General features: G+C 46.2%; 4 protein-coding genes, 1 long non-coding RNA gene and 1 pseudogene across 7 annotated transcripts in view; 1 reads left to right on the top strand and 5 right to left on the bottom strand.

The window, feature by feature from the left end:
- LOC115053498 (vacuolar protein sorting-associated protein 54) overlaps positions 1 to 1,882 on the bottom strand; it is an 11,127-nt gene extending 9,245 nt beyond the window's left edge. The window contains exon 1 of one of the 2 annotated variants that reach the window (XM_029518296.1): positions 1,731 to 1,882. The gene's annotated coding sequence lies outside the window, so the exon portion shown is untranslated. The remainder of the gene's footprint in view (positions 1 to 1,730) is intronic. The other variant, XM_029518381.1, reaches the window with a different exon arrangement.
- A 9,554-nt stretch (positions 1,883 to 11,436) lies between these two features.
- Positions 11,437 to 21,027, bottom strand: LOC115035155 (E3 ubiquitin-protein ligase pellino homolog 1-like). Of its 2 annotated transcripts, XM_029492905.1 has the most exons (8): positions 20,963 to 21,022; positions 20,583 to 20,632; positions 16,020 to 16,176; positions 14,622 to 14,751; positions 14,430 to 14,531; positions 13,791 to 13,988; positions 13,520 to 13,708; positions 11,437 to 12,997 (listed from the first exon to the last, which is right to left on the bottom strand). In XM_029492905.1, the coding sequence occupies exons 3-8, from the start codon at positions 16,103 to 16,105 to the stop codon at positions 12,419 to 12,421; spliced, it is 1,284 nt and encodes a 427-aa protein (XP_029348765.1). In that variant the 5' UTR covers positions 16,106 to 16,176; positions 20,583 to 20,632; positions 20,963 to 21,022; the 3' UTR covers positions 11,437 to 12,418. The 2 variants fall into 2 exon arrangements, with proteins under 2 accessions (XP_029348765.1, XP_029348835.1); XM_029492975.1 differs by lacking the exon at positions 20,583 to 20,632 and having other exon boundaries at positions 20,963 to 21,027.
- A 949-nt stretch (positions 21,028 to 21,976) lies between these two features.
- On the bottom strand, positions 21,977 to 27,311 carry LOC115041700 (uncharacterized). Its single transcript, XM_029499424.1, has 7 exons — positions 27,261 to 27,311; positions 26,896 to 26,924; positions 25,744 to 25,856; positions 24,770 to 24,808; positions 23,810 to 24,617; positions 23,299 to 23,757; positions 21,977 to 22,003 (listed from the first exon to the last, which is right to left on the bottom strand). The coding sequence occupies exons 3-7, from the start codon at positions 25,854 to 25,856 to the stop codon at positions 21,977 to 21,979; spliced, it is 1,446 nt and encodes a 481-aa protein (XP_029355284.1). The 5' UTR covers positions 26,896 to 26,924; positions 27,261 to 27,311.
- Positions 27,312 to 40,996: 13,685 nt separating this feature from the next.
- Positions 40,997 to 49,662, top strand: LOC115041770 (uncharacterized; annotated as a pseudogene).
- A 15-nt stretch (positions 49,663 to 49,677) lies between these two features.
- LOC115039153 (uncharacterized) lies at positions 49,678 to 50,742 on the bottom strand. Its single transcript, XR_003840566.1, has 3 exons — positions 50,668 to 50,742; positions 50,545 to 50,583; positions 49,678 to 50,384 (listed from the first exon to the last, which is right to left on the bottom strand). It is a non-coding gene; the product is annotated as an uncharacterized LOC115039153 (long non-coding RNA).
- Positions 50,743 to 70,130: 19,388 nt separating this feature from the next.
- The window catches only part of usp34 (ubiquitin specific peptidase 34), a 40,928-nt gene continuing 40,006 nt past the window's right edge, over positions 70,131 to 71,052 (bottom strand). Inside the window, exon 77 of the mRNA XM_029514185.1 lies at positions 70,131 to 71,052. This exon is cut by the window's right edge and continues 731 nt beyond it. Within this exon, the coding sequence (XP_029370045.1) occupies positions 71,044 to 71,052 (9 nt within the window). The 3' untranslated portion in view covers positions 70,131 to 71,043.

Below are 71,052 nucleotides of genomic sequence, written 5' to 3' on the forward strand. Positions count from 1 at the left end.
CCACAGCTTACAATTTTCAGATTTTCTCCGACACTGAGAGAGACAGAAAAGCCATGGAAAAAGAAATGACCATCAGGAGGCGATTCCACTGGTTTATAAAAAAAAAAATCTGATTATATAGAAGTCTATGGGAAAACTGCCCTACAGCTCAGTGGATTTATTAGCTTAGTTAACATTTGGTTAAGAAAAATCTCTCAGGGTTCACATTCTCCAAAAATAAAAATTAAAAAATAGAGAGGCTCATACGGCTGTCTGCTACTATTCCACTTTGTTTAACAGAGAACCCATCAGCTCACAGAGAGAAAAATAACTACAAAGGTTATCAGGCAAATATTTCATACTTGGGTTCAGACCGCAGGAAATTGGGACCAGGACTTTTAGAGAAAATACTCAAACTAATAGATGTGGCCGCAGCTCGAAGCAGGGATATGTTACTCAATCTGACTGCTCAGACTGTGGAGGTGTAAGACCCCCTGCTGTTAATCCCATCACAGAGATGAGAGGATTAAAGTGAATGTCTGCAGCCTCACTGTCACCACCAACGTTTTCATTGAGCTAAAAAAGAAACATCATTTCTATGGAAAGTACAAAAGTTCACATCCAGCCTTGCTGCCTTTTCTACTCCGTCTCCTGTGAGTGAAGTAAAAATAGAAAATAATTGGCCCAATTATATTTTTGGGAAGACGTGCTGCTGTGCAGACTTATTCCCGCACATTTTCACAAATGAATTCTGAAAACCTTCTCAGAATATTTGAACTCCATTCAGATAGGCATGTGTTTTCCTGTTTCGCTCAACACACCCTCAGATAAATTATGTGTCACTCAATACAAACGTCTGTTGACTTCACCTGACTCACCTGACCTGACCCAGGAACAGCTCTCCATGAAAGAAATGTGTCCAGAGTGTGATGTTTTTGTGTTGTTCAGCTTGTGCTGAGGTTAATAACATGACAGAAAGAGACTCACAACAAATACCTTTAGCTAATACAGCATTAATAACGTTGTCTACAGAAGGAAACTGACAATAAGGACTTTTTGGACCGTCTTTTTTCTGAATCCAGCAGAGTCCCAGTCTGTTTCCACAGACTGAACTCCAGTTTCATCTTTAAACTAACTACAGTCTCCTTTTTTCTGTCAGGTGGAATCAAATCCTGAGCTTCGGTCCTGACTCAGTTCTGCTGAGATCACAAACTTCCGAGGAGCCAAAAAGTTGCTCTAACCCACAAATCTGACATGTAATTTTCCAAAGCAGCTGTCTCAGTAGATTAACATCAGACTATCGGGGTTTTAACATTTCTTTCAGGCTTATTTTTGCAGGATTTTACCTGAAATGTCCGATCACTGCTGCTGCTCCATCGACAGGCAGCTGTGACAGCGGCTACCCCGCTAGCGTTAGCCTTAGCTTTAGCTTTAGCTTTAGCTCCGGTGCATTCGTTAGCTGTAGTTGTTTATCACAAATCCACAGAGCTGACAACAAGCACACTACCGGGCAGCTACACAACACACACAGAGACATGTTCGGTTCCGGTAACCGGACGGCCGGAGTGTGAAATAACGGCGGCCTGAGCGGGAAGGCTAATGCTAAAGCTAACGTCGCCCAGCCGGGTTACACGTAGACATGCTAATGTTAGCAGGTTAGCCGCACAGCTAGCTGACAGGGAGGAGGGAGGGAGGAAAGGGGAGGTGAGGGGTGGGCCGGTGACCGTGTCCCGGTCGGTCCCGGTCCGTACCTGTCGTGTGAAACGCTGCAGCCGGTGGTTCTGGTCTTCACCATCACAGACGGACCGGAGGAGCCGGCGGAGCAGCAGCAGCGGCGGCAGACACCACCGGCGGACCGGCCATCATTCACTCCGGGGGGGAGGTGGGGAGGAGCCGGGTTGTCTGCCCGGTACCGAGCTCCCTGCTGCCCCCTGCTGCCCAGACCGGTCAGCGTTACCCCCGGTCCACCTGTGTGATGACATCCGGTCCAGAACCTGCAAGTCCACTTCCGGACTCTGAGTAGATTTAAACACACTTCCGGCCGCAACGGCGTTTTTATCAAACGGTCAGACTACGGTGTCATTTTTTATTTGTTCATTTAATATAAATAAAAAAAAAATAAAAACAACGGTTGCTATGCGACAGACAAACAAACTGCACATCATCACTTTTGTTGTTGTTTCCTTTTTTAGTTATTTTGTTTTTTAATGTTGTTCACTGACGACATTCACAACAAGTTTGTTTTTATTTTTTCTCACTTGTCAGTTTACCCCCGTTTACCTGTTTACCTGTCTACACCTGTAAACACCTGCTGGCCAATCAGATCACTGCCTGTTTTTAGAAATGAGACTAAAGCACCTGAAGTTCTGAGTCATCTCCAAACCGCGGCGCTGTGTTCTGGACTTTGGTGTAATCCTGATCCAACACATGTGGTGTCTGGATCTGGACTCACCCCACAGATGACTAGATTCAGAACCGAGTCCACACCTTCATCTGGTTTTTGTTCCTCAGACCTGGACTTGGTCTGCACCAGCTTTAGGTCAAAGTTGCATCCACATGCAGGCCCAGATTAGCTCATCTCTCATCTGGAACATGAAAACATTCTGTGAAATTGTGTCTCAACACACCAGTGTGGAAACAACAAACAACAAACCTGCATGACTGGACAAACAGACGTCAACACAACTAACAACTAAAAACACGGTGTTGTTTTGTTGTGGCAGAGAGAGGTGGACCAAAAGAGGAATCTAATCAAATCAAATCAAATCAGATTTATTTGTATATCGCCAAATCATAACACAGTTACATCAAGGCACTTTACATACAGAGCAGGTCCAGACCAAACTCTTTATAAATTTATTTAAAGAGACCCAACAGATCCCCGATGAGCAGGAAAAACTTCCTTTAAGAGGCAGAAACCTCGAGCAGAACCAGGCTGAGGGGGGGGGGCGGCCATCTGAGATGGGGACCGGAGACTTCAGATGGGGAAGTCTCTGTGACAAAATCCCACATTACGCAACAGTCTCAAATCTTATGAATTTATTTTTCTTCTTTATTTTTCCAAGTTATGAACTTCTTAAAATACTTCATGAATTAATACATTGGATTGTACAAGCCAATAAATATTTAAAATGAGGTTAATCATAAATTAATGGTCAAACGTCTCAAAGCAGAAGCTTGAGGTTATAATTGAGGACATTCATGTAAGAAAAAAAATAACTGCGTGGGAAACTAGACAATATGTGAATAACAGCTGAAAATAAGTCTGAGTGTGGCCAAAGTGGCCGAGGTTGTCTCAGCTCAGAGACGATTTCAAGTCAGAGGTGAAACAGAAGGGAGCTGAGAGGAAACTACTGATGAAGAAGACCGGCGGAGCTGAAAGTGTAACTAGGTGGATGAGGAAGGGCGAGGAGGAGGTGCAGATTTCTAACCTAACCCGAGGTTGAGGTGCCAACCTGGAAAACAACGAACAGGGTCTCTAACTTTTTCAACTGTGGTGAAAAACGTACCCACAACATCCCCCACCCTCCCAGAACAGCCCCCGGTGGACACATCATCCTCCATCAGTCCTCATCCCCAGCTGGATGAGATTACTTACATTAGAGGTTTAGCTCCTCACCGTAGGTCTTACAGTTCAGAGAAAGATCAAGAACAAAATGTAAAACTTTGTTTTCAAGAATACCATTTCGCCTTCATTTTTTTCTGAAGAAAGATTTGTGAATCCGGCCCCTGCTGTTCGCACTAGTATGGGTCATGGTGACCTGGTGACCTCACGGTGACAGCACCCCTGGGCCCTGTCACTGCCCTACAGTTTCCAAAGAGGCAGACACACACCTTTAAACGTCCAGCTTATTCAGACTGCTGAAAACTACGAACTTTCCCAACTGCAGACCAGCTGAAGAGCTCCGAACTCTGAGTCTGGACCAACATGGAGGATGACGGAGGTTTCACCATCGGCGGTCTCTTCACGTTGTATTTACACAAAGTCAGCTGTTTGTTTCACTGTCCAGGTTGATGATGCAGAGTGAGGAGCAGACGGAGATTCTCACCTTTTTCAGACCTTCTCATGTCAGTTTGGGGGCTCAGACTTTGTTTTGGGGAATGCACAGAGACAGAAGCACAGGGAGGTGAGTGTGACTGCTCATTCTCAGTCCGTAAAAACAGGAAGATTTGCTGTTTGTGGAGGATCAGCCAGTCACTCACCAAACGGAAGTCTTCGTCTTATCTTCAGACTCAGAGGCCTGCAGGTCCAACACCACAGAAAGTAATGATGCAACACTTTTTTTTATTATAATAGAGTCTAAACGTTTTAGCTGCCTCTTTTTCGACAGATGCATTAAAGTTTTTGTTGAATTAAAAAATCTACAGATTTCTGAATAGAATTCAGGTAACTTGAGGTTTCGTGACATCAGGATGCCTTCTTCCTCATTATTTCTTTGGTGTTTGGCCAAATCAGGTGTCGGAGCGTTTGGCCAAAGTTCCAGTCTTCTCTATAAAAACATCACTCCCTTCTGACTGCAACAAGAGCAGATCCAAGTCAGCAGCATCTGAAAGACGACTTTCTCCAACAAAGCAGGTAAAAGATTTTCACCTGGCTGATTTACAATAAATCACAACTTTAATATAACATGAATTTCACACAACATAGCTGTTGTAATAACTGGTTGTAATTTCAACTGATTCATATTTCAATTCAGAGGTACATTCATTCATAATTCTTTTAAATGATGTCGATGTGGTTTCAGTTGAACTTAAACTCAGGTTTGAGTTAAAGACAGCAGGAGAAGCCAACACTGTTTTACTCCATACATCAGATTTACTCTCTGGATTTACACAAATGTGTTTTTTCCTGTTTAGATCCCAGATTCTGCTGCCAGCAGCAGAGAAGGTGAGCTTTGACAACTTTGCTCACTTTTTGTTTGCCTTTTTTAGATGCTGCCCAATTTGAACAAAATCAGTAAAGGACTTGACTGATTTCTTCCACATTTACTGTCAGTAGCCACAAAAGTAAAGTAAAGTAGAGACAAAGGACAACATCTACTGAAAGCAAAGGGATCAGGTAGAGAGGTGAGCTGAAGGATGTCAGGGTGTTAGAGGAGCTTCTCTCAGAAGATCAGTGGTGGAGTAACAGACTCTTTCCACGATGAAGAACCGAGGACTGACCTTCAGTTGGACCTGTCCTCAGAACTTCTGTCACAGATAACAGAGCTGTTTCAGGGACGGCTCCTTTAGGCTCCAACATGTTGGACATTATTTCCATTTGACCTTTTTCTGATCCTCCTGCTGTGAACTCTCAGATGGCTGCTCTCTCCTGGATGGTGGTGTCACTGGCTGTGTTCCTGTCCACCGGGAAGACTTCAGCTGTGGACCAGAATCAACTTGCACCAATAATACAACAACTCATAAACAGGTGAGTTAATTTAATGATCAAAGATAAAAATCTGTCCATCAGTCATATGAGCCAACATCCTGAAGTCTCTGTTTCCTTTGGCAGATACAAACCGAGCTACATTGACCAAGAAACTAGAGAAACGTAAGTCAGTAAAGAATTATTTTCTACATGGTTATATTCTGTTTATTTCACCCTCTACTGGACCGGAGTAACCGATTTTGTTCCTTAAGAAGCACATACTTGTTGTGAATGACGATGAATTTCCTTAAACCTTAAATTATGTAAACTTACAAAATAAAAGTTCCAGAAAAGAGAACAGAGCAAAAGGGAACACAGAACTGATAAGACTATTGTTAAAACCCACAAAAGCTCCAGAGACCAGCAGAATATTTTACCACATATGCACTTAAGAATTTTTGGCGTTCTGCTTCTTAATTCACAACATTGAGGCGAAATCACAGCTCATGTTACAGTTCTTCCATTTGATTCCCAAAAACACACAAAGTGCCTGATGTCCATTTTAGCTCATCACTGACTGTTCACATTTCTACATCACATTCACACACAGTTTCAAATGTCACGTTTGACATTCTGCGCTTGCTTCCTTTAACAGGGTATCTCCCATGTACTGTATGGCTGTAAGCATCCCACTCAATCCTGCCACTGGATCATATGATTTGAATTTAGTCCCGGACACTGGTGATGCAGTGAAGACCACGATCCAGAATTGTGGAGTGTACAGTAGCAGAAACGTGGTGGCAGCCACAGTGCTGCATTGGCCAAATGTTGTGAGTCAGTGTCCCAATCAAGTTGTACCAACAACATGGAGCCGTCGTCTCAGAGGTTGCCCTCGGGGTGTTAGAACATGGGCTGATGTTTCTACTCAATGTCCTGATGCCATCAATCACGGTAAAGCTGAGCATGCAGAGTATCGAGTTCTTCAGGGGTTCAACACTTTAGTTACCAATCGGAGAAATAATGATTTACTGCTTTTCTATGTTCTTTCCTCTCCGTGTTCCCAAACCTGCACAAATCTAGAGAGTCAGTGGAGCATTCTTAGCAGCATACAGCAGATTAATCAGTGGGACAATCGTGCTCTAGTGTTTACTAACGTATTTAAACCTCGTGGTGATGAGGAGGCATCTGAGAATGAAAGACGTGCAGCCCTGGAGCAGCTTGGAGGCAGAGTCGGTTTAGGGAACATTTACAGATGCTGGGGGTTTAATGGGATACGGTGTACAAGTTGTTCTACAGACAATCAAGTTACAAATGACTGTTATAAAGACAACCAGAGAGGGGGTGGAGCTCAGATAGGGGGTGGAGCTCAGATAGGGGGTGGGGCTCAGGTAGGGGTTGGAGCACAGAGGGGGGGTGGAGCTCAGATAGGGGGTGGAGCACAGAGAGGGGGTGGGGCTCAGAGAGAGGGAGGAACTCAGATATGGGGTGGAGCTCAGAGAGGGGGTAGAGGTCAGAGGGGGGGTAGAGGTCAGAGGGGGGGTTGGGGCTCAGATATGGGGTGGAGCTCAGAGAGGGGGTGGAACTCAGAGAGAGGGTAGAGGTCAGAGGGGGGTTGGAGCTCAGAGGGGGGGTAGAGGTCAGAGGGGGGGTAGAGGTCAGAGGCAGGGTAGAGGTCAGAGAGGGGGTACAGGTAAGAGGGGGGGTAGAGGTAAGAGGCGGGGGTAGAGGTCAGAGGGGGGGGTAGAGGTCAGAGGGGGGGTAGAGGTCAGAGGGGGGGTGGAGGTCAGAGGCAGGGTAGAGGTCAGAGGGGGGGTACAGGTAAGAGGGGGGGTACAGGTAAGAGGGGGGGTAGAGGTAAGAGAGGGGGTACAGGTAAGAGGGGGGGTAGAGGTAAGAGGCGGGGTAGAGGTAAGAGGCGGGGGTAGAGGTCAGAGGGGGGGTAGAGGTAAGAGGCGGGGGTAGAGGTCAGAGGGGGGGTGGAGGTCAGAGGGGGGGTAGAGGTCAGAGGGGGGGTAGATGGGGCAGGTGGGGGTTCTGTAGGATGGTTTTCAAACTCTTTCAGCTTCTTTGATATTTCACTGAAACAAACAGATTGTATGTAAATGAACACGAGTGTTCACAGATTCAGTATCTACTGTAAAGTTTAACAAAGTCTGCTCTTTCAAAATAAAGCTCAGCTCAGCATCCACTCTCAGGTGTCTTTGTGTTTCCTCCCTGTTGGAGCCATGATAACAAACACGTCACAGGTTTGATCCGAGTCTTTTAGTTTCCACTCAGACAGCTAAATGTGAGGCACCTCCTTCCTAATCTGTGATGGCTTTAATGGATACTGTCGATAAAGATCCAGGTCCTGCTGAGGAGTCCTCTGGTTTGACAGGCTTCAGTGCAGTAGGAGGCCTCCGTGTCTGAAAGCAGAGGGATCAGGTGGAGGTGAGCTGAAGGTCACAGTCTTTCTGAGAGAAACGCTGCTCCAGTACATTTGTTCAGTCTGTGATTTGCATGAAAACTAATGTTTTTTTAATTCCAGGAACATCCAGGAACCAAAAGGACTTCCCTTGGAGGTGATTCTTGTGGGTCAGTGTCTGTCTGCAGTTCTGCAGATGATTCATAAAGATCAACAAAAATTCGTTAGAATAAAACAAAGGCCACATCACAGAAATTTATATCTTCTTCTGAATCTGTTTGACTAAATTTAAGACTCCACTTCTTTGTAAAATCAGCTCAGAGGAGATCTTTGTTAAACTTGACTTCAGCCTAGGTTTATCTAAACGGGAAATACATTTAATTTAACTGCTCTTGCTCCATTTTGGAGGGTTTAGTCTCTCAGGTGTGTCCATGATTCTGTCCTCCATAAGAAATGAAGTCACTTCTTCCTGACTGTGTTCTCTGCAGCATCATCAAACTCTGAGGAAGAACTGACTGAATCGTTTCTTCTTGTGTTCAGCTCATCCAGACAGAAAAGATGAAGGTGAGTTATTTATTCATATTCAGTCTCCCTCAGTGGACTGAGGACAGTTGGTCCTGACAGGGAGCCCGTCATCTTTATTTCCTGTCAGTGGTTTGTTTTTTTTTTTTTGACATAAAAACATTTCTGTGAAATTGTGTTTCAACACACTGACACACAAGTGTGAAACAGCTTCAGACCTGCTCAGTCACCATGACTGGACAAACATTCGACAACACAACTAACAACAGTGTTGTTTCCAAAGAGGCAGACACACACCTTTAAACGTCCAGTTTATTCAGACTGCTGAAAACTACGAACTTTCCCAACTGCAGACCAGCTGAAGAGCTCCGAACTCTGAGTCTGGACCAACATGGAGGATGACGGAGGTTTCACCATCGGCGGTCTCTTCACGTTGTATTTACACAAAGTCAGCTGTTTGTTTCACTGTCCAGGTTGATGATGCAGAGTGAGGAGCAGACGGAGATTCTCACCTTTTTCAGACCTTCTCATGTCAGTTTGGGGGCTCAGACTTTGTTTTGGGGAATGCACAGAGACAGAAGCACAGGGAGGTGAGTGTGACTGCTCATTCTCAGTCCGTAAAAACAGGAAGATTTGCTGTCTGTGGAGGATCAGCCAGTCACTCACCAAACGGAAGTCTTCGTCTTATCTTCAGACTCAGAGGCCTGCAGGTCCAACACCACAGAAAGTAATGATGCAACACTTTTTTTTATTATAATAGAGTCTAAACGTTTTAGCTGCCTCTTTTTCGACAGATGCATTAAAGTTTTTGTTGAATTAAAAAATCTACAGATTTCTGAATAGAATTAAGGTAACTTGAGGTTTCGTGACATCAGCAGGCTGCAGTCTGTTTTAGATCTGACTGTAAAATCAGCAGGATGTCTGCTCCACATTCTTCCTCATTATTTCTTTGGTGTTTGGCCAAATCAGGTGTCGGAGGGTTTGGCCAAAGTTCCAGTCTTCTCTATAAAAACATCACTCCCTTCTGACTGCAACAAGAGCAGATCCAAGTCAGCAGCATCTGAAAGACGACTTTCTCCAACAAAGCAGGTAAAAGATTTTCACCTGGCTGATTTACAATAAATGTCCATGATTCTGTCCTCTATAAGAAATGAAGTCACTTCTTCCTGACTGTGTTCTCTGCAGCATCATCAAACTCTGAGGAAGAACTGACTGAATCGTTTCTTCTTGTGTTCAGCTCATCCAGACAGAAAAGATGAAGGTGAGTTATTTATTCACTGGCCTTCTTGAAACCTTCATGTGATGGAGTTCAGTGGACGTCTGCAGCAGACTCACCAACTCCAGGCTTTTATTCTGAAGGGTTGGGATCCATTAGAGACATATTTGTGGTTTAAAGAACTAAAAACCATCTCAGTGTAGTTTTAAATTTCAGATTTCTGTTTGGAGGTCCAGGAACAACAGCCCAGTTAGCCAATTAGAAAAGAGCATCAGATCCTTTCTTCTGATTGGCTGAGTGTTTTCTGAGTGATCCAATAAAAATATAATAAATGTAGGGGGTGGATTAAAAACACTGCTTCATTGTGACATCACAAAGTCCCAGAAGTCCTGACGGCTGTTTTCAGGTTCAGACTGTGACTGTGAGACTTTGACTCTAAATCCGGCCTGGTTTCGTTTGGACTTTTACGTTCGCATCTTTGTGTTGGAACCTGAACTGTCTGCAGGTTTTCGCTCTGTGCTGGATGACGGTGGTGCTGACCTCCATCCTGTCTCCTGAAGTCACGGCTGTGAATAAGAAAGAACAGGCTGAGATTAGGAGAAAGAAGATTGGGAATGAAAACAAGCTGGCAGAAATTGTCCAGTTCATGATGAACAGGTAAATAACTCAGTTTGGTAACCAAACAAAAAGAAAACACACTTCTTATTGATAGTTGATTATCGGCTGCAGTGATGAACCTCGTGGTTGGTTCTGAACGTCTGGTTATCTTTTTACAACACTGAAGGCATTTTCATTCATTCATCTGTTTCCTTTGGCAGGTACCACATTACGAAGCAGGTCAGCTTGGCTGTAAACATCCTAGACTTGGAAAAATTTGAGGGTGTGTTTGCAAAAGAAAGGAAGGTCAACAATGCACTCACTCAGAATTTAGTGTATAGTGATGATAACATGGTTGTTGCCAGGCCTGACTTTAAGATAAAGGATCAGAAGAACAAAAAGGACACTGCTCATGCTGAGCGACGGGTTTTGCAGAACATGCAAAGCTTAACAAACAATGCTAAAAACCATTTTCTGCTCTTCTACTCTTTCTATTCCCCGTGTGCTGCAAGATGCATGAGTGTGGATCATTATGCCCGCATTGTACCATTAATTGAGCACTACTTCCCCAAGTGGAAGCACTTTGCTTTTGTGTTTTCCCAACCGTACGACAAGGACGGCAACGGCACACCCATTGAACACCCCAAGGTAAAAGAAGCCATTGAAGCGGTGAACAAAGCAGCTGATCATAATAGTGGTTCCAAAGTTTTCCGTTGTTATAAACCCAAAAATGGCAAATTTAAATGCATCAAATGCGTCAAAAACTACAGCTGGTTTGATGAGTGTCTCCATAGCAACAACTAAAGGTCATCACTGAATCTGCGCTTTCTGTCCTTTCACTGGATGGTTGTCATCGTCCTGTCTTTTCTCTGGAGCTTCACTTGGTCCTGTTTCAGAGCAGCCACTTCAGCGTCAGGAGTTCAGTTGGAGTTTGTTGTTCTCTGTGTGTGTAAATGTTCCTGAAGCTGACGGCCTGTTCAGCCTAATTAAAGCTTGATTCATCATCTGGTCTGTTGTGGTGATTTTCAGTGTTCAACTGCTGCCTGTTTTAAGCTTTTTTCTTTTCTAGTTAGGGTTAAATTTGACCTTTCACCTCAGCTGTTTTGGACTGAAGGGTGTAGTTCAGGGACCACCTGCCCACGTTGTCCTCAGAGGGCCAGTAGTAATTATAAGACTGTACAAATGTAACTGCTCATTCACATATTGTTGAATAACTAATAACTAATAATTTGTGTACTGTACATGTTTTTTAAATATAAAAAGGTGCAGCCTATAAGACGACGAGTATGATGTAACAGGCTGTGCACACTGAGAATAATAACTATTTGAAAAGCTAAAACTATAAAGATAATGAAGCAAGCATTCACAATATGAACTTTAATCGCAGTGTCAGTCACATGAGCGCACTTCAGTGGTGTCAGCAAGTTATTACAGCTATTTACACACCAAACTGACAGCAGCTACCAGCTACTACATGGCAGTGACACACACATCTGAATGACAGAGTTTAAGTACAGCGACAACTCAGACGAAGAGTATACACACACACACACACACACACACACACACACACATACATGATATATGCAGAGGTTCAATTGGGCCGGGGCTGTCTGGAATTAGCCTTGGAAACAAATTTAATGATCCAAACCTGAAGAGAAGCAGGCAGTCCAATCTTCAGAGGTCAAAGGTCATTTAGTATTTAAATCTGGATTTTAATCTCAAACACAATGAATTAATGAATGAGTTAAAAAATAGAAACATTTATGTTAAACCTTCAGATAAAATGATTATTTGGTCATTAATGTCATTTACCTGCATGGTATCAGCTGTCATTGTGCCCCCTGCTGGTCACAGAACAGAACAACCACACAAACTAACTTTCTGAGAGCAGCTGAGTTTTACTGTTTTCACTCAGAAAATCTTCTGCTCAGAAGTGGATGCTGGTTCTGGCCAGCAGAGGATCATTTTGGCCTCACGGTGGCGCTCCAGGATGGTAATCTGGTCTATGGACACGAAATGGTGCCTATTTTAGTGTTAAACAGTCCCAACAGGTAATTTTCATTCTGTGGTGGAATATTCCTTTAAGACCACTTTGGAGTTAATCTCTTTTCACACAGCGTTTATTTCACATGAGTAAAAGCTGAGTGGACACAAAAGGACGCAACTCAAGAGGAAAAAGAATAAATAAGAAGTCTGAGGCAAGTTGATGTGTAGCTGTGAGGAGACGGCAGCCAACAAAAGCAACAAGAAACAGCAGAATCACCCCAAAAAATTAAGTTAAATTCATTTCATTACAAAAATCTAAAAGTAGAAAGACGTTTTGTTGGTTCAGGCCTGAGAGAGGAAGTTAGTCCAGCGGGCTCTGGAAGATGAGTCTGATGCAGCCGGCGTCTGCGCTCAGCGGCTGGATGCAGAACGGGCAGGCGGCGTGGAAGGCGTGGGTGCCGTGCGGCAGCAGGATCTGACCCCAGTAGGCCGTCGTCTTCTCTGAGCAGACGTGACCGCAGGGCGCGAAGGCGTGGGTGGGCGGCTCTGCGTCCACGTAGAAGGCCGCCTCGCAGCCCAGCCACAGCGGCACGTAGGGGCCCCGCGTCCGGCACATGGGGCACTCCCTCTCCGGACACTCCATCTCCACCTCGGGGTCGCGGCGCCCGCCCCAGCTGTGGTAGCCGTGCACGTGGCCGCAGCGCAGGTAGGCCCAGGGCTGCTTCTCGTCCAGGACGTCTTTGCGACGCAGGCTGGGGAAGGCCAGCGTGTTGAAGCCGACGGGGCACTGCGGCCGCCCGGCGTTCAGCTCCTGACGCAGCACCTCCAGGTGTTTGACGGTGGGGGTGTGAGCCAAGCCCTCGGCTGTCCGCCACAGCAGGGTGGCGCCACACAGGTCGATGAGCGAGCCGTCCACCAGCTCGTTAGACTCCGGCGCCACCTGAGGAAGAGAACAATGGCGGATCACAGGGGCCACACGGCTAATCATCGGACTCTCTGCTGGTGTTTCTGCCTGCCATCTTATTTTGGGGCCCTGGGATTGGCCCCGTGGCTCCTGGTTCCAAAGGGAAGGAAACCGAGCTGGTATTCCTGCCGGGGATCACGATGACGATGGAGATTTGCTGTGTTTGTATTTGTCAGGTCAGTTTGTCCGGCTGCTCACATTCAACTGTTGATTCACAAATTTCTTAATGTCGAAGGGATTTTTTCAGACTTTTTCTACCAACACCTAAACAGTCGTGAGTGATTTAAAAAATGTAATTTAAACTTCAAGAATAAATGTAATAAATGAAAGAATCGGCTCACACTGAATTTCTGAAAGTCACACACTGAAAGTCAGACCTGCTCTGTCTGAAACTCATTTCTGAGTAATATTTGGTGCACAGTCGGGCCCCTGAATGCATCACACACCATCAGCAGGCTGTCAGATCTGAGCTAACTGCTAAGCTCTGGAGTCACCCACCATCTTGCCTCTCTGCTGAGCTGATCTGGTTTCTCGTAGCGTGAAGACGTTGCCACACACTGAGATTTCCCTCCACAGGCCCGGTTTGGAGTCCTGGCTGAACCCCTGGCGTGGATGCATCACCAGGACGCCGTTGGTGGTCAGCCCGTCCATCTGACCGTCCTGCATCCTCCACTTGGCGGCCTTCTCCTATGAAGATGTGAAAGAGTCCACGTTAGCCTGAGGTGAAGAGCGGCATCTGGGAACGGGAGCGGCAGGCAGGCGGTCTTACCCCGAGGAAGATGTTCTTGGAGGAGTCAAAGCCCGCCGCGTAGATCCGGACAGAGTAAGGCGGGTCTCTTTGGCAGATGATGCGGCAGGCGAAGCGTGAAATTGTGCTCTGAACAGTCTGACTGTCGGCAGGACCCTGACCACCAGGAACCATGTCAGTCACCACCAAGTCGATGGGAGTCTCTGTGGAGCGACCGATCTGGACACACACACGTTTAAAATGAAATCCTGGAGATGAAACAGGAAACTGCAAACTTTTTCCTTCTTTAAACTCTTGTGTTTATTTGTCTGCAGTTTCAACATGATCATTTTTTAAATGACTGCTGCTGCATTTAGAGGAAAACAGAAAGCAGGGGATGGTTTGGTGACAGTCTGTATCACCCAATCAGGACAGAGAACAGAGCAGAAGCTCCACCTTCTCATTTAAATATGCTTTCAACTGGTTTGACAGAAACCAAGATGGCTGACAGCAGGCTGACATGACCTGATGAGATAATGAAGCTATATTTAGACTGAATGTGTGTCGGTTTCTTATCGGTTTCCTGACTCAAACCGAACCGTGCTTAAAGCTTGACTGTTGGCGTCAAAGTCGAAGGGAACGTTTCCTCATGTTCTTCTTTAATAATCAGAGGAGGCGGACCTGGAACATGTCGGTGCTGCCGTCGTAGGTGTACTCCACCACCACCGTGTGCGCCCTGGACAGAGTGTACGATATGCTGTGCTGCTCCTTGTTGCTGATGGCCTGTGGACAGGAACACATCATTCAGTCACATACACATCTCCAAAGTCTATCTGATCAGTCCCAGATGATGTCACGGCACATGAATCTCACCTTGGCGGCCTGAGGAGTGCAGGACGTGTGCACAGTGCTGGGTTTCACTCCGTTGGCTTTGTTTCTGCGACACAGAGCGAAGCGGCTCTTCCTCCTCCCCTTGTCTCCGCTGGGCAGCGAGCCGTTACACCTGAACACAAAAGTCAAACTCCATGTTTGTGTGCTGTCATGCTTCATGTGACATTTCAAAGCTCGTCCTGGATCGCAGCAGCTACTGTTTCCCTGTGGCCTCCGTCAGGAAGGTCTCATGTCCAACACCTCATTATGTGACTGAATGTCGGAATAAAAAGTCTCTTACTGAACGTTTTTGAAACATTTCTGGATTTGGCAGCTAATGAGAAGATCCAAACCAGCTGAGTGTAGCTGGAGGTTATCTTCAGAGCCAGACTGCAGCCGAGCACAGGTCAAATAAACACTGGAGTTCAGCTCAGCTCAGCCATTCTTCCACTGGATAATGCAAACTTCCTGTGTTTCAGATAAAGTCGCCCCTGTTTTCACTGGCTGTTTAAAATGAAACCTGATGACCGGACTCTCCCAGACAGAGGGCCGGTTGGTCCTGGAGCCTGATCCTTGGTGGGTTTGGCTGTGAGAAAAGTCATCGACACATGAATGAGGAAGCTGCGATATGAACTTCTTTCTATAACTTCACATCTGTAGTTCTCCATTTTCTCTTTGGATTTACTTCCTCAATGTCACAGAACAATAACCTTCATCTTCCAGAAAGATCAACACATGATCATAACAAATGTTTTCAACAATCCGAAAAAAGAAAGAAAACTAGACGTGCAGCTCAGCTGATTCTGGACTGGTGAGACGGGAGCTTGTTGGTTTTATTGTCACTGTGCAGAGTTCAGGTACAAAGTCTAACCAGAAGTCCAAAATCCAGTATTATCTACAGGTAAGTGAAAGTTCGGAGAAGAACTACAGCTGTTAATGAGCTGTGACTGTTCATGCCATTTCAGAGCCAACCTTCCTTCTGTAGCGCCTTTAAAACAGAAAACTGGAGCTTCTTAAACAAACTGATTCTTCAGGATTGTAAATGCCCCTGAAAGCACCCAGAGGAGTTTCAACACAGCTCTTGTGTAGTGAATTGCCCCAGAAGTTTCCTCTGACGGAGCGTCTTATGGGCAGCAGCGACACGTCTGTGCAGGTTGATCACGGAGTCCGTGGTGTTGTGGAAGATCTGACTGCAGCTCCTGCTGCTAACCAGATATTCATTCACTGCTTTTAGCACAACAGCTAACAACAACTTCCTGCTATTGTTTTAAAACTTTTTTTTATATCTATATATAAAATCACATCCTTCCACTATTTCAAAGATCAACAAACCATTTGTTGGGCCAGTTTTAATCAAACGGCCCGCAGGTTGGTCCACTAAAGCTTAATGACTCGTCTTACCCCAGCACAATGAGCTCTCCATATTTGACTGGTCCTTTGGTGGAAGGGGGGGAGGGGGCGATGTTTTCCTGTCCAAGTGAAAACATCTGTGCAGCCTACAGAGCGAGGACGGTGCGGACTCAGAGTGTCTCCATCGGTGCAGCTCCACAACACATCACTGCAGACACAACAAGAACTGGTTCAGTTTCTAGTTTCACTTTTACACACACACATCACACATGACTACAACACGCTCACACTGTCTTTGTGCGGGGGGCTGGGCGCGACAGGGGCAAACAATGCACGTATTCAGCCGAGCACACTGAGCGGGGTTGTTAGGTGTAAATGGAGGTCATCTGCGTCTGTGACGGCGTGACTCAATACGCAGCACGCCGCGCCTGATGTTACAATCCTTTGTGCCAGGCTGAACTTTTTCATTCACTCATTCATAAGAAGCCCTGATTTCAAAAGGCCAGAGTTGACGCAACATCATCAAATCTGCAAGTTAGTGGTTGTTCAGACAAACGGCGATTCAACAGACTTATTAAAAACGACGTCTTCGAGCCTTTTCAAGAGCTTCATTCAGTTCTGCTCAAAGTCGAAGTCTTTGAAGGCTCTTTGTTTATTCTGGTTTCAAAAGCTCAAGTAGTTTCAATATCATGTTTTTATGGATTTAATAATGAGATGTTTAACTGTTTCGTAATGAACAGTACAGTCTGTACAGTCCCCTAACTCCTCCCCTCCTTCCTGCTCTGTGTCCCTCCAAGCGGAGCATGTTGTGCTGAAGACTGAGGCCGTAAACTCTTCATCCTTCATCCTGGAGGAGTCGGACTTTCCTCACGAGCAGGTTCCTGAAGTGGACTCAGAGGATGCTTTTTGTGAGCAGACAGTGATAATTCTGTCATCAGAGTGAAGTTGACCTTTGACCTCAACAGGCTGCAGCAGAAAATGGCAGCCACACACTGTCCGATAAATGTGGCTGGGATGAACCTTTGCCTGAATGACGGTGGCAGATGCAGATTTTTCATGCTGACTGAAGGTTTGGGTTCTGGACGGTGGAGTGACCCTGCAGCTCTGAAGGAAAAACTAACAGTCACCAGAGCTGGACGGACGAGGAGGAGGACTACAGTGACGGCGAGGTGAATCACACGCCGTGACTCAGGTCATCAGGCCTGACTATAACTCTGAGCGGTGAGACACCTGGATGTGTCTGCGTCTGGAGGCTGAATGGGGTTCATGACTTCATCCTGCAGGTCGATGCAGAGCGGTGGTGAATTTCAGCCTGTGAATTATTTATCTCGAGAAGCAGCGACCAAACAGAACACGGCCGGTCTGACTGATGTCAGGGTTGGGGTTCCTGAATCATGAAGGTGGCTCCGTTTGTCCGGGATGGATCACCATGGAAACGGATGCTTCTGACATGGACCCTACAGTAAAGTCGCTCCACCAGAAGGCTGCGGCCCTCGAAAGCGTCTCATTTCATCCCCCAAAACTTCACTGTGTCCAGATTCTGGGACAGAAGGTGGAAAAACTGAGCTGAATGTGAACGGACAGCCACAAAAACGGCAAAATTACAAGTTTGGAACAGGAAACAAAAGCAGCATCTGCAGGGACAGATGGCCCAGGGACAGGGACAGGGACAGGGACAGGGACAGGGACAGGGACAGGCCCAAACAAAAGAGGCCAGCTGGACTCCACAGACCGGGACAGACCGGGACAGAACAGGACAGAACGAGACAGAGCGGGACAGAACGGGACAGAACGAGACAGAGCGGGACAGAACAGGACAGAACGGGACAGGCTGGGACAGACTGGGACAGAACAGGACAGAACGGGACAGGCTGGGACAGAACAGGACAGAACGAGACAGAGCGGGACAGAACAGGACAGAACGGGACAGGCTGGGACAGACTGGGACAGAACAGGACAGAACGGGACAGGCTGGGACAGACTGGGACAGAACAGGACAGAATGGGACAGGCTGGGACAGACTGGGACAGAACAGGACAGAATGGGACAGAACGGGACAGACTGGGACAGAACAGGACAGAACAGGACAGACTGGGACAGAACAGGACAGAACGAGACAGAGCGGGACAGAACGGGACAGAACGAGACAGAGCGGGACAGAACAGGACAGAACGGGACAGACTGGGACAGACTGGGACAGACTGGGACAGAACAGGACAGAACGGGACAGGCTGGGACAGACTGGGACAGAACAGGACAGACTGGGACAGAACAGGACAGAATGGGACAGACTGGGACAGAACGGGACAGAACGGGACAGACTGGGACAGAACAGGACAGACTGGGACAGAACACGACAGAATGGGACAGACTGGGACAGACTGGGACAGAATGGGACAGAACGGGACAGACTGGGACAGAACGGGACAGGCTGGGACAGAACAGGACAGAATGGGACAGAACAGGACAGAACGGGACAGACTGGGACAGAACAGGACAGACTGGGACAGAACAGGACAGAACGGGACAGAACGGGACAGAACAGGACAGAACGGGACAGACTGGGACAGAACAGGACAGAACAGGACAGACTGGGACAGAACAGGACAGACTGGGACAGACTGGGACAGACTGGGACAGAATGGGACAGAACGGGACAGACTGGGACAGAACGGGACAGGCTGGGACAGAACAGGACAGAATGGGACAGACTGGGACAGACTGGGACAGAATGGGACAGACTGGGACAGAACAGGACAGAACAGGACAGACCGGGACAGAACAGGACAGAACAGGACAGACTGGGACAGAACAGGACAGAATGGGACAGACTGGGACAGACTGGGACCGAATGGGACAGACTGGGACAGACCGGGACAGACCGGGACAGAACAGGACAGAACAGGACAGACTGGGACAGAACAGGACAGAACAGGACAGAACGGGACAGACTGGGACAGAACAGGACAGACTGGGACAGAACAGGACAGAACAGGACAGACTGGGACAGACTGGGACAGACTGGGACAGAACGGGACAGACTGGGACAGAACGGGACAGAACAGGACAGAACAGGACAGAACAGGACAGAACAGGACAGACTGGGACAGACTGGGACAGACTGGGACAGACTGGGACAGAACAGGACAGAATGGGACAGAACGGGACAGACTGGGACAGAACAGGACAGAACAGGACAGACTGGGACAGAACAGGACAGAACGAGACAGAGCGGGACAGAACGGGACAGAACGAGACAGAGCGGGACAGAACAGGACAGAACGGGACAGACTGGGACAGACTGGGACAGACTGGGACAGAACAGGACAGAACGGGACAGGCTGGGACAGACTGGGACAGAACAGGACAGACTGGGACAGAACAGGACAGAATGGGACAGACTGGGACAGAACGGGACAGAACGGGACAGACTGGGACAGAACAGGACAGACTGGGACAGAACACGACAGAATGGGACAGACTGGGACAGACTGGGACAGAATGGGACAGAACGGGACAGACTGGGACAGAACGGGACAGGCTGGGACAGAACAGGACAGAATGGGACAGAACAGGACAGAACGGGACAGACTGGGACAGAACAGGACAGACTGGGACAGAACAGGACAGAACGGGACAGAACGGGACAGAACAGGACAGAACGGGACAGACTGGGACAGAACAGGACAGAACAGGACAGACTGGGACAGAACAGGACAGACTGGGACAGACTGGGACAGACTGGGACAGAATGGGACAGAACGGGACAGACTGGGACAGAACGGGACAGGCTGGGACAGAACAGGACAGAATGGGACAGACTGGGACAGACTGGGACAGAATGGGACAGACTGGGACAGAACAGGACAGAACAGGACAGACCGGGACAGAACAGGACAGAACAGGACAGACTGGGACAGAACAGGACAGAATGGGACAGACTGGGACAGACTGGGACCGAATGGGACAGACTGGGACAGACCGGGACAGACCGGGACAGAACAGGACAGAACAGGACAGACTGGGACAGAACAGGACAGAACAGGACAGAACGGGACAGACTGGGACAGAACAGGACAGACTGGGACAGAACAGGACAGAACAGGACAGACTGGGACAGACTGGGACAGACTGGGACAGAACGGGACAGACTGGGACAGAACGGGACAGAACAGGACAGAACAGGACAGAACAGGACAGAACAGGACAGACTGGGACAGACTGGGACAGACTGGGACAGAACGGGACAGAACGGGACAGAACAGGACAGAATGGGACAGACTGGGACAGAACAGGACAGACTGGGACAGAAGAGGACAGACTGGGACAGAACAGGACAGACTGGGACAGAACAGGACAGAACAGGACAGACTGGGACAGAACAGGACAGACTGGGACAGAACAGGACAGAACAGGACAGACTGGGACAGACTGGGACAGAACGGGACAGAACGGGACAGAACAGGACAGAATGGGACAGACTGGGACAGAACAGGACAGACTGGGACAGAAGAGGACAGACTGGGACAGAACAGGACAGAACGGGACAGAACAGGACAGAACAGGACAGAACGGGACAGAACAGGACAGACTGGGACAGAACAGCCATCAAACCTCTGCTGGAGTCCTGTTTGGGACAATACGGTGAAAAAACGAGTCCCAGCCTGTTTTATGAGGAAAAACAAACACAACTCAGCTGTTTCATGATTACAAACAGAACTTTTTAAAGAAGCTTCTGGATTCAGTTATTCATTCATACAGAAACTTCAAGAACCGACCTGATAAAAAGTCATCTACATCTACAGATGACAGCGACATTCATGGTGTGCTTTAAAGAGGAAGATTGTGTTGTTGTTGTTGTAAACTTTGTAAACTTCTGCCTGAATGTTACCGACTGCTGGCGGAGCACCGGAGCCCGTTAAAGACCCAAAAAAACCCAGTTTACCGGGTCAACACCTCTTTGGACTTTATAAAAACAACAACAACAGACTCACCACCGGCTGGAGACACCCGGACCGGAGAACCGACTGAACCACACTGAGTCCGGACCAAACTGCGGCCGTGAAAGAGAACACTTCCGCCCAGCCTTCAAAATAAAACTACACACCGACACTATCAAAAGCTTTTATTGTTTGTTGTTCTTGTTGTTTATGGAAATTAGTCTGTTTACCTTTTAAACGTATTCAGACATGTATAACACACACAAACAGTCATTTACATATTTATATTGTACATTTTTGTGCAATTGTTTCATCGTGATGTCCTTAAAAATGGGTTGTGCTGTCTCTCTCTCTGTCTGTCTTTCTCTCTGTATTCCTGTCTGTCTCTCTTTGTTTTTATATATGCAAAGCAATTACATATGCATCTGAAAGAAGGAGGTGCACTCCTGCAGGAGGAGGTGCAGTTCTGCAGGAGGAGGTGCAGTCCTGCAGGAGGAGGTGCAGTTCTGCAGGAGGAGGTGCAGTTCTGCAGAAGGAGGTGCAGTTCTGCAGGAGGAGGTGCAGTTCTGCAGAAGGAGGTGTAGTTCTGCAGGAGGAGGTGCAGTCCTGCAGGAGGAGGTGCAGTTCTGCAGAAGGAGGTGCAGTTCTGCAGGAGGAGGTGCAGTTCTGCAGGAGGAGGTGTAGTTCTGCAGGAGGAGGTGCACTCCTGCAGGAGGAGGTGTAGTTCTGCAGGAGGAGGTGCAGTTCTGCAGAAGGAGGTGTAGTTCTGCAGGAGGAGGTGCAGTCCTGCAGGAGGAGGTGCAGTTCTGCAGAAGGAGGTGCAGTTCTGCAGGAGGAGGTGCAGTTCTGCAGGAGGAGGTGTAGTTCTGCAGGAGGAGGTGCACTCCTGCAGGAGGAGGCCTAAACACTCTTTTTTTGTCATTCATCTAAAACCCAGACTTCAGGATTTAGGACCGTTTCCTGCAACAATGACCTGACGACCTTTTGTAACAAAGGTCAACTTCACTGTGACGCGTTGTCATCTTCCTCCTCCGTTTAAAGAAAGATTTGTCCAAATAAGGGAACAGTCTAACAGTGAGGGGTGTGGCCAAACTTCTGGGAGGGAACGATGAGAGAATGGACTGTTTCTGTCTAATTTTAGATTTTAACATTTGTGTCAAACAGAGCTGAGCAAGGAAAAGTGGGATAAGTGTGTGACCGCAGGAGAGATGGCCCCGCCCCCTTTCATCACATCACAGCAGGCCTCTGACCAATGGGGGCCTCGAATTTCATTCAACCTGAATTTAGCCACGTCTCCCTTCACCTGCTGGTCGAGTTGACAGTTTTGAGTCTTCACTGGGACTGGACTCCGTATTTCCTGTTTGCTCACATTCCCTCCAGTTCCTGTTTGGTTCATGAGGGGTCGGCCTGAACTTTGGGAAACTGACGGACAGTTTTTCATCATCCTGTCGTCTTTATAAACGTTGAACTGACAAAACGATTGAATGATGCAGACTTGATGCTGATGTATTCCACGAGGACGGACCTGCAGAGGTGAAACCTCCGTCATCCTCCATGTTGGTCCAGACTCAGAGTTCGGAGCTCTTCAGCTGGTCTGCAGTTGGGAAAGTTCGTAGTTTTCAGCAGTCTGAATAAACTGGACGTTTAAAGGTGTGTGTCTGCCTCTTTGGAAACAACACTGTTGTTAGTTGTGTTGTCGAGTGTTTGTCCAGTCATGGTGACTGAGCAGGTCTGAAGCTGTTTCACACTTGTGTGTCAGTGTGTTGAAACACAATTTCACAGAAATGTTTTTATGTCAAAAAAAAAAAAAAAAAAAAATCGCTGACAGGAAATAAAGATGGCTGCAGCTTCTGTCAGCACCAACTGACCACGAAGGACTGTCGGAGTTTCAGGCCTCAGCTGGGAACACTTCAGTTCACTTTAGTTTTCATCTCGACTAAATGCAGTGTGAGGGGGGTAAAGAACACATTTCAAAGAAAAGAAAGCCTTTTTTTAACTTAACTTTATTAAACCTTTCTAACACATGCAGTGTAGTGGACAACAGGACATCATTAATGTCAAACATGCAGAGATGTCATGAAAAGGTCAGGATTGTTGTGATATTTGAAAAATGTTGTATTTGTAGTATTGTTGGAACAGCTGAAGGGAAATTTGGTTCAAACATTCAGTTAGACTGGAGGAGAAAGTCATTTGGTTTTGGGGGTCATCAGTTGGTGTTACACCACCAAGACTTGACAGAGTTTCCTGCTAATTACTCAGTATTGATGTTTTCAGTTGACCAACAACAGGCATGTAATGAGAGAGCTGACAAAATAAATGACATGAAGGTTCGACAGTCTTCTGCTGTGATGGAGCCGACTGCCATGTGTTGCTAATGAGCGTGTTCTAACCCCACGGCTGACCCCAACCACCGCCGCCTCCGCCGGGCTGACCCTGACCTCCGCCGCCTCCGCCGGGCTGACCCCAACCACCGCCGCCTCCGCCGGGCTGACCCCAACCACCGCCGCCTCCACCGGGCTGACCCCAACCTCCGCCACCGCCACCGGGCTGACCCCAACCACCGCCGCCTCCGCCGGGCTGACCCCGACCACCGCCGCCTCCGCCGGGCTGACCCCAACCACCGCCGCCTCCACCGGGCTGACCCCAACCACCGCCGCCTCCACCGGGCTGACCCCAACCTCCGCCACCGCCACCGGGCTGACCCCAACCACCGCCGCCTCCGCCGGGCTGACCCCAGCCACCGCCGCCTCCACCGGGCTGACCCCAACCTCCGCCACCTCCGCCGCCGCCACCGGGCTGACCACCACCCCATGACATACCCCAGTCCCATGAGTCACGCCCTGGTGGCCCTGGCGGAGCCCCACCCAACGATAGACCCCATGAGAAAGTCCCATCCCCCACTTGACCTCCACCCTCCGTTTTTATCCTGGTCCAAGGTGGCTGGCCACCCTCAAGCTGACCCCCACCCTGCGTCTGAACACTCCCCCACGAGTCAACCTGAGCCGCCCTCTGTCGACGGTTGTGAGTGGAGCCTTGTGAGTTATCTGAATAACAATCAGGTGTAACTTGATTGCCGGTGGAACAACTTGTGCACTGGATTGTACCGACGCTCCTGCAACGGTAAATGTTCCCTAAACCGACTCTGCTCCCGAGCCGCTCGATGGCGGCACGTCGCTCATTTTCAGGAATGTCTGGACCACCCGAAGGTTTGAATATGTGAGAGAACACCACAGCATGATCACTCCAATGCGTGATCTTCTGAATGTTGTTGAGAATGCTCCACTGGCTGTTCTCACTCGTGCATCTGGTGTGACACGGAGAGGAAAGCACAAAGAAAAGCAACAAATCATCTTTCTTCTGTCTGCCGAGCAAAGTGTCGAATTCCTGAAGGACTCGGTACTCTGCATGATCGGCTCGACCGTCCCTGATTAATTGAGGGAAATACGTCTGAACTTGAGCCCATGTCGTCGGCCTTCCTGAATTTCGCCTCAGAACATCAGACCACGGTACAAGTCCGTTGGGACACTGACCCAGAACATTGGGCCATCTGAGCACCGTAGCCGCCACCACCCTGGAACCTCGGTACAGATTACAACTCTGGATCGCGTTCTTCACGTCTTCACCAGAGTCCGGGACTAGATTCATATCATACAGTCCGGTGCGTTTGTTCTTTGGGATGCTCACAGCCAGACTGAACATGGGACGTTTCCTGTCAAGGAAACACAACACGTTACCCATGTGCCATTTACAATAAATAGCCAATTGGAGTGTTGATTGATCAACCAATCAACCAATTGGCTTCTTTCACACGTTACTTTTTTGTCTCGTGTTGCAAATTTAGATAATTGTTTACTGACTCACATCTGTTGATCTCGGAGGTCGGTGTAACTCGGTCTGTACCTGCCAGAGGAAGAAAATACTCAAGATGTTTGATCACATGACAGATTATGATCTTTGATCATCTAAAAGTGACCCAATAATAAAAAGAAACTGTATGAATCTATTCTTATTTTTAAAATTGTTAGAATAGTTCAGTTTTGTCACAAAAAATAAGGAGACTCTTATACTTAATATTTGTCCAAAAATATGTTTCATGAAGACAAGAACTTTTACGTTCTTGTTGAGGCCTCCAAGTGTTTCCCTCTATATCGATGTTAACAACAATAATAATTTGGATATGTTTTATTTAACAGCTCCTTTCACTGTACTCAAGGACATTTTACAACAATGGGTTAAAAATAGATGAAAAAAAAACAAAACGCAATATAGCAACAACAATATTAATAAATAAAATATAAAATAAATGAATTGATAAAACAGTTACACAGAATGTCGTGCTGTTGATGCAAAGGAGTTCAGAGATGTAAAAGGTTTTGATTAGCTTTAAAAATGAGCAGCAGAATATTAAAATTAATCTGGAGGAGAACTGTGAACCAGGGGAGCTGCTGAAAAACTGCTGTGATACGATTTAAAGATGGGATTCGGACGCTGAGATGACTGACTGACTAGGTTACGTTTATGGAGGGAGCCAATGAGGTGGGAGTTACAATAATCCATACAGGAAGTGAATGAGAAGAGCTGTTTGGTGTGTTGAATAAGTGAGCCGACAAACATTTTTGTGCTGATGGATGCTGTCAAACTTGGCAGGAAAGAAGGACAGAAATGAGAACATGTGAAGGTTTGAAGAGTCGGGGACAGACTTTCACTCCTCAAAAGGGATTCGACCAGAGTAATATAAAGAATCAGCTGTGGAGAGGACATCTTCTTCATGAAGATTACATTTGTTGTACATTTCTTTGTGCACATTGAGTTAAGATTTCTTTGTGTTAACTCACCTGTTCAGAATTTGTTGTATAATTGGTGCAAGTTGATTCTGGTCCACAGCTGAAGTCTTCCCGGTGGACAGGAACACAGCCAGTGACACCACCATCCAGGAGAGAGCAGCCATCTGAGAGTTCACAGCAGGAGGATCAGAACTGCCTGCCTCCCCCACCAAAGGTTCAGCATTCATTCATGTTTCTCCTGCTGCAGTACTGGTCCAAACTGTTGGCTGAGCCAGCATCACTAGCAGCTAGCCCCTCGGTACGGGGCTAAATCTGCTTCTTCCTCTCAGTACACAGCTCCAGTTTTGGAGTTGGACTGCTGTTTGATTTGATTTTAAGTTGCTGCTGCAGAACTTTTTTCCGAAATACTCAAAATCTCCGCCCTCCATAACTGCTATCTTCACCACATCACCACATCACAGCATCTGCCTGTTACGTCGGGCTCAAGGAGTCAAGTGAGGATCACATTCTTTGACTTTTCGAGCACTTTTAGCACCATCCAGCCTCTGCTGCTCAGAGACACATGAATTAGTTTGGTTCAAACACAGGGTGAACACATTATCGCTAATCCACTGGACCGACTGACTAAGGAGAGGCTCAGCAGTCACAAGGAGTTGGTTGGTTAAACAGGATTCATACTGACCTTGTTGACGAATTTTATTTGCTGAATAGATTTCAGAAATGTTTTCTTAGTTTCACTTCACTTGAGGTTGTAGATACGAGCTGTGCTATGGACAGAATGTTTGGGCCAATAAGGAGCGGACAGGTGAAGACTGAGGCTGAACACGAGGTGGGCACAACGCTCAGACAGACAGCAGCTCAAAGACTGTGCTCCAGAAATAAGCAAGTGCAGTTAGTTAACCTTCATTTTCCGTTTTTTAAAGCTTTTATTAGGTATTTTTTCACATATTTTTGGGAAAATCTCCTGCAACAGAAAGAATAACCATTTTAATGGCAATTATTGGGGTTGTCATTTCTGTGCCCTCATCCAGGAGAACCTTTTTACACTGAGGACAGGAATGAAAGTGACAACAGGACCATCATGATTTTGTAATATTCAGTCGAGTTCTTTACCAATTCTGTTGAGGTTTGTCAGCATCAAACAAAAAGTGAATAAAGTTCTCAAACCAGAAAAGGGCGGAGATGGATTCCCTGGACACTCACCTTCTCTGCTGCTGGCAGCAGGATCTGGACTGTAAACGAGAAAAAACACAAGAACAATAATAAAACTCCACATGATTGAGATGACAGAAAATATTCCATGTTTGGTCTGTGTAAGTGTCCCAAAGAACAGATACGCCGCACTGCACAACAGTGATTACTGTCTTAAGTTCAACTGAAACCACACCGAGTAATTCATGTTCCAAAACATCATTCATAAAAATCCTTTCTCAGTGAATGTTTTCTTAGATTACAACATTTATTTATGAAAATTATCATTACAGCAGCTAACTCGGTGGTGGTGTTTTAAATTCATGTTATATTAAAGTTGTGATTTATTGTAAATCAGCCAGGTGAAAATCTTTTACCTGCTTTGTTGGAGAAAGTCGTCTTTCAGATGCTGCTGACTTGGATCTGCTCTTGTTGCAGTCAGAAGGGAGTGATGTTTTTATAGAGAAGACTGGAACTTTGGCCAAACCCTCCGACACCTGATTTGGCCAAACACCAAAGAAATAATGAGGAAGAATGTGAAGCAGACATCCTGCTGATTTTACAGTCAGATCTAAAACAGACTGCAGCCTGCTGATGTCACGAAGCTTTAGTTACTTAAATTCTACTTAAAAATCTGTAGCTTTCATGTTTGGTTTTGTGTTTAGAGCCACATCGATCCATCAGTTCAGTTGATCCTCTACAGTCACCTATGATCTGTTTCTTTGCTTCTGCTCTCTCTGATCAATATTTGTTTTAGTTTCCCGGCAGCTGTTTCCCCCTGCAGTGACCTGCTCCCCCAGTTTTTCATAAAGTCATTTTGGTCCAACAATGAACAGGATTTAACCCCCTAATGAATTTCCAATGCAGCAGTCGCCTGGCCTGTGACGGGGTAAACACAGGGCCTTGCTGAAGAACTGTAATAGTTCATGGTAAAATTTCAGAATGTTCTGGAGGTGTGGCTCATAAAGGAGGTCCTTCATTCCAAATGGGACAACAGTACAAAAGGGAGAGGCAGGACTCAGAGGTCGGAACAAAAACTGGTCTCAAACCAAGCCACAGGAAACAACGGCTGGGTGGACTGCAACATTCAACAAGACGATCTAAAGGGGGAGTTTAAATACACCAGGGAAGGGCAGACAAGGAGACACAGGTGCGAACAATCAACAAGGTGGGAAACTTGACAGGAACACAGGGGTAAGACACAAACTTCAAAGTAAAACCGGAAGTGACGAGACACAAACAGTGCTTTCAAAATAAAACGTGAAACAGACAACTTGACATTATCGGACACCGACATCGTGTGTTGGTAGTTCATCAGTTCTGACTGAAATGAATCAAGTATTCGGATAACTTTTGAATTTTAACTCTAAACTAACTTAATGTTAAACTCTGGGGCAGAAAGATTAACGACACCGACTCAGCCTCAAACTGATTACTGATTAAATTAATAACTGTAATTGAAGGAGGGAATTTCTGCTGAGAAGATGTTGGTGATCTTCTCAGACTCAAACTAAACAGCAGTGCATTTCCTTCAAGACGTTTGGAGAATCTGTCCATGTGTGGGGGAGCACATCCCAGGAAATACACTCTGACCATCAGGTCTTACCGAGGAAGACGACCACAAGATGGCGGGAAAGAAGGAAGGTACGCGAGGCGGCCAACTCAAAAATGGTCTGAGGTCATGTGATGTGTGAGAGAGGGAGAGGGCGAGTTACACCTCATCAACTTTACTCAGCAAAGGGAACCTACTGCTCAGGTAGGCTGATGTTTGTTATCATGGCTCCAACGGGGAAGAACTCAAAGACACCTGAGAGTGGATGCTGAGCTGAGCTTTATTTTGAAAGAGCAGACTTTGTTAAACTTTACAGTAGATACTGAATCTGTGAACACTCGTGTTCATTTACATACAATCTGTTTGTTTCAGTGAAGATAATCAACTTTATGTTTAATGATCCACTCACATTAAACAACTTGTGTTTGTTTATCTCAAAGATGCCAAAAGAGCTTGAAAACACTTGAAAGAAAAATGCACAAATCAAACTTGACTGCTGCTCATTCTGTGCGATCCTACAGATCCCCCATCTGTCCCTGCTAACTGTTCTGGGGTTAGGGTTATGGTCACCACTGACCCCTGCCCCCAGTCTGACCCCCAACCCCCGGCTGACCTCCACCCCGTCCCTGACTTGAACCTGAGGACGTACCCCGACCAGCGCCTGTATTAAATCCACTCCCTCCCTGACCTGTAACTGAGGACGTACCCCGACCAGCCCCTGTATTAAATCCACCCCATCCCTGACTTGAACCTGAGGACGTACCCCGACCAGCGCCTGTATTAAATCCACTCCCTCCCTGACTTGAACCTGAGGACGTACCCCGACCAGCGCCTGTATTAAATCCACCCCCTCCCTGACTTGAACCTGAGGACGTACCCCGACCAGCCCCTGTATTAAATCCACCCCCTCCCTGACTTGAACCTGGGGTGGTACCCCGACCAGCCCCTGTATTAAATCCACCCCCTCCCTGACTTGAACCTGGGGTGGTACCCCGACCAGCCCCTGTATTAAATCCACCCCATCCCTGACTTGAACCTGGGGTGGTACCCCGACCAGCCCCTGTATTAAATCCACCCCATCCCTGACTTGAACCTGGGGTGGTACCCCGACCAGCGCCTGTATTAAATCCACTCCCTCCCTGACTTGAACCTGGGGTGGTACCCCGACCAGCGCCTGTATTAAATCCACCCCATCCCTGACTTGAACCTGGGGTGGTACCCCGACCAGCCCCTGTATTAAATCCACTCCCTCCCTGACCTGTAACTGAGGACGTACCCCGACCAGCCCCTGTATTAAATCCACTCCCTCCCTGACCTGTAACTGAGGACGTACCCCGACCAGCCCCTGTATTAAATCCACTCCCTCCCTGACCTGTAACTGAGGACGTACCCCGACCAGCGCCTGTATTAAATCCACCCCATGACTCAATTGTAGACCCCCTTTGAGTGTTGTGCCTAGAACCAGATTGTATTCCGTCTTTATAACAGTCATTTGTAACTTGATTGTCTGTAGAACAACTTGTACACCGTATCCCATTAAACCCCCAGCATCTGTAAATGTTCACTAAACCGACTCTGCCTCCAAGCCGCTCCAGGGCTGCACGTCGGACATCTTCAGCAATCCCTTCACTTCCTCTTGGTTTATGTATGCTTGTAAACACTAGAGCGCGATTGTCCCACTGATTAATCTGCTGTATGCTGCTAAGAATGCTCCACTGACTCTCTAGATTTGTGCAGGTTTGGGAACACGGAGAGGAAAGAACATAGAAAAGCAGTAAATCATTATTTCTCCGATTGGTAACTAAAGTGTTGAACCCCTGAAGAACTCGATACTCTGCATGCTCAGCTTTACCGTGATTGATGGCATCAGGACATTGAGTATAAACATCAGCCCATGTTCTAACACCCCGAGGGCAACCTCTGAGACGACGGCTCCATGTTGTTGGTACAACTTGATTGGGACACTGACTCACAACATTTGGCCAATGCAGCACTGTGGCTGCCACCACGTTTCTGCTACTGTACACTCCACAATTCTGGATCGTGGTCTTCACTGCATCACCAGTGTCCGGGACTAAATTCAAATCATATGATCCAGTGGCAGGATTGAGTGGGATGCTTACAGCCATACAGTACATGGGAGATACCCTGTTAAAGGAAGCAAGCGCAGAATGTCAAACGTGACATTTGAAACTGTGTGTGAATGTGATGTAGAAATGTGAACAGTCAGTGATGAGCTAAAATGGACATCAGGCACTTTGTGTGTTTTTGGGAATCAAATGGAAGAACTGTAACATGAGCTGTGATTTCGCCTCAATGTTGTGAATTAAGAAGCAGAACGCCAAAAATTCTTAAGTGCATATGTGGTAAAATATTCTGCTGGTTTCTGGAGCTTTTGTGGGTTTTAACAATAGTCTTATCAGTTCTGTGTTCCCTTTTGCTCTGTTCTCTTTTCTGGAACTTTTATTTTGTAAGTTTACATAATTTAAGGTTTAAGGAAATTCATCGTCATTCACAACAAGTATGTGCTTCTTAAGGAACAAAATCGGTTACTCCGGTCCAGTAGAGGGTGAAATAAACAGAATATAACCATGTAGAAAATAATTCTTTACTGACTTACGTTTCTCTAGTTTCTTGGTCAATGTAGCTCGGTTTGTATCTGCCAAAGGAAACAGAGACTTCAGGATGTTGGCTCATATGACTGATGGACAGATTTTTATCTTTGATCATTAAATTAACTCACCTGTTTATGAGTTGTTGTATTATTGGTGCAAGTTGATTCTGGTCCACAGCTGAAGTCTTCCCGGTGGACAGGAACACAGCCAGTGACACCACCATCCAGGAGAGAGCAGCCATCTGAGAGTTCACAGCAGGAGGATCAGAAAAAGGTCAAATGGAAATAATGTCCAACATGTTGGAGCCTAAAGGAGCCGTCCATGAAACAGCTCTGTTATCTGTGACAGAAGTTCTGAGGACAGGTCCAACTGAAGGTCAGTCCTCGGTTCTTCATCGTGGAAAGAGTCTGTTACTCCACCACTGATCTTCTGAGAGAAGCTCCTCTAACACCCTGACATCCTTCAGCTCACCTCTCTACCTGATCCCTTTGCTTTCAGTAGATGTTGTCCTTTGTCTCTACTTTACTTTACTTTTGTGGCTACTGACAGTAAATGTGGAAGAAATCAGTCAAGTCCTTTACTGATTTTGTTGAAATTGGGCAGCATCTAAAAAAGGCAAACAAAAAGTGAGCAAAGTTGTCAAAGCTCACCTTCTCTGCTGCTGGCAGCAGAATCTGGGATCTAAACAGGAAAAAACACATTTGTGTAAATCCAGAGAGTAAATCTGATGTATGGAGTAAAACAGTGTTGGCTTCTCCTGCTGTCTTTAACTCAAACCTGAGTTTAAGTTCAACTGAAACCACATCGACATCATTTAAAAGAATTATGAATGAATGTACCTCTGAATTGAAATATGAATCAGTTGAAATTACAACCAGTTATTACAACAGCTATGTTGTGTGAAATTCATGTTATATTAAAGTTGTGATTTATTGTAAATCAGCCAGGTGAAAATCTTTTACCTGCTTTGTTGGAGAAAGTCGTCTTTCAGATGCTGCTGACTTGGATCTGCTCTTGTTGCAGTCAGAAGGGAGTGATGTTTTTATAGAGAAGACTGGAACTTTGGCCAAACCCTCCGACACCTGATTTGGCCAAACACCAAAGAAATAATGAGGAAGAATGTGAAGCAGACATCCTGCTGATTTTACAGTCAGATCTAAAACAGACTGCAGCCTGCTGATGTCACGAAGCTTTAGTTACTTAAATTCTACTTAAAAATCTGTAGCTTTCATGTTTGGTTTTGTGTTTAGAGCCACATCGATCCATCAGTTCAGTTGATCCTCTACAGTCACCTATGATCTGTTTCTTTGCTTCTGCTCTCTCTGATCAATATTTGTTTTAGTTTCCCGGCAGCTGTTTCCCCCTGCAGTGACCTGCTCCCCCAGTTTTTCATAAAGTCATTTTGGTCCAACAATGAACAGGATTTAACCCCCTAATGAATTTCCAATGCAGCAGTCGCCTGGCCTGTGACGGGGTAAACACAGGGCCTTGCTGAAGAACTGTAATAGTTCATGGTAAAATTTCAGAATGTTCTGGAGGTGTGGCTCATAAAGGAGGTCCTTCATTCCAAATGGGACAACAGTACAAAAGGGAGAGGCAGGACTCAGAGGTCGGAACAAAAACTGGTCTCAAACCAAGCCACAGGAAACAACGGCTGGGTGGACTGCAACATTCAACAAGACGATCTAAAGGGGGAGTTTAAATACACCAGGGAAGGGCAGACAAGGAGACACAGGTGCGAACAATCAACAAGGTGGGAAACTTGACAGGAACACAGGGGTAAGACACAAACTTCAAAGTAAAACCGGAAGTGACGAGACACAAACAGTGCTTTCAAAATAAAACGTGAAACAGACAACTTGACATTATCGGACACCGACATCGTGTGTTGGTAGTTCATCAGTTCTGACTGAAATGAATCAAGTATTCGGATAACTTTTGAATTTTAACTCTAAACTAACTTAATGTTAAACTCTGGGGCAGAAAGATTAACGACACCGACTCAGCCTCAAACTGATTACTGATTAAATTAATAACTGTAATTGAAGGAGGGAATTTCTGCTGAGAAGATGTTGGTGATCTTCTCAGACTCAAACTAAACAGCAGTGCATTTCCTTCAAGACGTTTGGAGAATCTGTCCATGTGTGGGGGAGCACATCCCAGGAAATACACTCTGACCATCAGGTCTTACCGAGGAAGACGACCACAAGATGGCGGGAAAGAAGGAAGGTACGCGAGGCGGCCAACTCAAAAATGGTCTGAGGTCATGTGATGTGTGAGAGAGGGAGAGGGCGAGTTACACCTCATCAACTTTACTCAGCAAAGGGAACCTACTGCTCAGGTAGGCTGATGTTTGTTATCATGGCTCCAACGGGGAAGAACTCAAAGACACCTGAGAGTGGATGCTGAGCTGAGCTTTATTTTGAAAGAGCAGACTTTGTTAAACTTTACAGTAGATACTGAATCTGTGAACACTCGTGTTCATTTACATACAATCTGTTTGTTTCAGTGAAGATAATCAACTTTATGTTTAATGATCCACTCACATTTAACAACTTGTGTTTGTTTATCTCAAAGATGCCAAAAGAGCTTGAAAACACTTGAAAGATTCATAAAAATCCTTTCTCAGTGAATGTTTTCTTAAATTACAACATTTATTTATGAAAATTATGTCAAAGATGCCAAAAGAGCTTGAAAACACTTGAAAGAAAAATGCACAAATCAAACTTGACTGCTGCTCATTCTGTGCGATCCTACAGATCCCCCATCTGTCCCTGCTAACTGTTCTGGGGTTAGGGCTATGGTCACCACTGACCCCTGCCCCCAGTCTGACCCCCAACCCCCGGCTGACCTCCACCCCGTCCCTGACTTGAACCTGGGGTGGTACCCCGACCAGCGCCTGTATTAAATCCACTCCCTCCCTGACTTGAACCTGAGGACGTACCCCGACCAGCGCCTGTATTAAATCCACCCCATCCCTGACTTGAACCTGAGGACGTACCCCGACCAGCGCCTGTATTAAATCCACCCCCTCCCTGACTTGAACCTGAGGACGTACCCCGACCAGCGCCTGTATTAAATCCACCCCCTCCCTGACTTGAACCTGAGGACGTACCCCGACCAGCCCCTGTATTAAATCCACCCCATCCCTGACTTGAACCTGAGGACGTACCCCGACCAGCGCCTGTATTAAATCCACCCCCTCCCTGACTTGAACCTGAGGATGTACCCCGACCAGCGCCTGTATTAAATCCACCCCATCCCTGACTTGAACCTGAGGACGTACCCCGACCAGCGCCTGTATTAAATCCACCCCCTCCCTGACTTGAACCTGAGGACGTACCCCGACCAGCGCCTGTATTAAATCCACCCCATCCCTGACTTGAACCTGAGGACGTACCCCGACCAGCGCCTGTATTAAATCCACCCCCTCCCTGACTTGAACCTGAGGACGTACCCCGACCAGCGCCTGTATTAAATCCACCCCCTCCCTGACTTGAACCTGGGGTGGTACCCCGACCAGCGCCTGTATTAAATCCACCCCCTCCCTGACTTGAACCTGAGGATGTACCCCGACCAGCGCCTGTATTAAATCCACCCCCTCCCTGACTTGAACCTGAGGATGTACCCCGACCAGCGCCTGTATTAAATCCACCCCCTCCCTGACTTGAACCTGAGGACGTACCCCGACCAGCGCCTGTATTAAATCCACCCCCTCCCTGACTTGAACCTGGGGTGGTACCCCGACCAGCCCCTGTATTAAATCCACCCCATCCCTGACTTGAACCTGAGGACGTACCCCGACCAGCCCCTGTATTAAATCCACCCCCTCCCTGACTTGAACCTGGGGTGGTACCCCGACCAGCCCCTGTATTAAATCCACCCCCTCCCTGACTTGAACCTGAGGACGTACCCCGACCAGCCCCTGTATTAAATCCACCCCCTCCCTGACTTGAACCTGAGGACGTACCCCGACCAGCGCCTGTATTAAATCCACTCCCTCCCTGACTTGAACCTGGGGTGGTACCCCGACCAGCGCCTGTATTAAATCCACTCCCTCCCTGACCTGTAACTGAGGACGTACCCCGACCAGCCCCTGTATTAAATCCACTCCCTCCCTGACCTGTAACTGAGGACGTACCCCGACCAGCGCCTGTATTAAATCCACCCCATGACTCAATTGTAGACCCCCTTTGAGTGTTGTGCCTAGAACCAGATTGTATTCCGTCTTTATAACAGTCATTTGTAACTTGATTGTCTGTAGAACAACTTGTACACCGTATCCCATTAAACCCCCAGCATCTGTAAATGTTCACTAAACCGACTCTGCCTCCAAGCCGCTCCAGGGCTGCACGTCGGACATCTTCAGCAATCCCTGCACTTCCTCTTGGTTTAAATACGTTAGTAAACACTAGAGCGCGATTGTCCCACTGATTAATCTGCTGTATGCTGCTAAGAATGCTCCACTGACTCTCTAGATTTGTGCAGGTTTGGGAACACGGAGAGGAAAGAACATAGAAAAGCAGTAAATCATTATTTCTCCGATTGGTAACTAAAGTGTTGAACCCCTGAAGAACTCGATACTCTGCATGCTCAGCTTTACCGTGATTGATGGCATCAGGACATTGAGTAGAAACATCAGCCCATGTTCTAACACCCCGAGGGCAACCTCTGAGACGACGGCTCCATGTTGTTGGTACAACTTGATTGGGACACTGACTCACAACATTTGGCCAATGCAGCACTGTGGCTGCCACCACGTTTCTGCTACTGTACACTCCACAATTCTGGATCGTGGTCTTCACTGCATCACCAGTGTCCGGGACTAAATTCAAATCATATGATCCAGTGGCAGGATTGAGTGGGATGCTTACAGCCATACAGTACATGGGAGATACCCTGTTAAAGGAAGCAAGCGCAGAATGTCAAACGTGACATTTGAAAACTGTGTGTGAATGTGATGTAGAAATGTGAACAGTCAGTGATGAGCTAAAATGGACATCAGGCACTTTGTGTGTTTTTGGGAATCAAATGGAAGAACTGTAACATGAGCTGTGATTTCGCCTCAATGTTGTGAATTAAGAAGCAGAACGCCAAAATTCTTAAGTGCATATGTGGTAAAATATTCTGCTGGTTTCTGGAGCTTTTGTGGGTTTTAACAATAGTCTTATCAGTTCTGTGTTCCCTTTTGCTCTGTTCTCTTTTCTGGAACTTTTATTTTGTAAGTTTACATAATTTAAGGTTTAAGGAAATTCATCGTCATTCACAACAAGTATGTGCTTCTTAAGGAACAAAATCGGTTACTCCGGTCCAGTAGAGGGTGAAATAAACAGAATATAACCATGTAGAAAATAATTCTTTACTGACTTACGTTTCTCTAGTTTCTTGGTCAATGTAGCTCGGTTTGTATCTGCCAAAGGAAACAGAGACTTCAGGATGTTGGCTCATATGACTGATGGACAGATTTTTATCTTTGATCATTAAATTAACTCACCTGTTTATGAGTTGTTGTATTATTGGTGCAAGTTGATTCTGGTCCACAGCTGAAGTCTTCCCGGTGGACAGGAACACAGCCAGTGACACCACCATCCAGGAGAGAGCAGCCATCTGAGAGTTCACAGCAGGAGGATCAGAAAAAGGTCAAATGGAAATAATGTCCAACATGTTGGAGCCTAAAGGAGCCGTCCATGAAACAGCTCTGTTATCTGTGACAGAAGTTCTGAGGACAGGTCCAACTGAAGGTCAGTCCTCGGTTCTTCATCGTGGAAAGAGTCTGTTACTCCACCACTGATCTTCTGAGAGAAGCTCCTCTAACACCCTGACATCCTTCAGCTCACCTCTCTACCTGATCCCTTTGCTTTCAGTAGATGTTGTCCTTTGTCTCTACTTTACTTTACTTTTGTGGCTACTGACAGTAAATGTGGAAGAAATCAGTCAAGTCCTTTACTGATTTTGTTGAAATTGGGCAGCATCTAAAAAAGGCAAACAAAAAGTGAGCAAAGTTGTCAAAGCTCACCTTCTCTGCTGCTGGCAGCAGAATCTGGGATCTAAACAGGAAAAAACACATTTGTGTAAATCCAGAGAGTAAATCTGATGTATGGAGTAAAACAGTGTTGGCTTCTCCTGCTGTCTTTAACTCAAACCTGAGTTTAAGTTCAACTGAAACCACATCGACATCATTTAAAAGAATTATGAATGAATGTACCTCTGAATTGAAATATGAATCAGTTGAAATTACAACCAGTTATTACAACAGCTATGTTGTGTGAAATTCATGTTATATTAAAGTTGTGATTTATTGTAAATCAGCCAGGTGAAAATCTTTTACCTGCTTTGTTGGAGAAAGTCGTCTTTCAGATGCTGCTGACTTGGATCTGCTCTTGTTGCAGTCAGAAGGGAGTGATGTTTTTATAGAGAAGACTGGAACTTTGGCCAAACCCTCCGACACCTGATTTGGCCAAACACCAAAGAAATAATGAGGAAGAATGTGGAGCAGACATCCTGCAGTTTGTGATCAGACTGTCACACTTCTGTTGTCATGTGACCTTAAGGTACTTAAAGAAATCTGGCTCTGTGTGTGTAGAACCTGATTGATTAATCAGTTCACAGTCCGTTTGCAATGACCTCCGACCTGTTCCTTTGTTTCTGCTGTCTGAGATAAAGATAGGTGCTTTCTAATTACTTTCCCAGCAGCTGTTTGCCTCTACAGCCAGGTGTCAAACTCAAATGAGCTGCCACGTAATCTCAGTGGAGGGCCTCCTCAGCGTTTGAGTAACACAAAAAAGAGAAGATGTTTGGAAAATTTAGTTTCAGTAGTTTTAGTTTTTTTTTTTTATGCTCTCCATCTATTGTCTGTCATCCACTTTTCTCTTAGATTCTGAAAATAACATACTTCCTAGTCTTCTGCTGCAACTTTCACTGTCTCCTGCTGATTCAGTGTTTTGTTTCTGTCTCTCATACACATACCTGTCCACATTGGGATTTGAAAACAAGGGAAATTTTCCACCACTCCAACCAAGAAGCCACCGCGTTGTTGATTTGAAGGAATCTCGTGTCACGTGACTGCCACTAGCCTCCCATCACCACAGCGAGGAATGACAGCTGCGGAGGATTTCTTTTATTTCTTTTTAATGAAGGTTAAAACACAGAGATTTACAGGAAACTACTTAAACGGGAGGGGTTGGAAAGAAGGGGAAACCAGGAGACGTGACAGATATGATATGTCGATCCTTTAGTCAATTTTTGAGTTTTACAGCCCTACAAATACCGGTGAGTGTGTGTGAGTGTGTCTGTGTGAGTGTGTCTGTGTGAGTGTGTCTGTGTGTGTGTGTGTCTGTGTGTGTGATTGTGTGTGTGACTGTGTGTCTGTGTGTGTGTGTGTGTGACTGTGTGTGTGTGTGTGTGTGTCTGTCTGTGTGTGTGTGTGCGTGTGTGTGTGTGTGTCTGTGTGTGTGACTGTGTGTGTGTGTGAGTGTGTGTCTGTGTGTGTGACTGTGTGTGTGTGTGTGTGTCTGTGTGTGTGTGAGTGTGAGTCTGTGTGTGTGTCTTATACAGTGGTGTAGTCTACTTTTTGTAGTCAGTATACTTTTATACACGACGCATCGCAGAGCAACACCTCATGAACACCACACACACACACACACACACACACACACATCTCGCTCCCTTTCTCTTCCATCGATCACACTAACAGGTCAGGTTAGCTCGTGAACCAACTACCTGCTACAGCTAACCATGCTAACTTCTCTTAACTAACTTCACGGTAGCACCGCTCGTTCTGGGTCACATATTCGGGTCAGTCGCCTCACCTGCCTGTTCTTCTGTCGTCTGTTTCCGTTTTTAACTTTCTGACTTTAACGGCAGACTGAATAATTTTGCGGGCTTTGTTTGAGCCGAACAAGCGTGCTGCCGTTGCTTAGCAACAGGTCACAGGCCACAGGCGACGGAAGCCCCAGAGGGCCAAAAGTGAGTAACACCGAAAGGGCCTAAGTGCAGCACAAAATGTCTTCCTGTCTGTATCCACTTCTCTCATTTTTTCTGTTCGGCAGCTTCTATAAACTCAGATCATGTTCTTTACCCTGTTAGTGGATCACCCCAACACACAGCAGCTGTGGGGCATTAGTTTGTGTTTGCTGACACACGGAGAGTGTCTCTCTCACTGTTCAACGTAGCATAACATTAGCCAACTTAGCTTACTCCTCTTTGCAAGATGGCAGGAAAGAAGGAAGATACGCGAGGCGGCCAACTCAAAAATGGTCTGAGGTCATGTGATGTGTGAGAGAGGGAGAGGGCGAGTTACACCTCATCAACTTTACTCAGCAAAGGGAACCTACTGCTCAGGTAGGCTGATGTTTGTTATCATGGCTCCAACGGGGAAGAACTCAAAGACACCTGAGAGTGGATGCTGAGCTGAGCTTTATTTTGAAAGAGCAGACTTTGTTAAACTTTACAGTAGATACTGAATCTGTGAACACTCGTGTTCATTTACATACAATCTGTTTGTTTCAGTGAAGATAATCAACTTTATGTTTACTGATCGAGTCATTTGTTAGAAAACTACCAACAAATTTATTCTTCAACAACTCAGGCTACTAACAGACATTTCACGCCTCCAGCACGTCCATCAGAACATGTCCGTCTCATTCTTATGGACACCATGTGTCAGTAATACCTTTATTAAATGTCTTCAAATTTAAGATAAACATAAAAAGGAACACACTGATCAGATTTGACATTTTTACTTGTTAATGTGAAATCTCAGACGAAGCAACAAAAGAACCCCCACCTACCCCATCTACCCCATCCGCCCCTCCTAAACATTCTGGGGTTACCCCGACCACTGACCCCTACCCCCAGTCTGACTCCCAACCCCCGACTGAGTTCTACTCCATCCCTGACCTGTACCTGAGGATGTACCCCGACCAGCCCCTTTATGAAATCCACCCCATCCTTGACCTGTACCTGAGGACGTACCCCGACCAGCCCCTTTATGAAATCCACCCCATCCTTGACCTGTACCTGAGGACGTACCCCGACCAGCCCCTTTATTAAATCCACCCCCAGTTTGACCTCCACCTCCTGTCTGACCCCTACCACCTCCCATCTGATCCCCACCCCCTCCTGTCTGACTTCCGCCCCAAGTCTCATCGCCACCCGGGTTCTGAGCCCTATCACTCCCTGTGTTACCTCCCAGCAACAACTCAATCCTGGACCCCTTTTGAGTTTTCTGGCTAGAACCAGATTGTATTCCGTCTTTATAACAGTCATTTGTAACTTGATTGTCTGTAGAACAACTTGTACACCGTATCCCATTAAACCCCCAGCATCTGTAAATGTTCCCTAAACCGATGCTGCCTCCAAGCTGCTCCAGGGCTGCACGTCTTTCATTCTCAGATGCCTCCTCATCACCACGAGGTTTAAATACGTTAGTAAACACTAGAGCACGATTGTCCCACTGATTAATCTGCTGTATGCTGCTAAGAATGCTCCACTGACTCTCTAGATTTGTGCAGGTTTGGGAACACGGAGAGGAAAGAACATAGAAAAGCAGTAAATCATTATTTCTCCGATTGGTAACTAAAGTGTTGAACCCCTGAAGAACTCGATACTCTGCATGCTCAGCTTTACCGTGATTGATGGCATCAGGACATTGAGTGGAAACATCAGCCCATGTTCTAACACCCAGAGTGCAACCTCTGAGACGACGGCTCCATGTTGTTGGTACAACTTGATTGGGACACTGACTCACAACATTTGGCCAATGCAGCATTGTGGCTGCCACCACGTTTCTGCTACTGTACACTCCACAATTCTGGATCGTGGTCTTCACTGCATCACCAGTGTCCGGGACTAAATTCAAATCATATGATCCAGTGGCAGGATTGAGTGGGATGCTTACAGCCATACAGTACATGGGAGATACCCTGTTAAAGGAAGCAAGCGCAGAATGTCAAACGTGACATTTGAAACTGTGTGTGAATGTGATGTAGAAATGTAAACAGTCAGGACTTGCATTAACATAAACTTAACGCAAAAATATTTATTTAGGTTATTTAATTGAGAGCCACTTCTGAAGGAAGTCCAGGGGATTATGAGGAAGGCAAGATCTAGTTTCACCCCTGGACCAAGCGGAGTCCCGTACAAGGTCTACAAATACTTGTACAAATACTGTACAAAATAATGCTACTCAAGCGACTCTGGAAGATCCTGAGAGTCATCTGGAGGAGAGAGAAGGTGGCATAGCAGTGGAAATGTGCTGAAGGAATCTTGATCCCCAAGGAGGAGGATTCCAAGAAGTTCAAACAATTCAGGATGATTTCCCTGATAAGTGTAGAAGGGAAGATCTTCTTCAGCTTTGTAGCAAGGCAGCTGTCTGACTTCCTCTCCAGCAACAGCTACATAGACACATCGGTGCAGAAGGTTGGGATCTCAGGAGTGCCATGGTGTCTAGAGCACACTGGAGTGGTGACACAGCTCATCAGGGAAGCCCGCGAGAACAAGGGTGATCTTACAGTCCTGTGGTTAGACCTCGCCAGCGCATAAGGCTCCATCCCCCACAAACTGGCTGAGACCACCATGACCAAACACTATTTGCCACATCATGTTGCAGACTTGATCCTGGACTACTACGATCAGTTCAGGTTGAGAGTCTCAGCCGGATAGCAGCAGTAAACTTGTTTGCCCTGGTGATGAACATGATGGTGAAGTCAGCTGAGCCTGGGTGTCGGGGCCCCCGGACCCTATCAGGGATCCTTCAGCCACCAATCAGGGCCTTTATGGATGACCTGACGGTCTGCATCCCGGTAAAGAGTCTGTACCGGGATGCAGATGGATCCTGCAAGGGCACGACCACCAATGGGCACGGATGAGTTTCAATCCAGCCAAGTCCAGAGCACAAGTGGTGAAGAAGGGCAAGGTTACCGACAGGTTTTGATTCATCATCGAAGTGAAGCAAATTTAAATCATTTCCAAGAAGCCAGTGAAGAGCTTGGGAAAGGTGTTTGACAGCAGCCTCAAGGACTCCTCATCGGTGCAGTCCACCTGCCAGGAGTTAGACACTTGGCTGAGATCAGTTGACCAATCCAGCCTCCAAGGCAAGTTCAAAGCATGGATTTACCAAATCAAATCAAATCAAATCAGATTTATTTGTACAGCACCAAATCATAACAAAGTTACATCAAGGCACTTTACATATAGAGCAGGTCTAGACCAGACTCTTTATAAAATTATTTAAAGAGACCCAACAGATCCCCCAATGAGCAGGAAAATCTTCCTTTAAGAGGCAGAAACCTCGAGCAGAACCAGGCTGAGGGGGGAGCGGCCATCTGCCTTGACCGGTTGGGTTGAGAGTGGGAAAAAGAGAGAGAGAGAGAGGGTGAGAGAGGCATTGGGGGGTGGGGGGGGTGTAGGCAACCTCTGAGACGGTGTCTCCATGTTGTTGGTACAACCTGAGTTGCACACTGACTCACAACACCAGCATGGTATTCTGCCAAGGATACTTTGGCCGCTACTTGTCTACGAGGTCCCCATTTCCACGGCAGAGACCCTGGAGAGGAAGGTCAGCAGCTGTCTCAGGAGATGGCTGGGGTTGCCCAGAAGTCTCAGTAACATTGCCCTCTATGGGAACAGCACGAATCTCCGGTTGCTCCTAAAGTCTCTGGAAGAGGAATTCAAGGTCACACGGGCTCAGGAGGTGCTGATGTATAGAGACTCAAGAGATCCAAAGGTGGCCCAGGCTGGAGTGGAGGTGAAGACTGGAAGAAAGTGGAGGGCTGAGGCCGCTTTGCTGGATGCAGAATCCCAGCTGCGCCAAAAAGAGTTGGTAGGTGTGGTGGCTCATGGCAGAGCAGGCTTGGGGCTGTTCCCAACATCTTGGTACAGGGAGCACAAGGGGAAGGAAAAGCGGAGGCAAATTCGGGAGGAGGTGAGAGCTGCAGTGAAGGAAGGAAGATCGAGCAGGGTTTGAAGCAACAAGGGGCCTGGACGAGGTGGGAGCAGGCCATGGACCGGACAGTCACCTGGTCACCTATGGAAGGCGGAGTCCCACCGCGTCACCTTCCTGATTTGGTCAATGTACAATGTCCTGCCTAGCCTAGCGAACCTCTTCACCTGGGGAAAGGTGGAGACCCCAAACTGCTCTCGGTGCTCAGCCAGGGGAACACTGGAGCACATCCTAAGCTCCTGCCCAAAAGCTCTCGGCAAGGGCCGGTACACCTGGCGGCATAACCAGGTGCTGAAACCAATTGCGGAGGCCATCAGCAAGGGTATCAGCAGCTGCAGTCGAGTGCGAAAAACCACCAATGGTGCAATAACGTTCGTCAAGGCAGGAGTGCAGCCAAGGCCAGGACACAAGACTGTGGCAGCAGGAATCCTGTCAACAGCACAGGACTGGCAGCTCTTAGTGGAGCTGGAGAAACAGCTGAAATTCCCACAGCACATTGTCAGCACCACTTTGAGGCCAACATACTTCTGGTCTCTGAGGGTACCAAGAAAATCCTCATCATGTAGCTGACGGTCTCATGGGAAGAACACTTAGGGGAGGCTCATGAAAGAAAGAGGACCAAATATGAACATCTGGTCGTCAGCTGTCAAGAGCAGGGCTGGAAGGCTAAGTGCATGTCCATCGAAGTAGGCTGCAGAGGATTTGTGGGGCAATCATTCCACAGAGCCCTCAGTGTACTGGGCATCACAGGAGGAGCAAGGACCAGAGCTTTGGAACCAGAGAGAAGGTCCATAGGGACAAGTGAATGCCACCTGAACACACACTGCAGTCTGATCAACCGTGGTGGGGTTGCCTGGAGGAGGCTGTATGATGATCACTGACGATGTATTCAGGTGCATCAGAAGATGTATTCAAGAACTAAGTGTTCAGTGATGAGCTAAAATGGACATCAGGCACTTTGTGTGTTTTTGGGAATCAAATGGAAGAACTGTAACATGAGCTGTGATTTCGCCTCAATATTGTGCATTAAGAAGCAAAACAACAACAATTCTAAAGTCAACATTCACAACACAACAACAAGTATGTGCTTCTTAAGGAACAAAATCAGTTACTCCGGTCCAGTAGAGGGTGAAATAAACAGAATATAACCATGTAGAAAATAATTTTTCATTGACTTACATTTCTCTAGTGTCTTGGTTGTAGTAGCTCGGTTTGTATCTGCCAAAGGAAACAGAGACTTCAGGATGTTGGATCATATGACTGATGGACAGATTTTTATCTTTGATCATTAACCCTTCCTGTCGTAACATGGGTAGTGTGGCAAAAAGGGACACACGGAAAATCATGTGATAGTTCATGTTTACAACAAGATGGCAAATATTCCATCATCGGAAGTGCTGCAGATTAGATCATAATATTGTTGTTGTTTGCAGATTTTTGAAAAACAATGAGCACAAGGAAACAGCACTCCGGGACACATTCAATGCCTGGTATTAAAGTGTCAGTCCTCCGGTTTCATATGGGAAAAAAAAGGTATTGCTCTGTCTTATTTGGTTGTAACTCTACTGGCATTTAAAAATAAATATGCAAACGGGAGAGCGGGCACTCCTGACAGTTTTAAAGGGCTAAATTAACTCACCTGTTTATGAGTTGTTGTATTATTGGTGCAAGGTCATTGGGGTCCACAGCTGAAGTCTTCCCGGTGGACAGGAACACAGCCAGTGACACCACCATCCAGGAGAGAGCAGCCATCTGAGAGTTCACAGCAGGAGGATCAGAAAAAGGTCAAATGGAAATAATGTCCAACATGTTGGAGCCTAAAGGAGCCGTCCCTGAAACAGCTCTGTTATCTGTGACAGAAGTTCTGAGGACAGGTCCAACTGAAGGTTTGTAATGATTTGATGTTGTACCAACTGCACAGACGTTTTTGCTGCCACTTTTGTGGCTACTAGCAGTAAATGTGGCAGAAATCAGTCAAATACTTTTGCTGACTCTGTTGAAGTTTGTTACTTTTTGTTTGACGCTGTCAAAGTTGTCAAACCAGAGCAGGACTGATCAGATCAGAGGATTCCTCACCTTCTCTGCAGCTGACAGCAGGATCTGAACTCTAAAAAAGAAAAAACATAAGAACAGTGTTATGTTTGTTGTTGCCTGAGGATGCTTATAGAGCAGCGGTGTCAAACTCATTTCCATCGAGGGCCACGTCAGTATAACGGCCCTGTTATTATAACATAATCCTTTTAATTTGTCAGGTTAATAAACCCACATTACTCCATCAATCTACCATCAAACTGTCCAAGTGAAAACAGAAAAATATCATCCAACACCAGTTATGACATGAACTTTTGAGAACACGGTTGAGAGGGGCAGAATTACGGTTTGGGTTCGGCCTGCATTCATTTTTCTCTTCCTGGACGTTTTGGGATCGTTGAAAATCGCATTGATCTGGATACACTGCAGTCTAGTCACAGGTAACACAATCGGCATGCATTGTGGGAAATGTAGTTTATGGTCAATACACACTTTTGACTTATTTTAAGACAATCAGACCTTTTAAGCTCTCATGGGCTACAGCTGGCCCGCGGGTCTTAAGTGTGACAATATGTTTTAGAGAAACTGCCTCATGATAATTTAGTGGAATATTTCAGTGATTAATCATCCTCTTATTGTGTTTTTAGCAGCAAATTGTCCCCGTTCAGCAAAAGTTGAAAGTCCTCTTTAAGTGCAAACATTTAAAATATTTGTAAAACAATAGGCGACATTATGCAAATCCAGAGAGTGAATCTTATGTATGGAGTAAAACAGTGTTGGCTTCTCCTGCTGTCTTTAACTCAAACCTGAGTTTAAGTTCAACTGAAACCACACCGACATCATTTAAAAGAATTATGAATGAATGTACCTCTGAATTGAAATATGAATCAGTTGAAATTACAACCAGTTATTACAACAGCTATGTTGTGTGAAATTCATGTTATATTAAAGTTGTGATTTATTGTAAATCAGCCAGGTGAAAATCTTTTACCTGCTTTGTTGGAGAAAGTCGTCTTTCAGATGCTGCTGACTTGGATCTGCTCTTGTTGCAGTCAGAAGGGAGTGATGTTTTTATAGAGAAGACTGGAACTTTGGCCAAACCCTCCGACACCTGATTTGGCCAAACACCAAAGAAATAATGAGGAAGAATGTGGAGCAGACATCCTGCAGTTTGTGATCAGACTGTCACACTTCTGTTGTCATGTGACCTTAAGGTACTTAAAGAAATCTGGCTCTGTGTGTGTAGAACCTGATTGATTAATCAGTTCACAGTCTGTTTGCAGTGACCTCCGACCTGTTCCTTTGTTTCTGCTGTCTGAGATAAAGATAGGTGCTTTCTAATTACTTTCCCAGCAGCTGTTTGCCTCTACAGCCAGGTGTCAAACTCAAAGGAGCTGCCACGTCATCTCAGTGGAGGGCCTCCTCAGCGTTTGAGTAACACAAAAAAGAGAAGATGTTTGGAAAATTTAGTTTCAGTAGTTTTAGTTTTTTTTTTTTATGCTCTCCATCTATTGTCTGTCATCCACTTTTCTCTTAGATTCTGAAAATAACATACTTCCTAGTCTTCTGCTGCAACTTTCACTGTCTCCTGCTGATTCAGTGTTTTGTTTCTGTCTCTCATACACATACCTGTCCACATTGGGATTTGAAAACAAGGGAAATTTTCCACCACTCCAACCAAGAAGCCACCGCGTTGTTGATTTGAAGGAATCTCGTGTCACGTGACTGCCACTAGCCTCCCATCACCACAGCGAGGAATGACAGCTGCGGAGGATTTCTTTTATTTCTTTTTAATGAAGGTTAAAACACAGAGATTTACAGGAAACTACTTAAACGGGAGGGGTTGGAAAGAAGGGGAAACCAGGAGACGTGACAGATATGATATGTCGATCCTTTAGTCAATTTTTGAGTTTTACAGCCCTACAAATACCGGTGAGTGTGTGTGAGTGTGTCTGTGTGAGTGTGTCTGTGTGTGTGTGTGTGTGTGTCTGTCTGTGTGTGTGTGTGTGTCTGTGTGTGTGTGTGTGTGTGTGTGTGTGCGTGTGTGTGTGTGTGTCTGTGTGTGTGACTGTGTGTGTGACTGTGTGTGCGTGTGTGTGTGACTGTGTGTGTGTGTGAGTGTGTGTCTGTGTGTGTGTCTGTGAGTGTGTGTCTGTGTGAGTGTGTCTGTGTGTGTGTGTGTGTTTGTGTGTCTGTGTGTGTGAGTGTGTGTCTGTGTGTGTGTGTCTGTGTGTGTGTGAGTGTGTGTCTGTGTGTGTGTGTGTGTGAGTGTGTGTCTGTGTGTGTGTTTGTGTGTCTGTGTGTGTGAGTGTGTGTCTGTGTGTGTGTGTCTGTGTCTGTGTGTGTGTGAGTGTGTGTCTGTGTGTGTGTGTGTCTGTGTGTGTGACTGTGTTTGTGACTGTGTGTCTGTGTGTGTGTGTGTGTCTGTGTGTGTGTGAGTCTGAGTGTGTGTCTGTGTGTGTGTCTTATACAGTGGTGTAGTCTACTTTTTGTAGTCAGTATACTTTTATACACGACGCATCGCAGAGCAACACCTCATGAACACCACACACACACACACACACACACACACACACACACACACACACACACACACACACATCTCGCTCCCTTTCTCTTCCATCGATCACACTAACAGGTCAGGTTAGCTCGTGAACCAACTACCTGCTACAGCTAACCATGCTAACTTCTCTTAACTAACTTCACGGTAGCACCGCTCGTTCTGGGTCACATATTCGGGTCAGTCGCCTCACCTGCCTGTTCTTCTGTCGTCTGTTTCCGTTTTTAACTTTCTGACTTTAACGGCAGACTGAATAATTTTGCGGGCTTTGTTTGAGCCGAACAAGCGTGCTGCCGTTGCTTAGCAACAGGTCACAGGCCACAGGCGACGGAAGCCCCAGAGGGCCAAAAGTGAGTAACACCGAAAGGGCCTAAGTGCAGCACAAAATGTCTTCCTGTCTGTATCCACTTCTCTCATTTTTTCTGTTCGGCAGCTTCTATAAACTCAGATCATGTTCTTTACCCTGTTAGTGGATCACCCCAACACACAGCAGCTGTGGGGCATTAGTTTGTGTTTGCTGACACACGGAGAGTGTCTCTCTCACTGTTCAACGTAGCATAACATTAGCCAACTTAGCTTACTCCTCTTTGCAAGATGGCAGGAAAGAAGGAAGGTACGCGAGGCGGCCAACTCAAAAATGGTCTGAGGTCATGTGATGTGTGAGAGAGGGAGAGGGCGAGTTACACCTCATCAACTTTACTCAGCAAAGGGAACCTACTGCTCAGGTAGGCTGATGTTTGTTATCATGGCTCCAACGGGGAAGAACTCAAAGACACCTGAGAGTGGATGCTGAGCTGAGCTTTATTTTGAAAGAGCAGACTTTGTTAAACTTTACAGTAGATACTGAATCTGTGAACACTCGTGTTCATTTACATACAATCTGTTTGTTTCAGTGAAGATAATCAACTTTATGTTTACTGATCGAGTCATTTGTTAGAAAACTACCAACAAATTTATTCTTCAACAACTCAGGCTACTAACAGACATTTCACGCCTCCAGCACGTCCATCAGAACATGTCCGTCTCATTCTTATGGACACCATGTGTCAGTAATACCTTTATTAAATGTCTTCAAATTTAAGATAAACATAAAAAGGAACACACTGATCAGATTTGACATTTTTACTTGTTAATGTGAAATTAAAAGAACACCCACCTGCCCCATCAACACCCATCTGCCGCTGCTAAGTGTTGTGGTATTACTTTGGTTGGCCCCGAGGTCGTGTCTGACCCGTACCTGGGGACGTCCCCCGACCAGCCCCCGTATTAAATCCACCCCCCACCTGACCCGTACCTGGGGACGTCCCCCGACCAGCCCCCGTATTAAATCCACCCCCCACCTGACCCGTACCTGGGGACGTCCCCCGACCAGCCCCCGTATTAAATCCACCCCCCACCTGACCTGTACCTGGGGACGTACCCCCACCAGCTGCGGCATTATATCCAGTACCTGGGCGCACACCCCAAGCAGGCCCTGTATGACCTCCACCCCCCACCTGACCTGTACCTGGAGACGTACCCCCACCAGCTGCGGCATTATATCCAGTACCTGGGCGCACACCCCAAGCAGGCCCTGTATGACCTCCACCCCCCACCTGACCTGTACCTGGAGACGTACCCCCACCAGCTGCGGCATTATATCCAGTACCTGGGCGCACACCCCAAGCAGGCCCTGTATGACCTCCACCCCCCACCTGACCTGTACCTGGAGACGTACCCCCACCAGCTGCGGCATTATATCCAGTACCTGGGCGCACACCCCAAGCAGGCCCTGTGTGACCTCCACCCCCCACCTGACCTGTACCTGGGGACACACCCCAACCAGGCCCTGTGTGACCTCCACCCCCCACCTGACCTGTACCTGGGCGCACACCCCAGCCAGGCCCTGTGTGACCTCCACCCCCCACCTGACCTATACCTGGGGACACACCCCAACCAGGCCCTGTATGACCTCCACCCCCTACCTGACTTGTACCTGGGGTCTGACGCTGACCCCCTGCCTGACCTCCACCTGGGATCTCAACCCTACCATCTCCTAATGACTCAATCCTGGTGGACCCCCCTTGAGTGTTTTGCGTAAAAGTAGGCGGAGCATTTTCGTCATAACATTCACGTTTAACTGCCGTGCCAGTAGGATTAGCACAACTTGAGCACACCATTTCATGTTGTCCCACTTGTATTTCAACCCGCCTGCAATAGAAAATGTTCCTTAAACCAACTCTGTCTCCAAGTCGTTTGAGGGAACCACGTCGCTCCTCAGGAGTTAAGTCTCTAGTACCACCACTAGGTTTGTATATTTGAGAAAACACCACAGCACGATTCCCCCAGTCTCTCATCCCCTGTATGCTGTCAAGAATGCTCCATTGACTGGTTTCACTTGTACATGATGTTGAACATGGAGAGGAAAGAGTGAAGAAAACCAACAATTCATTAAATCTAAACTTACTGGATATTGTGCTAAATCCCTGAAGAACCCGATACTCTGCATGATCAGCTTTACCTTTCATGATTAAATCAGCACATTGATCATCAACATCCTTCCATGTTCTAACCCCTTGAGGACAATGTCGCTGGGTCAGTTGACGTTTCCATGAGGGTGGTACAAGTTCATTGGGACACTGACCCATGACAGTTCGCCATTGCAGCACCGTGGCTGCCACCACCTTCCTGCCGCTGTAAATCTCACATCTCTGGATTGCGGTCCTCACTGCATCACCAGTGTCCGGGACTAGATTTATATCATACGATCTAGTGGCAGTGTTAAATGGGATGCCTACAAGCACACTGTACATGGGAGATACCCTGTTAAAGGAAACAAGCACAGAATGTCAAACGTGACATTTGAAACTGTGTGTGAATGTGATGTAGAAATGTGAACATTATTTACTATTGAATGGTCAGCCAAAATGGACATCATGGATTATATATGTGTGTGTTTGCAGGATAAATCATGATGACTTACGTTTCTCTAGTTTCTTGGTCAATGTAGCTCGGTCTGAATCTGCCAAAGGAAACAGAGACTTCAGGATGTTGGCTCATATGACTGATGGACAGATTTTTATCTTTGATCATTAAATTAACTCACCTGTTTATGAGTTGTTGTATTATTGGTGCAAGGTCATTGGGGTCCACAGCTGAAGTCTTCCCGGTGGACAGGAACACAGCCAGTGACACCACCATCCAGGAGAGAGCAGCCATCTGAGAGTTCACAGCAGGAGGATCAGAAAAAGGTCAAATGTCAAAATATTTGTAAAACAATAGGCGACATTATGCAAATCCAGAGAGTGAATCTGATGTATGGAGTAAAACAGTGTTGGCTTCTCCTGCTGTCTTTAACTCAAACCTGAGTTTAAGTTCAACTGAAACCACACCGACATCATTTAAAAGAATTATGAGTGAATGTACCTCTGAATTGAAATATGAATCAGTTGAAATTACAACCAGTTATTACAACAGCTATGTTGTGTGAAATTCATGTTATATTAAAGTTGTGATTTATTGTAAATCAGCCAGGTGAAAATCTTTTACCTGCTTTGTTGGAGAAAGTCGTCTTTCAGATGCTGCTGACTTGGATCTGCTCTTGTTGCAGTCAGAAGGGAGTGATGTTTTTATAGAGAAGACTGGAACTTTGGCCAAACCCTCCGACACCTGATTTGGCCAAACACCAAAGAAATAATGAGGAAGAATGTGAAGCAGACATCCTGCTGATTTTACAGTCAGATCTAAAACAGACTGCAGCCTGCTGATGTCACGAAACCTCAAGTTACCTTAATTCTATTTAGAAATCTGTAGATTTTTGGTTTGGTTGTAAGGTGTGTGTGTGTGTGTGTGTGTGTGTGTGTGTGTTTGTGCATAGAGCAAATCGATCCATCAGATTAACCACTGTCTAAATATTTCTTCATCAGTTTCCCAGCAGCTCTTTCCACCTGCAGTAACCTGCTCTCCCATTTGTTAAAATGTCACGATGGAGCTACAAAGAACTTCAATACGTCTGTCAAAACACAGGCAGCAGCAACAATGTGAAGGTTCTGCATCCGAATATGAGGACTTTAATTTTGGGTTCTCTGCGTCACTAAAGCTCTCTGTGATCTTTCATTGGCACGCTGTCTCAGTTTGTGCAAAAGCACATTTCGGTGATCAGTGTACAACAATTCCCACTCACGTGCATATGAAATCAAAAGTTCAGGTCTCAGGAGGCTGGTGTTGGTTTATGCTGGAATTATTTTGCCCAGTTATTATATCATAATCACAGCTGTCTTGCAGTGTTTATTTTGACAAAAACTCAACGGACTTCAGTTAGCAAAGCGAACACCATGTAAAAGCAAGGATGTTGTGTGTAGGTCGATTGTTTCTGTCTGTCGGAAATCAATCACTTATTGCTATTAACCATCTTCATATTGAATGGCATCTCTACAAAGAGTTTGAAATATCCTCCTTAGTGGTCTTATTTAGAAAAGAAACTATAAATTCTGACCAACATTTGAAAAGATGGTCGGTCTGCTAAGACGTTGGCAGAATTCCTCTCTGTTGTGATTGTGGTTTCCTAAGGAGGGCTAACAGACTCACTCTTGGTTCTTCATCAGGTTCTTTCGTTGCTGCTGTTGGAAGAGTGAAGTGAATCATTCTGCTGTCAGCAGGCTGCTGATGTCTCTGTTGGTTTAAAACTACCAACAAAGTTCATTCTTATACTTCTGTATTCTTCTAATGTAGCTTAAACCTTGTCAAGGATGCAAGTATGAACTGATTATGTTTTAGAGGTCAAAGATCAGAGAAGGAGGTCAGTTACCATTAGCTTTTCTTAGTGAAGGGGGGGGGGTTCTATTGCAGTTAATACAACGTTAATTACTCACAAAAGCGCAGCCTTGAAAGTGACATCACGTCGGGCACCGGGTCAGAGTCAAAGTGCTGGCCTGGAAAACACATTGACTTACAGAGAAAAGAGATTCATTAGCTTCAGATAACTCAGCATAGATTTTACAAGTTAAACAGACAGTTTGATGTCCAGCTAACATTATGTCACATTACGGTAGCTTCAGTTAATTTGGCCTTTGACTTGTGCCAACTCAGTGACGCTAACGTCAGTAAGCTAATTGATAGCATTAAGCTAATATCTACACACCATGATGTATTAACTGCTGTCTGCATTTTCAGATTTTCAGATGAGCTTCTTCAAATAGTTCTCTAAGAAGAGAAATACAACTGATGAAGATGATGCTATTCAGGTGTCATTAGCCTTTTCTGACTTATAAATGATGATGTTAGGTAAAAAATAGTATTTTAATGTTTGCACTTATATGTGATGTCAGTGAAAAATATTTTACTCAATTTTTAATGTAATCATATTAGAGTAGTGGTTGTGAGGGAGAAAATGTCATTTTCAACTGACCAGCCAATAAATAGGTTGTAAAAGTTAAAGCCGTCAGAGAGCCTGTCCACTGCTGAAAAAAGTCCTAAAGGAAAGTCCACCTTTCACTTTAGTCCTTTAGTTTTAGTCACTTGTATTTTAAAGGGAAATTTATACAAATTCTAGCCAAATGAAAATCTTTTGCCTGCTCTGGAGGAGAAACACAAAGACGCTACTGACTTGTATTTCTTCTCATTGAACGGTTGATCTCATGAGGTTTGCTGGTTTGTTGCTGGTAAACAAAGTTCTTTTTGACAGACACAGTTTGTTATCTCCTGCAGTGAACCCCACTGCTCTGTCATAGACACCATTTAAACAGAGCACAGCTATATTCTGTAAAAATGAACATTCAATCTGAGAATTAGGAAACTGGATGGACAGTGAAACAAATTTTCTGACAGCATGTTGGAATCCCTCGTCGTACTGACTTGGTGTCCATCTATAAGTGTGTGATGTGTACGATTACACAACACCTGTGTTCCTGATGGTTGTCTGGGATGTAGGTTTTCCAGTATCAATATATGAATAGTCTGTGTGTGCATGAGTTCAGTAGGTTCATTCATGTGTCGTTTCACATCATTTGTGTTGTAGTATTCGTTTTATTGTGATTTGCATCGTCCCGTCTCTTCACTCAGCTGACATTACTGTGACCTCAGACGTTGAATCAGCTGTCGTGGCCCAGATATTAACTTCTGATTATATTTCTCGATGTTAACAAAAATAATGTTCTTGGCTGCAGGTTCCTGGGTCACACAGTGCAGGTGGAGGCTAAACAAACATTTACCCCCCCCATCCCCTCTGCTCTGAGCTCAGGTGACAAAAGCAAACACACATGTATTTCTTCTATTTGGACCATGATATGTTTATGTAACTGCAGTTTGTTGTGACTGTCTGGAACCATCGATAGCATGAAATGATTATTATTGTTGTTATGACTTACTTTCATTATATATAGAAACCAAAATCTGACTGTCCCATCAAAGTGCTGCCGTAGATGGAGGTGATGTTTCTAAAGGCTGAATGTGGCTGACAAAAGGTTTAAAGATGTCATTTGATAAAATGATTTATCATATTGTGTGTTAGCTTAGTCACTGCTGATAAATCTGTTTAGTCCAACGGGAATCATCAGTTGTCACAGAGACAATCTGCTCCATGAGCTTATCTACAGACAGAAACACCATAAACCATCCGAGGGCAGAATCCAGCAGGCCGTTTCACAGATAATGAAACCTGTGGTTTAACTCTCACTTAGACCTGAAACACGTTATCACCTGCCATAAAACTGGATTGCAGCGCACTCTGAACACCTGATATTCAGATGACCAAATCAGTGCTACTTGTGAAGTGTCAGGACGACACAGTCCTGCCAGCATGGACTCCAGCGGTGCCATTTGGACTGCTCTCCTCCTCGTTGTGTCCAGTTGTGCGTTTGTCGCCACAGGAAGTCCGATAGGTAAGTGAGCCAAGATTTCTCTGAGTTTAGGAACACGCTTAGTTTTTGTCTTGTTTTTAATTTAAAGGTTCTGGATTTGTTATTCAAATAAGTTCTTGATTTTATGAGTGCTTCTGCTTAAAACGCGATGAGTTTGTGGTCTCTGTCTAGTTTACAGTCCTGTAAAACACGATGTTCATTTTTTAAATGATGCTCCATTTAGAGGGAAACACAGCAGGAAGGAGGGGAGGGGTTGGGGGCGGGGCTACTGTGTGACTGACAGACTGTACCATCCAACCAGGACCAAGTCTGTTTTCTTCCGGTGCAGTTGTGAGAGGTTTTTTATGTTTTTCGCCTTGTTTTCCAGGAAGATGAGGTGCTCCTGAATACGATTAGCTGATCAGCTTAACTCTTCCTTCTGTTTCTTGCAGTCACTTCCACCATAGACTGTGATTCAGGCAGTGATCAGCTGGTGGGTGCGGTGGATGAGGGATACACAGGTGAGGTGGAGAACTGGATGTTCGAACCCTGTCTCTGACACCTAGTGCTCCAGTTAAAGGACAGATGAACGAAACAAGTGGAACTATTCATATGTTTCATAAAAAATGATTTGCCTTTTTCACAGATCAATAAATAAATGGTCTTTAATAATTAGAATAATAGAATAGAATATTAGAATAATTATCTTACCTTTGTGGGCTTCCATGTCCATCGGTTGAGATTTCTATATTTTTCTAAGACAAGAAACAATCAAAATGATATTGGAAAATTATATTGAAAGTGGTTCCATGCTTATTAATGTTCACCAAGTTCTGGGAGATGTTTCTTTCATGGGAACCTGATGAGTGATTTTCAGACACGTGAAAGGATCTGTGGGTCCATCAGAAGGTAGATGGGATGTTCTTTCTCTTCCATGATGCTCCAGGCGATGTGGAGCTGCTGACTGGCATCCCAGCAGAAAAAGACGTAAGACTGGTGTCCAACATCTTCCCCGAACATCTGCAGTTCCTGGAGCTGAGCTTCACACCTGGAGATACCAACGCAACTGTTCGCACCAGGATGCCGCTGGACGCAGACGTGCTGGCAAGGGTCAGTGACAACAAGCCATTTATGTGGAAAACACATAACATTTAGTTTGGTTACAGAAATCCAGCCAAACAGCAGCTTCTGTTGGAAAATAAGCCGTGACAGTGTGTCCTGTAGGTCATGTGATGTTGTTGTCTTCCAGACTGACGGCATCTTGTTCTACTCCGTCACGTGTGATGCTTCAGGAAAGGTGTGTGAAGTGATGAAGCCGCAGAATTAATTCAGTGACACAACAAAACAAAATTTAAAAATGATTTGGTGCTTTGCAGATTAACAACAAGCGGAAACTGACGGTCAACGACCTCAATGACAACGGCCCTGTTTTTCAGTTGGATTCAGCCTGGGTCAATGTCTCTGAGGTAGGAATCAAATCTTTAAAAAACAGGCCCAGAGGACGTTTGGTCAGCTACAGGTGCTCCAGAATAGAAACAGAAATATTGCTCGGAATATGAAAAGATATGAGACAGATAATCCCACACAGACAAATATCTTCTCCAGAAAATATCTAACTTTATGTAATATTTATCAGCGTGAACATAAAAAGCGTGTTCACTGCAGGATAAATGTAGAAACATGACGTGTTTCTTTTCAACGCCTTTAATTCAGATTCTTCTTTCAGACACACCAAGTGGACACTGCAGTTATTCAAGTGACAGCTGTGGACGGAGACGTCTCCGTAGAAAACAAGACACTGACATATTCCTTTGTAAGGAATATTTTCATTCTTATATTTCTTCAATCTGAAGTTGAAACAGTTTATCTGTCAAATAAATAATAAACTAATGCACTGTAATAGATTTTTATGCTGATGAAGGATGAATTCTGTGTGGATGCGTGATGGTAACTTTCTATTTTAAGGCGCCACCTTCAGAAGACTTTGTGTTGACCAACTCTGGGACTTTTATTTTGAAGAGACGCTTGAACTACAACGTGGCCCAAAAGTACAATTTTGTTGTGACGGCTCGGGTAAGAGGAAAAAGATTTAAGTTGATGAAGTTGATTTAGCCCATGGCCTCAGTTCTCGTATAAAATCAGGCTTCTGTCTGTCTGTAAATTGACGATCTGGTTGAAATCTGTTGAGCATCTGCAGGTGTGAGGTGATATTTATATTTATCAGAAGGTGTGAGCCTTTGGCGCACAACTCTGACCATAAACACAAATGAATTGTGGCCCGCAGGATAAGTGGGGGCTGAATGACTCAGCTGATCTGCTGATCAACGTGGTGGACTTTGACAACATGAACCCGACCTTCAGCCAGAACCTTTACCAGGCTCTGATTCCAGAGAACCAGGTGACTCCTTTCCCTCTCTGGATAAAAAACTGTTACTGATTTCATTTGAGTGAGATTATTTCAATATAAATCTCTCATGTTCCTGATTTCAGATAGGGGTGTTAGTTCAACCAGAGGCCATACAGGCTGAGGACGGAGACAAAGGGATCGACGTCCCTGTAACCTACAGAATCAGTGCCGGTAAATAAAATGTTCAGCTCACGATAAACAGAATAAAAGAAAGACCGCCCATCGTGCTGTCTTTTTTTAGTGTCTCCAGAGAAGTATCTCCGACACTTTGTCATGAACTCCAGCAGCGGCGTCATCTCTGTGGTGAACGCCTTCGACAGGGAGGACATGAACAGCAGTGTGATCTCTGTCAGCATCAAGGTACAGAGGAAGAACACAACACAACACAAACCTGATCATCGCACAATCAGGACTCATTTCACAGCTCATTTAATACAAACATACAAAAGATAAAAAGCACCTATAAAGAGAAAAAGAGTGACAAAGGTGAATAATGAAATAGTAATAAACTGTTAATAACCAACTGAAAACAGTAAGTCTGAAAGAAATTAGATGAAGAATAAATCAAATCAAATCAAATCAAATCAGATTTATTTGTATAGCGCCAAATCATAACAAAGTTACATCAAGGCACTTTACATGAAGAGCAGGTCTAGACCAAACTCTTTATAAATTTATTTAAAGAGACCCAACAGATCCCCCGATGAGCAGGAAAAACTTCCTTTAAGAGGCAGAAACCTCGAGCAGAACCAGGCTGAGGGGGGGCGGCCATCTGCCTCGACCGATTGGGTTGAGAGAGAGAGAGAGAGAGGGAGAGAGAGAGAGAGAGAGAGAGACAGGCAGGCAGGCATTGGAGGGGGGGGGGGTGTAGGCAGGAACATGTTGCTGCATGGAGTTCATGGAGTTGAGCTGTAATACAGAATTCATGAAATATGGGACCAGCAGGTGTTGCAGGAACATGGGATGGAGATGAGTCACCACCTGCAGGATGAGGACAGGGAGAGAGAGGAGAGGAACTGGGAGAGACAGAGACTTTGGCAGAACATGGTTAGTAAATGCAGTATAAATGCTTAGAACTGGGTGAAACTGTGTTTTTTTTTTTTTTTTTAAGAAGGATGGTTTTTATCAGCGCATGCAAGGAGGGAGTTAGAGAGAAAGAGGGAGAGAGGGTGACAGGGAGAGACAGAGAGAGAGAGAGAGAGACAGAGAGAGAGAGAGAGAGAGGGGGGGGGGGGGGGGGGAGGGAGGGAGAGAGGGAGACAGGGAGAGACAGAGAGAGAGAGAGAGAGAGAGAGAGAGAGAGGGGGGGGGGGGAGAGAGAGAGAGAGAGAGAGAGAGAGAGAAGAGAGAGAGAGAGAGAGGGGGGGGGGGGGGGGAGAGGGAGGGAGAGAGGGAGACAGGGAGAGACAGAGAGAGAGAGAGAGAGAGAGAGAGAGAGAGAGGGGGGGGGGGGGGGGGGGGGGGGAGGGAGAGAGAGAGAGAGAGAGAGAGAGAGAGAAGCTCAGTCCTTCCCCCAGCAGCCTCGGCCTACAGCAGCATAGCTAAAGAGTAGAGGACTTTAACTTTTTAACTATCAGCTCTGTCATACAGGAAAGTTTTAAGCCTGGTCCTGAAAGTTACTAAAGAGTCCGCCCCCCGGACCGATGCTGGAAGTTGGTTCCATAGAAGAGGAGCCTGATAACTGAACCATCTGCCTCCAGATTTACTCTTGGAGACTCTAGGAACCACAAGTAAACCTCCATCTAGAGAGCGGAGTGGCCTGCTAGGACAGTAAGGAACTATGAGCTCTCTGAGATATGATGGAGTTTGGCCATTAAGAGCTTTATATGTTAAAAGAAGGATTTTGAATTCTACTCTATATTTTACTGGCAGCCAATGAAGAGCAGCTAACAGGAGAGATGTGATCTCTTTTCCTAGTTCCTGTTAATATTCGTGCAGCAGCGTTCTGAATCAACTGAAGGCCTTTCAGAGATTTGTTTGGACATCCAGATAGTAATGAGTTACAGTAGTCCAGCCTAGAAGAAGAAAAGAAGAAGCTGGATCTGAAGGTTGGACCCCTCAGCACCGACTTCACTCTTCAGACCCAGAGTCCAGGTCCAGGTCCAGGGTCAGAGATGGTCCAGGTCCAGGTCCAGGTCCAGGGTCAGAGACGGTCCAGGTCCAGATCCAGGGTCAGAGACAGTCCAGGTCCAGGGTCAGAGATGGTCCAGGTCCAGGTTCAGGTCCAGGTCCAGGGTCAGAGACGGTCCAGGTCCAGAGTCAGAGACAGTCCAGGGTCAGAGACGGTCCAGGTCCAGGTCCAGGGTCAGAGACGGTCCAGGTCCAGGGTCAGAGACGGTCCAGGTCCAGAATCAGAGACGGTCCAGGTCCAGGGTCAGAGACGGTCCAGGTCCAGGGTCAGAATCGGTCCAGGTCCAGGTCCAGAATCAGAGACGGTCTGTGGCTGTGGTTGATTCCCGGTCTGTGCTGGTTTCTCTTCTTGCGTCAGGCGGCCCAGACAGACGACAGCCTGAAGACGGCGGACTCTGTGGTGTCCGTCACTGTTCAGGATGAGAACGATAACCCTCCAGAGTTCGATCAGCCTCAGTACTCGGTCCAAGTTCTGGAGAACTCTCCCATTAATGCTGTCGTGTTTCGAGCCACCGTCACAGACCGGGATCAGGTAGGCCTTGAGTTGAAACAGCATTTGATCAACAAACTGACACCTGTGAATAAAATCTGTCCTCCTGCCTGACTTGTTTTCAGGGAGGATTCGTGGGAACTTTGCAGATCAGTCCAGAATCTGCTCATTTCTCCATCGACTCTGACGGGACAGTCAGGGTGAAAAACTCCACAGCTCTGGACAGAGAGGCCTCTGAACGCATCACGTTTCGGGTAAAGTCCTAATCGAACACTGATCACAAAAAGAGGAATTGTTCCTTTTCACACATCGGGTTAGGTGGGGGCTAGGTGGGGGTGAACTCTAACCCTACGTCAGTTTGTGCTCCTTTAAACTGGTGACACTTCAGACTGGTTTGACTTGTTGCCATGTAGAATATAGAAACACCAGCCTGATGCTTCATTCTATCACAACTTCAGCAGGACAACAAAAAGCTCAGTGAATATTTTAAAGCCGTGGGAAAGAGATTATCTGATTTCATTCCAAATGTTTTTAATTTAGCTGATGTTTTGTTCTTTCACAGATCATGGCCCGGGAGACGAATCCCCCCAACAGAGAGGAGATTTCTGAAGTCACTGTGACTCTGCTGGATGAGAACGACAACAGCCCTGAATTCACCGGCAGGAACTACGAGGGGAAAGTGTTTGCTAACCAGACGGAGGGGATGTTACTCGTCCAGGTAGGTGACTGAAACACCAAACTGTGATGACTGAGTCTCTGAGTCTGCTGTTCTTCTGTTATTTCCATTGACGGCGTCTTTCTATGTCATGTTCATCTGAGCTCATCGGAAAATGATGTGTGTCACTTCAAAGGTTGAGGCCGAGGACCCAGATGCCGGCGGAAACGGGCAGATCAAATACTTTATTGACTTTGGAAACAACGATGGCTACTTCTCAATCAATGAAAGCACGGGCGATATCTCGCTGGCTAAAACCGTTCCCCTGGTCGACAACAGGATTTTGGATTTCCCTCTCTATGTAACAGCCAGAGATGGTAGATCTTCATGATATGTATCTGAGTTTCCAGCAATCAGTCAATCACTTCATCAAATTTAAGAATCACCTATCTTGAATGTGATGATTGAGCTTGTTGAGAGAGACAGTGTGCCCTAAATCACTTCAGGTAAAAGAATCTTGGTGCGTTCATTCACTCCTATATTTAATATCCCTCAAATTGGATCTCGATCCAGGAGCAGAGTTATTTATAGATCTGTACTTTAACCAGTGAGGTCACATCGACCAGCGTTAAATGATTACAGATCACAAAGCTGTCCTTCCCTCGGACAGCTTTTTACAGCTTGTTTTTCTGAGCCTGCCGTCTGACAGTGAAACATCCTCAGGAATGACAAGTGACAGAAATTCTTCAGTTTTGATTGAAGGACATTGAACTTTGTTCGTCCCTCGAGTGACCGAATGTCACTTTTACTGCTAGGAATTTGTCCATAGATATAAAAGGACTAAGAGAACTGTGAAGTACGAGTCTGAACGTGCTTCAGCTTGAAAACTTCAGTGGCAATCCAAAAATCAACAAGAAATCTGAGCAGGTGTGCAAATATAAACCTGAAAACTGACACTGAAGTGAAGTCCGGGCAGGTTAACACTCCCAACGTCCCCCTTTGAGTACCTGGAGCCGAGACGATTCATCACATTCACTACTTGAGGTCGTGATGTTATCCTCTGCTATCCTGCAGGAGGAACTCCATCTCGCTCCTCCTCAACGCAGGTGAACATTCGAGCTCCTGGTAACTCCAAACCTCAGTTCCTGCAGAAAGTCTACCGCGGCACCGTGACAGAAGAGCAGGAGCCCGAAGTTTTCATTCTTAAGGTGCATTTTTCTCTGAACTGATCTAAACTGCCGTGTTGAGACTGAAGTGTAAGTTGGTTTTAGTCCATCAGTAACAACGTGCTCCCTGTTGGCTTCTTCTTCAGGTTGGTTTCCTCGCAGTTGATGAAGTAATTCCTGTGACTCTTCAAGTCCAGTCAGAGGCCGACAAGTTCTCCATCTCCAACACCGGTGAACTCACCACCAGGGTGAAGCTGGACTACGACGAAGCTCCACACAACTACTCCGTGGAGATCTCCATCTCTGACGGTGTCCACAGTGACTCTGCAGTCGTGGAGGTTCAAGTGACCGACGTCAACGACAACAGTCCTGTTTTTTCCTCCAGTTCCGTCACCAAATCCGTCCCCGAGGACGCGGAGGTCGGATCCAACGTGTCGCTCGTTGCAGCTACAGACAAAGACAGCAGCTTCAACCAAGAGATCCGATACTGGCTGAGAGCAGCAGAGGGGAGGTTCTCCGTGGATCCGGTCTCCGGGATGGTCAGTGTGGCCGGAGCTCTGGACAGGGAGACCAAGGCTGAGTACGAGCTGCTGCTGGTGGCTGAAGATCAGGGTCGTCCGGCCCGGTCGGCCACGGCCACCCTGCTGGTCCAAGTGTCCGACGTCAACGATAACGTCCCAGAGTTCTCAGCCTCTCAGCATCAGGCTGTGGTGTTGGAGACGGCGTTGGCCGGGACGAGCTTGCTCACGCTGTCGGCTGTTGACCCCGATCAAGGACAGAACGGGAACGTTTCTTACAGCATTTTCCAGCAAAGTCCCCCATCAGACCCGGCTGTGTTTGAGCTGGACCCTTCCAGCGGGACTCTGCGGCTGGTCCGGCCTCTGGACTACAGCGAGGTGAAGGTCTACAGCCTGACGGTTCAGGCCTCGGATGGGGGAACTCCCTCTCTGGTGGGGAACAGCTCTGTGGAGGTGAAGGTGGTGGACGTGAACAACAACCCCCCCGAGTTCAGCCAGAGGAGCTACGACGTGGAGGTTTCTGAGAACCTGGCTGGTGGAGCATCCATCCTGAGTCTGGAGGTCACCGACAGGGACGAGGTGAGTTTCCTTCAGCCGGAGGATCTTCTGCTTCTGCTGATTTCAAACATCTCAAGGTCTCACAGTACAACCAGAACAAGCTGTTTGGGCGGTTTGAAGTGAAATTTAGCCTCAAAGGAGGAAGTCAAATGATGTTTGTCACCATGTGAACACGCTGAAGTGAGAACCTGTGACCTGACCGTCATGCTGCTTTGGTCTTTTCTTTAACATTCCACAGGGAGGATTTATGGGAACTCTGCGGATCCTTTCAGAATCTGCTCCTTTCTCCATCAGCCCTGACGGGACGATCAGAGTGAAGAACTCCACAGCTTTGGACAGAGAAGCCACACAAAAAATCCTATTCCAGGTAATAAAGAACCTCCACACACACTCTCTGAACTCCGGCTGGTTTCTTCCATCACTTTAAATCAGAACATCACCGTCAACTCTGCAACTGCAACTTTTGTTTGAAATGCTGCGATGTTGATTTGTCTCTTAATAGATGATTCATTTTTTATTGTCATCTGTAGATCTCTTTTCTCTTAGTGGGCGGTAAGATTCAGAAGTAGTCAAATAATTTTTCCCCTTTTAGTTGCAAATTCTTGCAGATCCGTCTGTGGTTGATCAGATCAGTAACCTGATGGGGCTCCGCTGCTCCATCAACCACAGATCAATGACTTTGGGAATGAAGTCAACAGAAATATGAGTGCTGTTTGTATTCTGTGACGTCTTCCTGTCGTCTGTCATGAAGGTCGAGGCGAGGGAGGCGGAGCCACCAAACCATGTGGCTGTGGCCTCCGTGAATGTAACGCTGCTGGATGAGAACGACAACAGCCCTGAATTCATCAGCAACAACTACACAACCAAAGTGTTCAGCAACCAAACAGACGGGATGAAGCTGCTGAAGGTGAGAAATGCGTTCAGTCTGTTAGTCCACAAAAGAAACGAGAGCTAACAACATTTGTGGTAAAGTCCGGCCGCACGAGGTGAGAAAGAAATAAAGATAATAAAAAATCTGTTCGTGATAAAGCAGAAGAGTTAATAACAATGAGATACTAGTTAATTAAATGTCAGCTTAAATTCTTTTCATTCTTATATGTTCTATCTTTCTCTTGACTATTCTTTATGTTTCTATTTTATCTCTTTTTATATTCTACTTATTTTGCTGAGAGAGAAGCTGCATCACATTTCAATGTACTGTTGGTGTAATGAAAATAAAGTTCATTCACTCACTCAAAAAGATGTGATTATAACATTAAACACTGGGACATAAAAGAAAACAGGTCACAGTAACTGATGCCTGTCTTCCCCCGATGTGATCCAAAGGTGGAGGCAGAAGATCCAGATGCTGGTCAGAACGGACGGATCAAATACTCCATTGAGTTTGGAAATCAAAACAACTTTTTCTCCATTGATGAAGAGACGGGAGACGTCAGTCTGACGAAGCTCATTCCTCTGGAGCCCCATAAAACGCTGCAGTTCTTATTATTCATCACAGCCAGAGACGGTAGAGTCAGCCAGGCCGTCTTCTCCACGTAGGCTCAGTTCAGCAGCTAACAGTCAGGTGGTGATAATCTTCCCCTCGTCTGTCCTCCAGGAGGCGTCGTGTCTCGATCCGCTTCAGCGCAGGTGGAGATTCTTGCTGTTGGAAATTCAACTCCGCAGTTCACACAGAGCGTCTACAGCAGCACCATAGAAGAAGAGAAAGAGCCCGGCACAATGATCCTGAAGGTGAGGCCTAAAAAAACGCACAAACTGAAAATATGAACCAAAGAACTGTCCATAAATATGAAGGATCCTCTGATCCACCTGATGTCAGTCAAAGCTGTTGTTGGATCCTGGTTCATGTGTTGGTGGATCTTTAAAAAAATCAAACTCTCAGCTGATCATCAATAATCATATTCTTCACTGTGAGTTCAGGTTGGTTTCCTGACAACCGGAGAACCCCCTGTGACTCTTCAAGTCCAGTCAGAGGCCGACAAGTTCTCCATCTCCAACACCGGTGAACTCACCACCAGGGTGAAGCTGGACTACGACGAAGCTCCACACAACTACTCCGTGGAGATCTCCATCTCTGACGGTGTCCACAGTGACTCTGCAGTCGTGGAGGTTCAAGTGACCGACGTCAACGACAACAGTCCTGTTTTTTCCTCCAGTTCCGTCACCAAATCCGTCCCCGAGGACGCGGAGGTCGGATCCAACGTGTTGCTCGTTGCAGCTACAGACAAAGACAGCAGCTTCAACCAAGAGATCCGATACTGGCTGAGAGCAGCAGAGGGGAGGTTCTCCGTGGATCCGGTCTCCGGGATGGTCAGTGTGGCCGGAGCTCTGGACAGGGAGACCAAGGCTGAGTACGAGCTGCTGCTGGTGGCTGAAGATCAGGGTCGTCCGGCCCGGTCGGCCACGGCCACCCTGCTGGTCCAAGTGTCCGACGTCAACGATAACGTCCCAGAGTTCTCAGCCTCTCAGCATCAGGCTGTGGTGTTGGAGACGGCGTTGGCCGGGACGAGCTTGCTCACGCTGTCGGCTGTTGACCCCGATCAAGGACAGAACGGGAACGTTTCTTACAGCATTTTCCAGCAAAGTCCCCCATCAGACCCGGCTGTGTTTGAGCTGGACCCTTCCAGCGGGACTCTGCGGCTGGTCCGGCCTCTGGACTACAGCGAGGTGAAGGTCTACAGCCTGACGGTTCAGGCCTCGGATGGGGGAACTCCCTCTCTGGTGGGGAACAGCTCTGTGGAGGTGAAGGTGGTGGACGTGAACAACAACCCCCCCGAGTTCAGCCAGAGGAGCTACGACGTGGAGGTTTCTGAGAACCTGGCTGGTGGAGCATCCATCCTGAGTCTGGAGGTCACCGACAGGGACGAGGTGAGTTTCCTTCAGCCGGAGGATCTTCTGCTTCTGCTGTCTGACGCCGGTGCAACCCTCAGAGTCCAAGTTTACTGTCGTTCACCTCAAAACAACAATACGTTGAACATTTAAAATGACACTCAGAAAAATAAGAATAAAGTATTAGATGAAGAATAAACATCAATAAAAAATAATGCCGTTCTCAGTTTATGACAGCTCAGATAAATTCAGTTGTTGTTTCAGTGCTCACGATGAACCTTCACTCGTCTTATCTTCTTCTTCAGGGTGGATTCTCTGAAGGTTTCTTCCTCTACAACAACGACACCTTTCACATCAACAGTCAGGGCGTGGTGTCGCTCAGGACGGACGTCACTTTGGACAGAGAGGCCGTCGATAATTACGTCTTACAGGTAGAAACCTTTTATGTGAAAATAAAAATACGTACTTTTGTTTTATCAACTATAAAAATTTCTGTTTGTAAAATTTTTCTTTTCAAATAATCCTCCCAAAAATATTTTAAAATAACATTATTACATAAAATAAGTGATAGAAATATCAAATTATTAATGACAATGAAACCTTTTTTCGACAGTTATTTCATTTACAGTGAGTTTGTTCATCTGTCAGCCCAAAACATTTCAAACTTTTTTATCATTTCTTTTATCTGTGTGTGATAATTCAGACGACAGATTCGTCTTCGTTATTGAAGAAGATTTGTGTAGTTTTGTGTTAACCTGTATGTGTTTTCAGGTGTTGGCGGTGGATCAGCTGACCGACGGTCTGACGGCCGCAGCTCAGCTCAACGTCACCGTCCTGGACTACAACGACAACGCCCCTCAGTTCCCGATGATCCCGGACCTCCTGCCGGTCCCTGAGGGCCGGTACTCCGAGGAAACCCCCGCAGAGGTTTTTGCCGTCGTTCCCACCGACGCTGACGTGGGCCCAAACGGGGAGGTCGTCCTGTCCCTCCCCTCCCCTCACCCGCTCTTCAGATTCAGGGAGGTGAGGCCTCGGCAGGTTGTGGAGGTGAGTTTGTGAGTCTGTCGCCGCTCGTCCTCACAGGTTGTGTGTTGTGTTGCAGGACGGGATGCTGCTGGCTGTCGGCCCTCTGGATCGGGAGAGCAGGGACTCCTACGATCTGGTTGTCAAGGCTTCGGACAGAGGACGCCCACAGAGGGAGGTGCACATCACAACAGCCTAAAGTTTCACACAATCACACAAATTCTTTTAGCTCAGAGGGATGATGGCCGCCAAAGTTTCCACATCTCAGAAGGAAACAGTTTAGTGTTTGAAAATATTCCAGTCCACGTCTCCTCGTTCAGGAACTTCTGCTTTGACATACAGACAGAAAGTGAATCTTTTTCTGATGATGGACCAACGTCATTAACATCATCAGTCAAATTCGGGAATAATTCCTGTGTGGTTTAGATTAAAAATGTTCTTTCATTCATTTTGTCCCAGCACATGTTGCTCAAACAGAGTTGGAGTCAGGATCACAAACTTTCAGATTCTCAGTGTTTGTGGATTAATCTGAACTTTGTCTGTTAGAACGTCACCGTCGTTTCTCTGAGAATCACCGACGTCAACGACAACAAACCGGAGTTCAGCTCCGACATCTTCGTCAGCAGCTTCCTGATCAAAGACGCCGAGGACGGAAAACTGCTGCTGAACCTGACCGCTGAAGACCGGGACACCGGGGACAACGCACGCATCACGTACAGGTCAGTCATCAAAACGTGAAGAAACTATATAAACGTTTAAATGATTCAAAAAATAAAGAAAACAAAGTCAGTTTAATTCTCCTCATATGTTTTCTGATTGATTTTGTTTTAATGTCCTTGAAGCTTCTCAGAAGGAGGTTCTCCATATTTGGCCTTAAACGGTGAGACCGGGGCCGTGACCTTGACCTCTGACCTTGCCGGGGTCACGGAGGACACGACACTGGAGCTGACCGTCATGGCTGAAGACCACGGCAGTCCTCCGCTCAGCTCCACAGGTCGGTCTGACTGGAGCTCTGTTCGGCTGCTTCAAGTAAATGGAAGAAACCAAAAACTTTCAATGAGATTTTTGTTTGTGCAGCTCAGCTGGTGGTCAACATGAGGCTCGTCAGTCTGGTGGACGCCGTCGCTTTCTGGAGTCCAACGTACAACTTCAGCATCCGCGAGAACGAGGCGGCGGGCGTGAAGGTGGGCGTAGTCTGGGCTTCGTCAGGCAGTCACCTCTACAACGTGACCTATGCCCTGAAAACACACACGGACCTGTTCTCCGTCGGCACCGGGGGAGCCATCGTGGTCAAAGCGCCGTTGGACATGGAGAAGCAGGAATGGTACATCCTGGACGTGGAGGCCGTGGACACGAGGAGCCCCCCCACGTCGGCCACTGCAGTGGTACGACCCGTTAGGCGCTATTGATTTTTTTCAGCAGTTTGAACATCATCATCATCAGATTTTATGAAAACTGGTTTGTTTCTTTTGTTTCAGGTTCGAGTTCAGGTCGAAGACGTCAACGAACCTCCACGGTTTTCCTCCGAGGTTTATAAAGCCTCCGTGTTCAGCGTCGCTCCGTACAAAAGCCCCGTCACCACCGTCAAGGTGAACAACGCCTCCTGATAACGTGACGCTTTTATCTGGGTTACCATGGCGACCAGCCGTTGTTTCCCATCAACTAGAACAGATTATCATGTCACTTGATCAAACTGCATTTACTGTAATTATTGATTCTTATTGTTATTATAGAAACATGACTCACACTTTTCTATCTGATGCTCTCATATAAAATTGATTCTTATTATTATGATATATATCATTTCAAAATGAAATTTGGATGAACAGAAAAGAACTGAACTACAAACAACCAGTCGTCTTCGTCTGTTTAAATTCGGATGCTGGTCTGCCTCGTCCCCTCCAGGCTGCAGATCCTGACGCTGGCGATGACGGTCGGCTGGACTTCAGTCTGTCAGCAGAGAGTCCTCATCTGGACGTGGACCCGTCCTCAGGTCTGGTCTACGTGGTCTCAGTAGCAGGTCTGGCCGGACAGACGGTGACGGTGGAGGTGAAGGCGTCTGACCGCCGAGGACTTCAGGCTACAGCCCAGGTGGAGGTGAGCCGATAAAGATCTGTTGGTCTGAACGTACGGAGTTCAGAAGGTGAAGCTCGTTGTTGATGTCCCAGGTTTCTGTTCGGGGAGTCGCGAGCAGCAGCGACGTGGTGACCATCTCCATCAGCCAGCCCGCCAACATCGTGGAGAAGAAAGGTCCAGAGTTAGAGAAGTACGACTTTGTTATTTCACAGATTCCTCCCCGTGTTTCTGCTTGTCATCACGTTTGGGCCTCGCAGGTCTTTGGCTTCGGTTCTGGGCTGGACCGTGAACATCGTCCAGGTCTGGAGCTCGAACGGCGGCTCTCCTGACGCCAGGACTGTGAGGACGGATGTGAAGACTCTGGTCAGCTTCTTCGCTGAAGATGGAGGGAAGGTGGTTTCCTCTGAGGAAGTTACAAAGTAAGAGTCTCTTTGATTCTGAACTCCAAAGCAACAGAAAAGAAATTAAACGAAAATAATAACTCCTTCTTTTCTCAAAGAATAAAAAAGAAAATGTTTTGAACCTGAGCTCTGACCTTTGACCTCTGACTGGTTACCAGGAAACTGCAGAGCCAATCAGCTGCTGTGAGGGCGGAGCTGGTCAAACTGTTTGGGGAGGAGCTTAATTTTGACATCGAGCTGACGCCTCAGAGCTCCGCCTCCAATCAGGTCGTGGTCATCGCTCTGGGCGTCCTGCTGGCCCTGAGCATTGTGGGATTGATCGTTACTGTGGCCCTGATTATCAGGTGAGATCAGTTCAGCTCTTCAGTCGAACCAGCCGGCACCTGAACCGCTCAGGTCTCAGGTCCAGGTTTAGGGACAGTCCTGGTCCGGGTTCAGGGACAGTCCTGGTCCAGGTTGAGGGACAGTCCTAATTCAGGTTTGGACAGTCCTGGTCCAGGTTTCATCAACAATCCTGGTCCAGGTTCAGGACTGTATATTAGATTTGTTAACTGTTTAAAACCTGAATCCTGAAACTTCTGGTTTGGTCTTTCAGGTTCAAGAAGTTGGACAAACATCAGGATTCAGACAGAGAGAGTTTTGACTTTGACCAGAAATCTGAAGGTTACAGGTGAGTGAAGACGCTGAATCATCGAAGTTCAGGTGGAAGTTTGTTTATCTTTTTAATATAAATCTGTTGTTTTTCAGCGAATGGCCTCCGAAGAATTCAGACTTCTCTGAACAGGTAGAAACAAAAACACTCTCCTCAGAGTCGGTGTGAGAAAAACAGACGTTTGATGTTTTGTTTGTCTCTGTGGGGACAGAGGAGGACGGAGAAGGACAAGCAGCAGAGGACGGACAAAGAGACGGACGGACACGATGACAGCGTCAAAGATAAAAACGAAGTCGAAAGTCAAACTTCTCTCTGAAAGCGAGTCTGCTTTGATAAAAAGTATTTGATGAAATGTTTTACGATTTGTTTATTTTAATTAAGTCCATTTGGAGAGCAGACATTTGAAATGTTCCCTCATTTATCATTACAGTTAATTTACAATCTGAGCTGCCGTCCAGTTTACAGAACAGAGAACAAATAGTCTTTTCTTTCCTTCCGTGCTCTTTAACATGAGCAGCTCTGCCGGCACTAAAACTCATTTAGTTCTGTGATCTTCTGAACGCAGTCCGATTTTTCTCTGATTCAGTCTGAATTCAGTTTGAATTCCAGGAAGACAAACTTCATTTCCATTTTTCACCGTTTGTATGATTATTTGTTGTATTTATCTGTTTTCTTATTAGATCTAAATAAAGTTATTGAGGGTGTTTTTTTTTTTTTTTGACCCGTTTGACTTCCTCCAACCTTCAGTCACACAAACCTCAGACAAAGTCCACAAAGTGGCAAAAAAACCTCACAGGTCCACATGAGTTTCAGCTCATAATTCTTCATATTAAAACAGTTTTTATTAATTTATTCTCTATTAAAATAAAATCAGAAGAGAATCAGAACACAGCAGAAGAAGCGAAAATAAACAATAGATTATGGAATGTACTTCAGTAAAGAAAATAAAAGCTCCAGCTGGTCCGACATGGAGGCTTTATTTCAACCACAGTCAAATAAAGCACCGCTTTTATATATTCATATATATATAAAGATATTTATATATATATTTATATAGTTTTCATATACACCTTCAGGCAATGACTAGAGGAGATTCTTTACAGAATCAAGTTTCTTGTGGTTCTCTTAATTTACAGGTAAACTTCGTTTCTGGATAATTAAACCACAGAAAAGTCAAGGCAACTTTCTTTTGCCTCGTTCATAAAGTACAAAACTGGCACAGAGGACGACCATTTTCATACACAGTAAAAATGCAATAAAATTAAATTACATACAGAGGAGACGAAAGTTCCGTAAACCTTTCCCCGTTACAGCAAAATCTCAAATAAAATCACTTTCCAAAACAAATTTAAATCAGTATAAAACACACACACACACACACACACACACACACACACGCACACAAAAAAAACCCCAACAAAAAAAACTTTTTTTTGCCCTTTGAAAAAAAATGTGCTATAGCTTGTACGACTTTTTCTGTTTTTTCTTCTTTGTCAAACGGGGGTGGAGTCAGAGTTTAATAGAGCGGAACGACACGGCGAGCGCCACTGAAGCCGGAAAACCCGACTGAACATCAGCAGAAGGCAACAAACAGCAGCACGAACAGCAGAAGAAGAAACCCAAACAGGAAGTTTTTTTTTTCCTCTGAGCAGAATTCAGATTTTCAAAAAGAAAGAAGGAAAAACAAAACAAAAAAAAAGGGAAAACTTTAAGATCTCATGGCGGCTGTGAGTTGATGATGTCATGAAGA

Source organism: Echeneis naucrates, chromosome 1 (genome assembly GCF_900963305.1).
Source record: "Echeneis naucrates chromosome 1, fEcheNa1.1, whole genome shotgun sequence".
Classification (NCBI taxonomy): Eukaryota; Metazoa; Chordata; class Actinopteri; order Carangiformes; family Echeneidae; genus Echeneis; species Echeneis naucrates.

What these genes read in the sequence shown, in the direction of transcription:
- LOC115035155 (XM_029492975.1), bottom strand. Translation starts at nt 16,105, where the DNA reads ATGTTTTCACTTGGACAGGAAAACATCGCCCCCTCCCCCCCTTCCACC. An exon ending in GGAGAGCTCATTGTGCTGGG is followed by an intron (nt 14,752 to 16,019) that starts GTAAGACGAGTC and finishes TTTTGTGTTCAG; the next exon opens with GTGTAACGGCTCGCTGCCCA. An exon ending in GCACTCCTCAGGCCGCCAAG is followed by an intron (nt 14,532 to 14,621) that starts GTGAGATTCATG and finishes TCCTGTCCACAG; the next exon opens with GCCATCAGCAACAAGGAGCA.
- LOC115041700 (XM_029499424.1), bottom strand. Translation starts at nt 25,856, where the DNA reads ATGGCTGCTCTCTCCTGGATGGTGGTGTCACTGGCTGTGTTCCTGTCC. An exon ending in AAACGGAGGGTGGAGGTCAA is followed by an intron (nt 23,758 to 23,809) that starts GTGGGGGATGGG and finishes GGGCTCCGCCAG; the next exon opens with GGCCACCAGGGCGTGACTCA. An exon ending in TGGTTGGGGTCAGCCGTGGG is followed by an intron (nt 22,004 to 23,298) that starts GTTAGAACACGC and finishes GTTCCCTCCCAG; the next exon opens with AAGTTTGGCCACACCCCTCA.